The sequence below is a fragment of the Mercenaria mercenaria genome, chromosome 18 (genome assembly GCF_021730395.1).
Source record: "Mercenaria mercenaria strain notata chromosome 18, MADL_Memer_1, whole genome shotgun sequence".
Lineage (NCBI taxonomy): Eukaryota > Metazoa > Mollusca > Bivalvia > Venerida > Veneridae > Mercenaria > Mercenaria mercenaria.
Genome location: NC_069378.1, coordinates 46684551 through 46756639, shown reverse-complemented (window position 1 = coordinate 46756639; position 72089 = coordinate 46684551). Strand labels below are relative to the sequence as shown.

Sequence of the window (72089 nt, the reverse complement as noted above, 5' to 3'; positions counted from 1 at the left end):
TTAAATTTTGATTTCTCTTGTGGTGATAAACTACTAAAATCTTTAAATTAGAATATATCATTTAAGTTTAGAGTAACAAAACAACTAAATATCTTCCATTCAATATGTGCCTTCGGATAATCAATGTTATTTAAGACTTAAAACATCTTTAAAAAGTTTATCTTCTCAGCGCGCACCTGTCCCGTGTCCCGATTACTACAGAATCTAGGTCAAAATCCATGTTATTCAGCTAACTCCGAAAAAAACCAATTAAGTCTTCAATCTTTATTTAATGTTTGACAACATATTATGTAAATTCCATCGTTATAAGTTTCAAGTAGGTATGGCAACGGTTAACCTGTTAACCGAGTATTCGCTCGGTGTTTCAAGTTCGAAATATAGTAATCGAGTACTCAAAAAAGAAGAACACTAAAAACTCGCGACCGTTTAAACGCAACCAAAATGTCTACCTTTCGTCTTTACCCAGATTATACAAATTGATACACCCTGGTAAATATTGACCTCTGACACAGGTTTGCAAAATCCTGATCGCTGTAAATTGGAATTGTGCCGATTATCATAAAGCTTATATCATAAACATTAGAAAAGCATACTACACCTGTGTGCAAACGTTAAAATTAGCGGTACATCATAAAGAACATATCTTTTATAATTTTAAAGCAAAACAGACCAGTTTTATGTCGTCTTCGCAGTTTGCTCAGGAATTTTGGCTTAGCGTTTTATATAGAATAATTACGATATTGAGCTATTAATTTTTACCCATTTTGGTATGTCTTAACAACCTAAAAAATCACTATAGTACGTTCTCATTCTTACTGTTACTGTTCTACTAGTACATTAAGTTTTCCACTGTCCATGGTGAAACAAGTAATGATTTAATTATCTCCCTTTTATAGCGAACAAGTGCTAAATATAGCCGATTCTCACCTATTCCGGTTAAAACTAAACCACTTGTAATGAGTAACCGAGTACTAGATCAAAAAATATCGGCGAATACTAATGTACCAAAATCGGTACTTGTTGCCATCCATAGAAAGTTTCTAGAAACTTTCAAGCTTTCTTCTTTCTCTTCAAGGTAAATCAACCACACTTTATATCACTGTTTCTTCAACATGTTTGTCTTTCCCTGCACGAATATGATTAACTATATCTTTGTATTATTAGTTACACTGCTTGTTTGTTGCAGGATACAGAATATACACTGTCGAGGAAATCCATATGACACAGACCGGCAAGGAGAACTATCTTGGCCGCCGTATTTACAGGCATAAACACACTGAATAACTGGCTTTCTTTATTCTGCAAAAATGTTGAAAAACAGACAATAGCTGCAGCATACAACAGTGACCAATTTTAGGTATCTGTAAGTTGCGTTTTATTAACAATATTGTAAATGCTGTATGAAAATCAAAATCATATTGGGAGCCTTGCATGTTGCAAGAAGACTATTTTCGGTCAAACTCAAACAATAAAATCTGCCAAATGTGATACACCGAAAGTTTTCCAGGATAACAAAATTTAAAGCGCAATTATTTCATGATTAAAATACTGTCATATTTCAAGTGTAGACAGACATGCCTTGTGATTTCAGTAAAACAAAAATAAGTTATAAGAAGATTCTTTGCAAATCGCGGTAATCAAGTTTGAATATTGAAATATATGCATAACATACTATTATAGCGTCAAGATTTCTTTTTCATTTTCTTTTATACGAACGCGTAGAAAATAAGACACTTACCATGTTATCCGGATTCGTATCATTATAAGTTACATCTCAAAGATTTAAGTAAAATGAACTTAAAAACAACATGTAGCATCCCTGTCATATCGTTAAAAAACTCTAAAGACTCGATCAATTCAAATCAATTGCGTACCTGTCAATAACATATGTATTGTACAGAAAAAAGATGTTATTATTGTCACAATTATAATAAAAAAAAAAAGTTCAGTACCATACGAGGGATGATCAATAATTACGTAGACTGGTCCCTTAACTTTTTCCATAGTACTTGCAACATGTTGAAAAAGATACTATTTAAAAGTGTATTTTTTTTTCCATTGGCTGACTTGATTAGAATAGCATGACATAGCACAGTACGAAGTAGCAGGCTAAAATGCAACAATAGTAACGCGCTACTGGCCTAGGTGACATTTTGTCATATGCATGCTGACTAAAAGCTTAATAAAATAAATATCAGCCGCAGAAATTCTAAAGGAAAATCCGCGTTTCTGTTTGACGAAGTTTGCGACACATTATCTGAAAATATGACGTCATTCGGCCGTTGCATTATGAAATAAACAATTTCTCCTATATGACAATCACGCACTCTATGAATTTAAAGTCGTCACAAGAAAGTTTGGAAATTCGCGCAAACATTAAATTTTGTAACGCAGTAGGCAAGATACCATCGGAAACATAAGGCTACTGAAGCGGACACGGGGAGAAAATTGTTTGCCGTGCACTGGTATTCAAGTGTTTTCGATGCTTTTCTGATGGCCAACAGTCCCTTAAAGACGATGTAAGTCAGGGACGGATGTCAACAATCGGACCGTCAGCCGTGAGGTCAATAGAAGACAAGCTGAAAGCAGACTACAGACGGCTGCAAACGCATTGATACGCCAGGACCCGGCAGAGTACTATCAGGATATCATCTTCAATCAATGGCCAAAGAGACACGAGCGCTGTTAACGATATTCCGATGCCTACTTTGACAAGAAGTGAGTTCACACCAGATGTATCACGAGCACATTCAGGATAAGTGAAGTCGTTGACGCCGTCGAACTGATCACGGCGCGGGCCGGCAGCGCGAAAGTGCGCGTTTTCAAATCGCCGTCATTTGATGTTGGAGAGACAGAAATTTTTGATATTTACAGAAGTAGTAGCTGATTGAACGATGTTTCTATTGACATATATTTTTATTAATGCATGTCTTATATTATTAAAGAAATAGTGGCAGTATACATAATTATTAATCATCCATCATAGGAAACATATGAATGTTTAATTTGTATGAATTTGTAAATGTGTGTTTGATGATAAATGATACTTTTTGAATATGGGAACGTATTATCTAGATAAAGACTTATGTTATGAATACGTCATGAATATATCTATATGCCTTCACATAACATGGTTTTAAGATTCAATTATTGCAGTGAAATACATTTAAGATATAAATATATATAGCTTCTCTGGTCCCAATCAGTTATAAAGACTAAAAAGTCACTACTGATTTGTGAGACATGAAAACAGAGATTTGAATATATATATGCAAATGTTGAACCAGTACGAATGTGTAGTACAATTCGGGCTCGTATATAAAGCAGTATCGAAACTAATCTTATTGGGTTAGTGGACTTGCTGTGGCATGTGCGTGTTCGTTTGTACTGCTAGGCGCTTTGCCGTAATTGGTCTGGTATATTGTGGTGGTGATTTAGTTCGTATTAATTAATTCTCTCTACTATATAATAATTTATAATGCGAACTTGTATCCTAGCGGATCTCACGTATGGGAAAGTCAACTGTTCTGAATATAATTATATCCCTTAACACAAATTATCTATATATATTCAATGTATCCTCGAGATCCAGTTAACTTTCAGAGAGAGAAAATATAGCTTCTCTGGTCCCAATCAGTTATAAAGACTAAAAAGTCACTACTGATTTGTGAGACATGAAAACAGAGATTTGAATATATATATTCTCTCTACTATATATATATATATATATATATATATATATGTACTGTATGGATTTCAAAACATATTGAAAAAGTAGATTAAGTTCATATATTGTTCTCTGGCTTCCCCGAGGTTTTGTAACGTATCAATCTGGTGTTCGAGGGACAAACATTTAATAACACCCATCTGAAGCACATTAGGAATACGTTATATGCCCAGATGTGTCAATTACATTATATTTCAGTTTGATTCTACTCACTTTACGATAGTTTGGCATATATAAACGGTTCAACATACTTTATTACAGTTGTATTAGTACAAACACACGTGGGACAAACTTTTCACTAATTTGCATGTTTAGCGGAGAATCAGTTTATAAATATTGAATGAATGTAATGATCCCAAAGGGCGAGATAATATAACACTGAGTCCATGATAAGGGAAAAATTTTAAAGCCGCAACACAGCACTCAGAGACTGCTATTGTGACAGTCAATAGGAAAATTATTTAAAAAAATTAAAGGCAGTGGTAGATTTCTCGGACGCACACAACACCAAAAACAGATAGGTAAAGAAATAGAACCGCACCAGTCAAAAGCAGACTCGGTTTGATTAAGTCGGTTCATGAGAGATAATGAAATGCGCAACACCACATCACGACCCAGCACCTGCTTAAGCGGAACTCTGTTGTTCAGAATAGTCAAGGAAAAAGGTTATAAAAGCTAGTCTGAGGACAACTAAGACTTGTCTATTTTAGGTATGACAAAACAAGTATGCCACAACTTTTGATTGGATAGTAACAATGCTGTCAACATTTGGAGAAGCACTGTGGACCTCGTGCCCTTGAAAATATCCTTCTCATGCTGACTATACCAAGTAATGTCATATCTAAATATTATTTACTTTAGCATGAACAAGTAAAATGATATCATATATAGAATGTTGCTGATTCTTTTATTATTTCGTTGTTTTTTTTTTCAATTTCAACACCACTTTCAACACATACGGAATACACTTGTAGATGAAAGTTGACAATACTAATATATCTAAAATGTGCATAAAGTATCTCATAAGTACTTAAGTATAAATGACGTCACTTCAGTCATGGCTTTAATCAATTTTATGTCTTTTTTTATCAAAATGCACTAGATCTGACAAGACTGGAATCATACTAAGTAGTCCTGTTCCGCAGTCATAAACAGTCCTACAGTATTAAATATTTTGTGGTAAACGTGAGCTAACTTAACTGTTTAGATATCAATACACTATTTTCAATATTAATATTATATTTAACTCCTCATTGTGTCTTGAATACGACACTGTATTCCTGTAGACATGCCACTGTGACATTCCTCAGACATTTACGTGGAGTATACAACAATTATTTAGAGCGTACGTGTCAAAAATATTCTAAAGAATATTTAAGAAATCCATTCACCTGATCAGAAATAGTCAGGAGAGTCTGAAACTGATTTGATCCAAAAAAGTCCGAGTAGGTTAACCACCGTCTAGTAAGTGACAATATTTATATATTTCTCTTACTGCTTTTTCGATGTCTTCTTGTGGGGGGCATCTGAACTGCGAAGTTCTGGAAGGCTGTGATAGTCAGCTTATGTCAGATATTGATTACTATTAGATTAAAACTAGACTCGAGTTTTTACAATGTATATGGTCGTTTATAAAACAGTAGTCTGTGTTCAAACACTGACTTTTGTTCACAGGAGATAACTCCTGATGCTATTCAAATGTTGTATAATTATGTTTTTTTTCCTCTCAAAACATTAATAAGCAAACAAGATCGGTCAGAATATATAAGAGACATGATTAAAGAGAGATTATCTTGGCGGCAGCCAGACTAATAAAGCAAAGTCTACATGTGTACTGTACGAGGCAGAACATTATTGTTTCAATGAAACAAAACACATATTGCGTCGATTAGCCTACTTTGAATTATAACAAGTGCTAGTTCATGACATATGATAGACTAATGTCTAACCAATCATTAAATCGAATAGAGGAAAAGACATGGTATATATATACATTCTTGCATAAAATTTATTTTTGACTGGATATTCCTGTGTGTTAACGGGAGAAAAATAGTGTGCAAACAAGGCAATTCATTAGCTGCAAGTACATGATTTTTATTTTTGAAATGCTTTGCCAGGGGCGTATGTATCTATATCTGATATTTGGCATGTGCGTCCTGTTTCATTCCTTAAGGAAGTACGAGCGAATTTTTTCTAACGTTAAGAATGTTTTCATACCCTGTGAGCTTGAAGAACATTAGTTTCTATAACAAACAAGAGCAGAAAAAACATAGGTCACCGAACTCGTTTTAGTTTCATAGGATATTTCTTCACCCACTGTTTACGCATTTCTGAAATTTTGTAAAATTGAAAAAATGTTGGTACGTATAAAACATATAATATCCTACTTATTCTTATAGGGATTTCAGGTCTTACCGGTTAATATGAATATATCGTAATGTCAGTTTTATATAAGCATTAATGTCAATAACAAATCTCTTTAATATTTACATGTTGACATAATTACCCCACCCACTTTATTTTCAATGGAAAGAAAACGTATTTAGATATGCAAAAAAAGTTCTTACGTTAGGATTTTCAAAATATTTTGCAGCATTAATGACACACACAAATGTTTCAAAAAGGAAAGAAAAAAGTTGGGGTCACCGTGCATCTAAAAGATTTACTAAGAAAAAAAATGTTAAAAAGTGGTGAATTTTGATATTTTGTTGTTTTTGTTTTAATTTATATTTAGTAGATGATATAAAGTGCTATCTTGAAAACTTTTATTTTGTTTATAGCTTAACATTATATGTATCAGTCAGAAAAAAATTCAAAACAAAACCTGATCTACTTTAATAGATAATTGAAAGTACATACCCCTACCCCATTGTAAATCTTACGTCAATTTTAGGCAAATGCCAGCCAAAAATAAGGGTGAACATTTTTTTTTCGCAAAAAACATAATATATGTGTTTAAATGGTACATTATTAGCCATATTTTAATTATTTAGCATTAATTTTTTGGCAAAACTTTTGTTAGAAGAAACAATTTTCAAAATGGCGGATATCCTGAAAAAACGCTCATACATCCTTAATAAATGGCCGCCAATTTAACTTTGCCACGCCAATATGTGGCAAAAACAGCAAGTACTTCTGTACATGCTACCTTAAAAATTTTATTCGCAAAAGTAAAGTACTTCAAATTCTCATGCACGCTATACTTTTCAATTTGATTTTATGCCACCAACAAAGCAGCAGTCAATATTAAAAAAACTTAATTGTTCCATGGGAATGCTATTTTTCCATAGGAATGCGGTCTTTTCCCATGGGAAATACACTTTCCCATCAGAAAATAACTTTCCCATGGGAACATTTATCACATGTTCTTCCCATGGGAAAGTGGTTTTCCCATGGGAAATATATTTGTTTCTTAAAATGATAAATCATTATCTTTTAAACTTATTCTATACTAGGCACATCATAACATGACTTTGGAAAAAGTTATTTGTCATTTTATTATTTTACAGATTTTCCCATGGGAAACCTTTCCCATATTTTGGCCATGGGAGAACGTTCCTATGGGAATCATTTCCTATGGGAAATATCTACCATGGAAGACTTTTAAATTATTCCCATGGGAAATATTTCCTACGGGATATTTTTACAATGGGAAATATATCCGACGGGAATGAATTCCGGTGGGAATATTTGATATAAAATAAGTCATTTGTATAATTTTCCACAGAAAACACTTTATAAGAAACTGAATATTCTAAACTGAATAATACCTTTTTAGATATGGAAGTCGTCGATATTATCGTTTAAATTGGCATCAAATAGGAATTCTAACACGATCCGATTCATTTTCTTATTAAACAAAAAACGCATAAAACAGTGAATTATTATACAACAAATCACTGTTCTAACGTCACAATTATTCCGTTATGGCGTCAAACGGCATAGCGGCGCGCTAGAAAAAAAACGGTTGAAAACGTGCATATATTTAATGAATGTCGTCAAGGATGTACTTAAAAATCCTTGGTAACGTGTTAGAATCGAAATAATATATCCATTCAGTGATTTGCTCTTGAATAAATCATTGTTTGTCGTTCAGATGCGTATAATTATATTACTCGGGCTGCGCCCTCATGATATAATTCCTTCGCACCTGAATTCCAAACAGTGATTTATTCAACGACAAATCACTGAATGAGGTATATTATTTCTTAAATAGAGTATGTCAAATGGGAAATAGAGTATGGTCATGTGTCTTCTACAGGCGATATTTCTTTTCACATTTATTTTAAATACTGCAAAATTACATCTAAACCACGCTGCTGTGATCTGTAGTTACTACTTATACTAACCCTAATAATGCTGGACTACCTTTGCGCAAGTGTAAATCATGATCAACTTGCACATCCGTGCAGTCTGATCATGATCTGCATTGTTCGCCATTCAATCGGTATCCTTTTGTAAGCACCCCTTTTAACAGTTCATTGTACTGTCCAAACTGAAAGATGGACAAGTTCATTATAGAAATTCAGCAGGGTAAGGGCTAAAATAGAGTTTAATATTCTGTCTCTCTTCCTTACACGTTCTAATGTCAAAAAATCTCCAAAGTGAATAAAACAAACACTAGCTTTAATTTACATCCCAAAGTGAAAAAAGTGTTCATTAATCGTTCTGTCTCATGACTCTACTTGATCAAATAGCTCCTGCAATAGCTCCTGCGCTGGTACTAGAGTGGTTTTCTAATCATATTCATTATGCATATTTTCTATAACCCCTTTTTGTGTTTAGCATACAATAAAAACACTGTGAAACTACAAATAACAAAACAACTGACATAGGCTCTATTGAGTATCATCCTTCATCAAACTCCTGACAGGTTCAAATTATTTTGATCGTAGTAGTAGCCGAGTCTACACTGCGACAGGGTCGTGCAACAGCACAGTCACGATTAAAACAAATCCAGATTAATGCTGGTTTGCTGTCATTATCACATATGAAAATATAATATTTATATTTATAGGCAGATGGTGTACTGAATTAAATCTAAAAAGAAATTGCTAAATTTAAAATCTTCTGTTAAATATGTGTTGCTATTATAATCTGAAACATACTTATTTCGTTCACAAAAGTACTACGTTTGTAGTGTGCGGTCAGTTTTTTTTTATCTCTAAATAACACGGGATACTTTTTTCGGAGATTACATATCATTATTTGTATCGAAAAAATCTAATTCTAAATATTTACGCCCAATAAAGAATCAATGTATTCATAATATCGAGGCTTCACAAATCAGGCTTGAGTTCTTACATATTTATAAGAAATGAAGCTCAGCAAATTCGGCCGAGTTTTGGTAGCGACAAAATGCGTTACAAGGGTACATATGATTAGTTAAGGATCATGGGTTGAAACGTATTTTTTTTTATTTATTTATTTATTTATTTATTTTAATTTTTACGTCAGGGGCTATGCTCATATTTACATAATGCACAAAGGAGATAGATAAAAGGAATGAATGTCTTCTATAAAAATGGTGGGGGAGGGGGTTTGGAGTTCCCCTGCAGAGATATAGTTTTCGTATAAAAACAACCAAAATGTAGATTCCAGGGCGTTTGAAAAGGGCCTCATACGACGATTCCTGTGCAATAACATTGTATAATTTTGTTGTTTTAGTGTGCTATTGTGGTCGGAGGGATAACCCATCGAGAAATTTAAAGCACGAAAATGTTAAATTCTGTAAAACGAAGTATAACTGTGAGAATGGCACGTGGGTCCTCCACCTAGGTTTGTTATTTTTTAAACATCCCGCATAAACATAAATGGTGAATTCTGTGCGTGTTGTAGGGGTCTTAGATATATCTTTTTGCACACCGGACTGGCGTTTCCGGTGATTTTACCCATGCCGTAAAACCATCTGGCAACCCCCATGCCAGATGACTCTCGTGCTGTTAATGACAACCAGTGGTTCATGAACTGATAATATATTGTTAATGTTAAAATACGAAAATAGCAGGTACTTGGAAGTTTTTCTCCGTTCCTTATAGTATATATTTCGATTCAAAATACGTTAGTTTACCATAAGAACATAACTTGTTGAACCTTGTTATTGTGCGTAACGCAAAACATGACGTCACTTCTGCTTACGGACGTTAATTTCCCGCGCTCATATCTAAGAAAGATTGCTACAAAGAAAATATTTCTACCTGTTATTTGTAAAATACGGTATGCAAGGAAAATAATCCACCAGAATAAAATGCTAACATGTCGACGATATGCAAGAAAAAATTTCAGTCACATGCGCATGGGTGGTAATTCAGCAAGCCTCATTGCCGCCCAATGCGCAGGTGCCCGAGGGGCGGATATTTCTATCCGATTCGTAAAACACATGAGAGATATTATTATTCTTACACACCGGACTGGCGTTTTCGGTGATTTCCCCCATGCCGGCAAAACCTATCTGGCACCCCCACCCCCCTCCCCATGCCAGATGACTCTCGTGCAGTTAATGACAACCAGTGGTTCATGCATTGATAATATATTGCTTATGTAAAATACGAAAAGAGCAGGTACCTTGATAGTTTTTCTCAATTCCTTAAAGTACATTTCTCGATTCAAAATACGTTGGTTTACCGTAAGAACATGAAGTTACGCAACAAACGATAAAACTAAAGTGGAACTTTGTTATTGTACGTTACGCAAAACATCTTGACGTCACTTCTGCTTACAGACGTTAATTTCCCGCGCTTTGTGTTCATTCTCTACTATAAGAAAGAGTGCTACGTAGACCTAAGTAGTTCTACATGTTATAAAATACGGTGTGCAAGAAAAATAATCTGCCAGAATAAAATGCTAGAAATGCTGTCAAAGTCAACCAATGAAAATATTTTACTCTAAAGATTTATAAAACCCGGAAGCGATAGAAACAATCAAAATATTTATTATTTAAGCATGCATTTTTAATATACTCGTCACCAAATATCGGAATTAGAAAAGTATTTCTAGGTATTGCCTGTTTTATCTTCTCATTCTATTATACTGCAGAATCTTTCTATTTTATTCAGTATTTTTAATTTTATTAAATAAAGTATAATTTTGTTCTTTCATAATGTCATTTGCTTTAAAGTTTAGCAATAGATGATATTTGAATAAATATAAAATAATCAAATAATGGCTGTTTTACTATGTCCAGTCTTTCTTGAATATTGCAGTTTTCCATAATATTCAATTGGCCTGTAAAACAATTTTGCAAATCAAAATAATGGTAAATTTTAAATTATTGAATAGATCATACATTGTAGTATCAGTTGTGAAAATTTAAGTTCTGTTCATCTTTTATAAACAGATGTTTGTCCCTAATATTGATCAAAGGATGCCTAGATCTTATCGATTATTGATTATCAGTGAAAATCCACAGGCATACAAAGCAGATAAATTGATAAGTGGCTCAGGAATGTATCGATAAATTGATACCAGTAATTAAGCAGCGATATGGCTGCAGGTATTAATGAGTTAAAAGTGATGGGTTTCGAGAGTTCACCACAAATATCTTTGAAACACAACGTATAAGAATGGTAGAATGTGGCCGGAGGATTACTTGAATAACTTTCCAAAAACTGAATTCTCCGACGTTAGATTTAGATTTTTATTTTGGTGTATACATGCGAGTGTTCTGGGGTCCTCCCCGGAAAACGCATGGAAATGGTTGGTTCTATGTGTTAAGATGGGTTAGAAATACATCATTTTCTTCATTTGTATACGACGTATTATGAGAACACCTGTGGTGGGCGGGCTGCTCGAAAGGTTGTTCGCTATCTAACATGAGCAGTTCTTATCCAGTTTTCACCCACCAAACTTGGTCAGAATGTTCACACCTCGGGGGCAAGTTCGATAATCAGCCAGATTGTCTCAGTAGTTCTGGAGGTACGCCCCTTTAATTGCTTAAAATTGCAAGTATTGACAACGTCCGCTCTTTAACTTGAGCAGTTCTTATCCAATATCCACCAAACTTGGTCAGGATGCTGATTTTGGCCAAGATCGATAACCAGTCAGATTATCTCAGTAGCTCTGGAGTTATGCCCCTCGAATAACTCAAAATTGCGAATGTTGACAGTTGACAGCAGTATAAACAAATCAGTATATTTTGCGTATTATACTCTAAATTGGTGCGGACAGGCAAAGAATTGTGAAATTTTGCCACGCTTCAAATGATAATAGCTATTTGCAATAAATTAAGGGACATAACTCCGCTTTCATTGAGTGGTCTTGGACGTAATACCCCATGTGCGCAACTTCACATGCTGGTTAATATTTCTGTAATGTTTCATGACGGAAGATGGAATAGTTTTTGCTGAGCATAAATAAAGCTTTTACAATAAATCAAGGGACTGAACTCCGCTTTCATTGAGTGGCCTGGGACGTAAAACCCAAGTTGCATAACATGTTGAAAAAAAATTGTTTTTGTAATGTTTCATACCTAAGTTGGAATAAACAAGGGCCATAACTCTGCTTTCCCTGGGCAGAGCCGGACGAAAAAAATCCGGGTGCACAAATTTACATGCTGATGTATATTCCTGTAATGTTGCATGACTATAGGTGGAATCGCATATCAAAAACTTTCTGGACATACTGACGTCCGTGTGGACGTACGGGCGGACGGACGGACCAAATAGAGCAAATCTAAGTGTCCCAAAAAGACCTAAGACTTTCTTAGGAGAGAAACTAGTACTAATCTAAGGCACCGATTCAGCGTAATGTTAATTGTTTTCTAGCTTCAAGCCTTATATAACCACTATCGCTAACATGTTATTCTTTAGTCATGATCTTGGAGGTATGTGTACCGTAAGGGTTGGCACAGCATGTATGGCTAATAAATCTCATGGGTTTGAACCCATATTCGCCATTCCTTTTAAATAAAGGTAGGACAGAAAACTCACTAAGACCCAGTATTAATGAAAACATCGCTATGACACTATGATCATACACTGACACAACTGTATCTATATCTTTTACTGATCGAACTGACAATTATCTTCGCGGTGGATCGGAGTCGCGTCCCCTTGAATTAAAGTCCAGTGTGTTAAAAACTAGACCACAGATCCAATGTTTATAAGTCCGATGTAACAGTTATTTCTTTAGTCATCTTGTATGCAGCAAACGTTCAAACGTTGCGTTGGCAGTGTTGCTGGGTAATCGCGTGCCTAGTCCCTCGTTCCTGCTCCCTGATTCCTTTCAATGAGATCATTCATACCGTATTACCTAGGCATAATTTCACATAGCGCATCATCATCCATAAGTAAGCTCTATACGTGACGATCATGCCTTTTAAACGCATAGAGCTTATCGCGCATGTAAGCTCTATGCGTCACGGCTTGACGCATAGAGCTCACATGTAAGCTCTATGCGCTGTAAGCTCACTGCGGTTCCCTTGCTGACTTACACATAAGACACGAAGATAAAGACTGCCACTGTCCATGAACTACGTCTATACTCAACTTATCTATTTTTTTTTATAAACTTTAAAACCATTGTAATATATCAAAATTTACAAAACATACATTTATAAGAACAACTTATTTACGACCGATTACTAGTATTGTCAGTACACAAGTTATTTTTCTTTCAGGTACAATATAATCCGTAGTATGTTTAGCTATATCGGTTTCCAAATATAAACGTAATGACCCCAACACCCGCTTCTCTTAGAATTTACTCCCTTTACAAAGCGTTTGTTCAGTTGTTGTAATTAACCGTTAATGAATAAGTAGTGAGTGTAACTTGTGCGATTGTTAGTTTGAAGGAATCATATTAACTATTTTGGTTAGTATCAGTCGATATGTTTTACCTGATTTTACGAAGAGTTAACATAATAAACCATGAAAGCTAGTCACTACCTTCGTACTCATCCGTGCTCTAAATGTATTCATACCCAAAATAATTCGAATGTTAAGTTATTATTCTTAAAATTATATTCCTGTTTATCATATTTTAGGTAATATGCAAAATTATTGGTAATGTTATGTTTTGATAACGATAAATAAAAATAAAATGCTCAAAAACCTTCAAACAATGCTTTTGTTAGTGTTGATGATGTGTGGTCCCCAATTATGGAAATTTAATAAAATCTGTTAAAAGATCCTTTGGAAGCAAAGAATGCAACCAAGAAGAGTAATACAAATGTAGCAGACTTGGTTTGATTGAGTCTATTAATGAAAGGTAATGAAATGTGCAACACCTCTCATGCCCCTAGCACCGGCTTAAGCGAAATTATATTACACATATGTTGAATGGACTCAATGATCCCGAAGGACCAGAAATACAACAACACTGAATCTAAGTACGGGTAGACTTTTTAAAGTCGCCACATGGCACTTAAAGATTACTGTTGTGATAGTTAATGAAATCTGTAAAAAGAACCTTTGGAAGCAAAGAATGCAACCAAGAAGAGTAATAGCAGACTCGGTTTAATTGAGTCTATAATAAAATGTGCAACACCTCTCACGCCCCCACCCCCCACACACCTAGCACCGGCTTAAACGGAACTCTATTACACATATGTTGAATGGACTCCATGACCCCAAAGGACTAGAATTATAACAACACTGAATCCAGGTACTAAAACACGTTTACCGTTTCCAAGAACAACAGAATGGTAATAAAATATCTACCGAAATTGTTAGGTCATCACGTATGAAAACAAAAGATTTGGTCATTGTGTCGTGTTTTTTATTATTATTCAAAATAGCGACAATAAGGGGGTTGTCCCAGAAAACCTTTTTTATTATTTTGAAAAAAAGCGACGCATAAAATAACGATTTTAACTGATGTTATTTCATTGTATACTCTACAAGACTATAGAGTTTAAAATTGAATATCTATCATATTATCTGAGTATTTTTAAATAATGGACAGCATCAGTGCTAATCGGCGCACACTCAATTTTCCCACTATAAAAAGAAGTGGTTTCCTTCTAATTTCGTGTAACTTACCCGATATACATCCTACATGATTAAATTTTACATCGTCGTTAATGGCAATGTGTGGCGCGTAATTATTTTGCATTTCAAGTCTTTGATGTCATTAACATTAAAACAATTACGTAATTTTGAAAGTATTGATTGCACACCATTACAAATATTGCGACGTCAAATAATTTCGCGGCGCAGAAAATATAAATAAACTTTTGCGTAGATCGCGGAATTACCCCTTTCCTAGCAAATTGAGGAATTGAAAATTCGGGAAGTTTGGCATTTGTTAGCAGGACACTTGTCTTTACGTGACAAAAGGAAGATTAGGCGAGTAATTCAAAGAGAGGGCAACATAAAGCTTTAATACTTTCTGCGCTGCAAACTTATCTGACGTCGCAATTTCTGAAATGGCATGCGTCCATTACTTATTTTACGTCACTATTTTACATAATAAAGTGATGTCAAGGTCTTGAAACGCAACATGATAACACATCACACGTTGCTTTAAACGATGATATAAATTTTAATCTTGTGAGATGTATATCGCGTAAGTTACATTAAATTAAGATGAAGCTGTTTAATGTTGAAGTGGGAAGATTCAGCGTGCGCCGACTAGCACTGACTGCCGTCTATTATTTAAAAAGTACTCAAATAATATGACAGATATTTAATTTTTAACTCTATATTCCTGTAGAGTATATAATGAAGTAACATCAGTTGAAATAATTATTTTATGCGTCGCTTATTTCGAAATAATAAAAAAAGTCTACGATTTTTTTGGACAACCCTCGTGTACACGTTTGTGTTGTGTATTAACGTCAGCATAAGCACTTGTAATATGTTTGTGACCGCGACCGACAATTCCGCGGGCTTCTGCAGACGTAAATACACATAAAAATGTGTATTATTCCTATATGAAAATGCAGGCGATTTCAATAATGAATACGAAATATATAACACTATTTTTGTTACATGAGAAGTATCATCACAATTATAACATATTGCTCAGTTATAAATAGAAAGAGTACGCTTTACGTAGTTGATTATGTAAACCGAAGTCATTGACTTTAAATGGCAAGATAATTTACCCTGTTTCTTTTGTTGCTTGATTATCAATTAAAACTGTCATTAAGCACACGTGACTTACGAAGGTAAATGTTTCTCGTACAAATAATCCATTAGTTTATTTCAGATATACGTACTGATATATGCACAATTATCAACATGTATATAAGCATTAGCAACGTGTAATGTACGTTACCAGTTTCTACAATCAGACAAAATATCAAAACTAAAGACTAATGTTACTTGGCATGCTATCAATCGTTTCTAAAGCCATTATATATTCATTATATTTGTCAATACATCACTTGCAATACATATAATTTATTATATACTGAAATGAACTTAATCTAGCTCTGACCCTGAAATGACCCTAGTATGATCAGAATGGTTTCGATTTTATTTTCAACAAAAAGTTGTTTCTATTCTTTTTGGACAGGGCGCAAAATCATTATAAAAACAAATGGTAATGAAACGTATGTACATGGAATAATTACTGTTTTTCTGGTGTTATTCATGTGTAGGATCCTGTTTTTAACGCAAACATGTGGTATAAAGTCTCATTAACATGATTAAGTATTTTTTCTTCATCCTGTAGTATACATTCAGGTAGTATGCATGGAAACACGAAAATAGTTTTATCCCATGGACCGCTACAAATGTTTGTTATTTCGATATAACAAGTTTTTCTTAAAAGGATATAATTATGATGTCGCATAAATCAATGAATTTTAACCACTGGATATGTTAACGATAACGGACTTTTCATTATAAACAATAAGAATGGAATGCTCGCTTAAGCTCTAGACAAAGTCCTGAATGTAAACAAGGGTTTACGCCTTTTGGATTAATGTCAATGGCGAAGGTGAAGAATAACCTTATAGCGTCGCTGCAAAGACAGCAGCGACTTTCTCGTTTTTACTATTTTTTCATATTTATTGAACGAACCTTGTGTATACATTATACGTAATCAAATAGATAAAAAGCATTGAAATATGTATGTAAGCTGATATAATCTAAAGGACATATATATATAAATTAAAAAAGATGTTCCCTTGATACTTATTCATTCTGTGGAACGTAATGCTCTATGCTAAATATGAATTGGCTTAACCTTAAGTTTTATCGTCAATCTATCTATACGAATTTTACCTAGCGCAGGAACAAGTATCGTAGTTTTCATTTGAATGAACATATTTTTCTTTTACGATGAAACAGCTTTCAGTTTGTAAGTGTAAGAGCCACTGGTAAGTATACATTGCTCATGTTTCAGATTAAGATAGCTCTCTTGCAGCAAGCACAGTGATTGTGAAAATAAAGACAGCGATATAAACACAGTCTGATATTACAACAATTGTTGCAGCTGTTCCTCGTCCTCGAGTTGATGGGCAAATACTGGAAATTTCGTTGAAGTTCTCAAATACCAGCTTGGCACCTGAAATGAATAAATGCGAAAGAAATGTTTCGAAACTAGAACTGTTGATACCTACATGAGAGATTTCTGAAGATGGAAGATGAATATAAAAGAAACCTTTCTGCTGCAACTATGTCATAAAAGAGGAATATCAGTTTACGAAAGTGCAATAACATTTATTTGTTAATATGAAATATTGCATTGCGTTTGACTGTGCCAATTCTGCTAATAAAGAATGTGGTTATTTTACATGTACATTGAACAGAAGTATGTCCAAATCAGAAACAGACATTTAAATGTCCTAAAATTATTTGTTAACTTGAAAATGGTGTTTCTTTGATAGCATCATGTAATATTTTAAAACATGAAGACATTTCATATGAGATGCTGGCAAGAATAAGATTTAGGTCGTTTTTATGCCGAGAACTAAACATGGGTGTTTACTAAATCAAGGTTATTAAAGTTTCGATATCAACATTGAAAGAACTATTCAAGTTTCGGGTATGCGACCAACCTGCCAGTCATCACATGAAATTTTAGGTTGACTCATAGAAATTAATACATAATATAAATCTTTATTCATATGTACGTCATGTTAGTACTTCTTACGTGGACACTATTTGATCTTTTAATCATACTTAACTTATTCAAGTAATTGCACCATTTCTTCCCTCTGAAACAAGGCTTAGAGTCTTATTTACAAATATATTAATGTTAAATTACAATAGGATTGATTAGCCCACAAAACGAACGAACGTCGGTTCCAGAATATGTGTTGATTAATACATGATCTGCTAGTTTATAAAGCATACTTTCAAGGGTTATTTGACTGAAATAAAAATGTGCAAATAAACACACATGTGATAGTTCGGTTTGTGGGATTCATTTATTTTTTGAGACCTTTATTTGTATGATCAAACAGAAATTGATTTTTACAAGAGCTTATTTATTGATGTAAAGGCTTCTATTTATTAGATACTTTCTGAATGAAACCTGCAATAACATGAAAAGTTCATTTCGTGCTGCTTAAAAGGTTCGAATCTTTGAGAAAATATACTGAAAAATTATTTTGCGTCAATTTGTTCGAACATTAAATATTATGTTTAGATTTTTTCAAAGTGTCAATATATGTATGAAAGTTACCAGTACAATGTCAATGTATTTACTTTAATTAACGAATAACAGTTAACGTAGTATCACACCTGGACGTTTGAAAATATTAACATTTTAATGACATCATATATACATATCAAACATCCATCATGGTATCAAACCAAGCGTTCATGTTATCATCTGTATTTTTGTAAGATTATACGCCTGTTTATAGAAAACATTTAAGTCTATAGATGCGAACTGTGTCGTCTGCCGGTCTGTCTCGATCTTGTGCATTCGGTGCCTTTTCTTTGACATAACGATGTGTCGGGGTCGGTTGTTTTGAAAGATAGTTTTCTAGACTATTTATACTAGTGTACTCTATTTTTGTTCAATAATTTTGATGCATATACATTCTTTCAAAACAGGAGGCAACATTTGATCTAATAAACACAAACCTCTGGACAAAAGGTAGAATTCAAAAGGTTTATGACATATTCAAATGACTCGGCACAAATAGTAATTATAACATAATCATGTGTACTTTAAAAGCGCAGCACCCTTTGTCTACTTAATGATTCTCATACTTTTCAGTCAAGTTGTAACGCAAGATTTGTTTGTTTTCGATAAATTCTGAAAAGTGCAATAACATGGTAATTCCTACATGAAAAAAGTAAAATTCTTGCTCAGAATGTCGATATAACATTCATGTCTCAAAGATGTTTTGTTAGGTCAACTTTAATATACGAAATATAATTCATACATTTACTGTGACAGTAGAACGTTTCACGTGCAAAACCAAATCTGGACACAATTGGTGGCTATCTGATGTCAAACTATAAAGCCTTTGCTCTTGTTTGCGTCATCTAATGGTTATTTATGTAACAAGGCACGTTAATTTACAGTAGTAAGTTAATGTTTTCGGAGCAAGGTTGCTCAGGCGATGATTACATTCACCATTTAAATTGATATGCCACTTTCACGGCCTATGTCCCTCAGCTAAAAACTAAAAGCAAGTGCTTGAAAGAAGTTTCCAGGTATGATACTGTTAAATATGCTAAATAGAATGAATGAGTTTTTACTCAATGTTTTTATAGACAGTTTCACATATCACCGATATAAGAATGACAGAAGTATCGATCAATCTTCTAAAATAAAACCAGAGGTCTTTTTATCTCAACACAAGTGTTTTACTTCTTATACTCAAATGGCAAAAAATACATATGCCTTTATATGCAGGTTTTATGATACAATCTTTTAATTAGATATGGCCTATACTAAGGTTTGACCGTGGCCACGGTGCATATCCATATTTTTTGCTATAAACAATGTCCAGGTCGGTAGAAAATGCAAAATAAATCGACCTGCCATCCATAATCATAGGTACGCTGCTAAAAGGTAAGTGGAGCACGGAACATTAGAATGTCCTTACTATGTATTATAGTGTTTACTTTTTACTTACATACTACGAAGACGACAAGGTTTGCCAACACGCTGATACAAACATACAACTGGAACGGAAATTCATGCAGTGGTTCATCTCCGTCAGGATATTTCCGTGATAAGATCATATTGATGGTCCAAAATAGTATGCTTTCGACGCTCCTTGCTAGAAAGTAAACACCAGCTGTGTACTGAATAGAACAGTCAGACGTCACGCAAAATATTCCTACAATAAAGCACACTAATTAACTGTTTGAATATTTGAATATACCTTTAAATATGTAAAGAAAAAAAAAGATAAAGTAAAGAAGATACATTCTTTAGAAACGATAGAGACTAGATTTTCTATTTTGAATTGTTCAATGACAAAATGGATAAATGCATTATTTTGAAGAAAAACGTTATGACGAATACAATGATTATATAACAAATGTCTAAATAAACATCTGCTTATTTTCATCTCTACCAGATATTGACAAATTTGTATAAAAATTCAATACTAAGACGACTCGCAATAATTGCTGTATGAGGATGTAAATATAATTGGCCCCTATGATTGTAACACAAGATATTCTACTTCAGTTCCAATAATTATGCCAGGGTCAAACAGTTATAAAACAAAATTTTAAAAACATAGATCTACTTACGATAAAAAGCCGTACAGACTTACGTGCAGGGCCGTAAACATGTTTTGATCTCAAACAGCGAATTAGCATAGTCATGATTTAGCAGTGACGTCATAAAGATATGACATAAAATGTGACGTCATAAAGCTCAAAACACTGGACTGGACCAAATATGGTTGATAAATTATTTGCGAGCATTTTAATTACTTCTCAAAATTCTGACAAATATAAAAAAACAAATAATTATCAATAATATTTACGTTCTGTTGGATATGCAACACTTTATAACCTTGGGGATAAAATGTAACAGTATATATCCGAAAGATATATTAGATCTACGCTGAAAATGTAGTAGATTTACTGGAAAATGCGAATTATTTAGGTTGTTAGAATCAAAATGATAAATGTGTTCCCATACTTTAATCAGTAAATGAAAATTGGCAGAAGTTAGGATGCGTAATAAATCTCGAGTATGTAGTACGAGTGATTTAAGTATTCGCATCCAAACGTCTGATAAAATATAGGGAACATATCTATTATTCAAATCTAGACCTAAATAAAAATATTACAACCGTAACATATATTCATCTAGCTTTGAATTTAGCGGTTGCTATAAAGTAATAATAACTCAAAAGTCGCATAACAGAAAAAAAAAAACATTGCAATGCCGAATCTCACAGATAAATTTTACTTGTGTTATTTCATTTGTCAAATCTTGCTTTCTATCCATTAAATCTGGAAAGTAGAGTCCTCGGAAAAACCGAGAACAAGGCAAATAGTAAAAAATTGCAGAGTGTCTGACTTGGTTTGATTGAGTCTGTTCATGAGCAGTAATGGAAAATGCAACACTGCCCACGACCCCTAGCACCGGCTTATGCAGTGTTCAATCTTTAAATCTAAATGAGTTAACACTAATGATCCCGAAGGACCGGAAAATATAACAACACTGAGATGAAGCCGGGTCGACTTTGTACGGCCTTATGTGATAGCTTAAATTATACTCAATCAACTAAATCAACAATACAATTTTTATCCATGCATATATTTCACACTTCGTTTATATTCTGAGCATTACATAGTTTTTTCATTGAATATTTCATCTGTGTTTGAGAAACGTATGTGATATTACGTGCACAAATCAATTCAAATTATATTTCTCTCGAAAATAATTAAGAAATATTGCCACATACACCAAATTATTTCTTGGTCTTAGACTCATATCTCCACCAATGAATGCGACTGTATCTGAAAATGTCATTATCAATTTGGCGACCGATTATGAAATTGTTTTTGTTAAATATATTGTCTGAAGAATCAAAGGAAGTAGTAATAGTTTGAGATAATAAGGCATTAAACAAACAACTGTAGTATTTTAGATGGATATATTTGCATTACTAACAACCAATGACCAGGTTAATTCATACCCAATCAACCGAATCAGCATTACACATTTTACGCCTCTACTATCTCTTGATGTTCATTATATTTGACTGGCTTTGGGTGATACTTTTATGATAGGAAGACATGCAAGTGCGTAACGTAAGGTTGATGGTTCTACCTAGGTGCCCGCTCATGCCTGAATCAATGCCTGCGATCATTCTCTACAACCAAAAGCTGAAATGTCTTCAAAGTGGTAAAATTACAAGATGTCTTTTGTCCTACTTCTCTGCAGTAAACCAAGACCTGAGTTGAGCAGTAGTCATAAAACTGTCTGTAATCGAAGTATTTTTTGCATTTATTTTGCACAAATCACAACATTTTTCATTAGACATTTATAAGGAGTGAATAGTCACAAGTTCAAACAAAGCTCTAATGCTGAATGAGGTTGTATTACCAACGAAATCAAGAAAACAGTGTTTGTTATCTGATTTATAAATCCAAGAAATATACGGGAGATTGTCTTGCTTATCAGTCTCCTACCGTTTGAAAACCAGATTATAGAATCGCTGTTCCATTTGTCGGTCCGTTTGTCCGGGCCAACATTTGCTTACTTGGGTGGCTAAAGGAACAGTGGGTATTTGTACTTTTTCTTTGATGTTATTCATCCTGTAAGATTTTATTTGACTCCTTTTCTTTCAAGTGGCTTAGAAACAATAGGGAGAGCAACAGAGTAGCCTCATACATACCATTTTGTTGGAACGTCCAAGTTTCGAGTCTGGTTCATAACTGTAAGACAATTTGTCATGCGCTAATTTCTGACTCCTTAACATAAAGGTCGAGGTCACACCTGGCGGTCAAATGTTATCCAGGCATGAACTGTGTTTCGTGACTGGTTCTGAACTTTGTCATCCTTCAAGGGATTACTATATTGCTTGGGATAAATGTTCCTCAAAATCAGACAACGTATCCTACACAACACCCATGTCCCTTGCTCGAAGGTTAAGGTCACACCTAGAGATCCTTTTCGGTCCATAACTTTGTCATTCATTAAGAGATTTTAATATAAATTGGTACAGTAAACCTCGCTTATAAGGAACTGCTTAGGACCTCTAAACATTGTTCCTTTTAACTGAGTATCTTTTATCCGTAAAGCGAACAAGTTCCTTGTAACCGAGGTTTATATAAAGAACACAATTTGTATAGCAAACATTATTTGAATGACGTTTGAAAAGGGCTGTGTTCACACTCCGCACCGATAATGAGTCTATATGAGGAAGTTGCAATTCTAGTAACAGGATGGTAAGGTAAACTTCCTGCATGTATGTGACCGAAATAGAGTTGAAACGTTATGAATATAATTATATCAATGGACACAATGGACACGGTGTTAGCCTTAAGCTAAGCCAAAGTGTACGTTGGTAAGATTGACCGTAATTGTGTTTATTCTGTCATTTCTATCTTCCTTTTAAAGAGCGCTACATTATAACTAAAAGATATGTTGCAGTTAATCTTCACAACCTTGCTCTGCATACGTATCAGTACTGATATAAAATAAATGTTATTTTTTATGTTGTTATTTTGCACTTATTTTCATGTACATTTACTAGAGAAATTTCGTACAAATCAAATCTACAAAAGGAGAAACATTTATGAGGCAAAGTAAAAACAAAAAAAAAGTCATACGGATTTAAGTGAAATTTATACCTGTAGTTTTGCTATTGTCTATTTTAGCCCCTGCTTGGAAATTGGTAAACTGGACCGTTTGCCATTGTTCATTAAGCACAATTAGCACATTTATTTAGGAATGTATGACACAATACTCACAAAAATCAAATTCCCATGTTTTGATGACCGTGACTGTGATTGATTTTCGTTCACTATTGTGTCTTCTATCGTCTTGTAGTTGGAAAATGTCAATAATGATATAGTAATATTTTTGGTCATATCCTTGAATTAACAAACTAAAGATCATAGAAATGAACTAATTAGTGTTAATTCATGTACATGAAAGCGCGTGAAGGTGCCGACGTTACTCTGACGTCATCAGCATTTTTTTTATATCTGCTTGCTTTAGCCGTGGGATTTTCCATCTATTTTCATACTTTGGAATCGAGTGTTCCTTATAACCGAGGTCTCTATAACTGAGGAATTTTACGTTGATGAAAGAAGGAATTAGATCGGACAATTGAAAACTGTTTCTTAAAACAAAGTGTTCGAGTTCCTTTCAAGTTAGGTTTACTGTACAAAAATTCTCCTGAATGAGAAAATGTCTCATGCACAAAAAGCGCACACTTAGAACAACTGTCAAGGCCCCTATCGGAGGACAAAGACCAAAAGGTTGTTTTTTTTTCAGTACAGTCTGTAATTAAACAGTCGTTTAAGTGATTTTAATATTACTTGCCACAAATGTAACCCATAATAAAACAATATGTCACGCGCACCACGTAGACCAAAAGATTAAAAGTCAAGGTCACACATACAGGTCAAAGGTCAATATAGTTTTTTTCCTGTACGGTCAATAACTCTGTCATCTGTTTTTATTATTTTCACAGTCAAATATTTCCCTTAATGAGACAACGTATCTTACGCAACACCATTAACCCTAACACAAAGGTCAAAATCATAGTCAGAGGTCAGATGTCAACAGTTCTTTTTTACTTTCTTGTCCATAAATTTGTCATCCGTAATGGCATTTTAATATTGATTAACACAAATTTCCCTATAATGAGACAATATGCATTATGCCATGTAAAGGCCCCTATCTCAGTCAAACCTGAAGGACAAAAGTCAATAGTAACCTTTTATGAAATTCAACAAAAATATGTTGCTTATTAGGAATTATGTCCCATTAATATGATGTTTTTACATGATTTTCTTTTTCATTTTCCCCTGGCAATTTCAAAATAAAATGTTATCAAAAATAAAATTAAATGGTTTTTATATATATAGATAAATATAAGCAATCAACAACTGCAGATGTTTGTATATGATAATTGTAAACCGAATCTAATGTTATGACGTGTTATATATATATATATATATATATATATATATATATATATATATATATATATAGTACAACAATGTTTAAACATCATTGACAAATATCAGGATATCATGTTATACTACAGTAGATAAATTAATAGCCTTCCAGCAGGGGACTCTATATTGTACGGCAAAACTTCATTCAGTTGTTACAATTGCAAACAAGAAGAAAAACAGTAAAATAGGAACAAATTTGAGCACCACTCAGGGACAACAGGAACAAAATATAAGTGCTTCAGCTGGTTAATGTTGGTTACTTAACATCACTCATAGTAAACACGAGAATGGGGCATTAAAGACGTAAAATAAGAATAGTATCACAACCAAAATACACGACAATATACACGAATATCATGTTATACGAAACAGACAAGAAGCAGGTTAAAAATATGTGTACTTAAGGGGAGTCTTTATACGTTTTGTAAAGGAAATCGGGAATTTAACCGCGTGTGGGGCATGCTAATAATGCCGATATGATGACTTAGTTACAAAAGAAACGCTACAAAACATAGTTGCGTTAAAATGAAGCCACTGACATCATGGTATTATATGTCATTAACTGTGTAAAATTGATAGTGTTTTGGGGAGTTTTTTTCATGCTGAAAGAGTGTGATTTTTGTTTAAACTTATTTTAGCCTGCAGTTACAGAAATACATATCACGAAACTTAAGACCAATATTATGTAGCTTTTATTTGTACTGAAATAGCATGCGAACGGGATGTTTTCAATTTGAAATTTTGCAGTCGATCCGTGTATAAAAATTGTCCATATTTCAAAAAAAAAAAACGTGATATCGTTAACCTTAGTAATTTTATCAGGCCTAAATTAAAATTAAGTTTGTTTGACCTTTACCGACCCAGTATTTTTACAGTGGGTAGGTAGGTAGGTAAATAATTTTATTATATTTTAGTGTTTTAAATATTTGTTGTCTCAGTAATAAAGTCTATTTATTAATACTACTGCTTGTAGATAATCTCTGAAGATGCTCTGTTAAATGTATGCTTGCAATATATAAACACCTAGCCCTATTCATGCACATACAATATGGGCACAGACTTAATTTGCACATAAGGATAAGTTCACCAAGTCTTTGAGTATCTTTCATGTCTACACTTTTTCTTTATATATATATCAAAAGTGTTTTCATGATTGTTTTCACTACATCTGCGCTTAAATGTACAAGCCCCATGTGGTTCTGGGACGATCTGTGTATGAAAAGAATTGGAACCACTGCCTTACCCTTGCATGATCTAATAGGGTCTTAACACTTGGTTTTGCAGTAACTCTGTGATTCCAGCAGGTATGCAAATTTTGATTCCATACCTCATGTTTTTATTTCGATGTAAATGAGATGTGGAACCAAAATTTGTAGTCCTGTTTGGTGCCATATAACCTATACTGTGTTGGTGCGCCGTAAAACCCAAATAAATAAATAAATTAAAAGTACAAAACAATATAGTCGCGAAAATACGCGATATTTGGCATCTAAACACACTATTGAATTACAGCTTATTTTCAACAAGTGTTTGATGCTTAATTCAATAGATAATAACTTTTTATGAGTTTTAGAAGGTTTTTACAATGGTTATGGCAGTATGCAAGCAAAAGTGATAATTTTTTAGCTTCAAGCTACTTGCACGTATTGGTCATGTTACTAAGAACAGAAACAAGATTGGGTTTTCCGACATCAGACATTTATTATGCCATTGTCCTGGCAAAAGAAGTATAAGATTTTTATAGCTCTTTGTTCTGGCATAACAAAATCAAAATATTTAAACTATCTAGCCTGTAATATTTCAACACATTTACGCTCTTGTCAATTTCTTGAAATTCGAAAACTGAGATTTTCTCACTTCGAACAAATGCATTTCAAAACGATATCTGATTAAAGACATTTTGAAATCAACAATTAAGTCAGTTTATAATATATTTTCACAGATAATTAAATTTCCCACCACTCGCCTGTCAATTGCCGCAATACTGTCACTGTTATGAAAGCAGTATTATGTACAAGCAAATTTCAAATATAATTTAACACATAGTAGACAAATAATATTCTCATGTACACTATGTTTCCTTTGTAATCAATCATATTTGTTCTTCTTAAATTTCCTTTTCACAGCAGACTTTTTTTTCACTGTATTTTTGTAATCTCCACCATCTAGTTGCTCTCCATAATGATTGCATCGATAGTATTAATAATCAAAGTCTAACCCCTACCGTATTTTCCAAAAGTGTTAGGACTAGTTATTTTCACTTTCTCAAGACTTATTTCCCGAAAAATGATTATTTTGTAAAGTGTCCCAAAAATATGGACACAATAATCATAATCCACCCAATGTTGAAAGCGAAATAAAAAGCGTAAACGATTATCGGTAATTATTCTGTTGATAAACTTAGTCATTGTCCTTGTTTTCATCATCAATTAACATTCCCTTCGAAGAGCTAAAAGACGTATGTCGGTATCATGGCATCTGAAGTGGAGATCAAAGCGGTATAGTTGCCCGAGATTGTCATGGAATTACGTCATGTTTTCGCGCCATATGACACATCACTGTTTGATCGTACCGCCTCGGTTCTTTAAATTAATCAATAAAAAAGTTTCTTCTTTAATTTGTTAAAGCGAATTCAATATCCTGTATAAATTCTTCTCCTGGACCGCCGAGACGTTCACGTCGTGGAGAGGGAACATATGTCGTTGTTGTTTGTAGTTTTATTTATACTCGCTGCCGGGAGTCCCATATGAGCGAGAATATTCGCGCCTTCACTGTCCATCATAGAGCGTCAGCGGGCGTCTTGTCATGCTGTCCCTCGCAGTCCTTGCGGAGTACCAATCTCAGCGTTCGTGGAAGATGACAATACAAAGCTGAGGTGGTAAACGATCCTTCTTAGGGCCACAGCCCTCGCCCTTAGTTGTGATTCTATCGGCTGTCCTCAATATATTTATGACCACTTCCGGTAGAGCCGCATGCCTGCTCCGCGACGTGCACGCGGCGAGAGGTCAGGAGCAGAACATATGTCGCTAATTAGGTCAACATGTATATTGTCACGTATATTGTCATACGGCCTAGTTAGCGACACATGACTGACATCGGCGGTAGTGGCCCTAAAAAGAGTACAGCAACCGAAGTTAGATCATCTCGTTGAGCTACCACTGTCGACTACGCATCCTGTTGCCGGGGCTCTTGGGTTCGTTACCATCGTTCTCCATCTTCGACGTCTACCGGCTTTTACCTTTGCTTTTACCCGAGCTGGATGTCCATGACTATATATGGTACACGGGCATGTTCATCTGGCAGGATGAGTCGTAGGGGTGTACGACTTTTCATCCGACGTTTTTATCAACTACCGATGGATGTGGAAGAATTAACAGCTGGTATATAGAGCAGCATGATCGGCTGGTTCGATTATGCTTTGATTGACCTACGGATTGACCTACGGGAGAGCAGTAGACTGGCGTTCCGGCTGTAACGACGATGAGCAGGCTGCAGGGACAACGGAGATAGCTTCAACGAGATGGCATTTCATCGGCCATCGCGTTTTAACACCATGAGGGCGGCGGCGAGGCGAAATTTAGCACTAGAAGGCGTAGTACACCATCATTTAAGTTAGAAGACTGAACTGAAGTCAACATAATGACGTCATCAAAAGTCGGACCATCAAGGTTGCCGTGAGATGACATGAGAATATAACAATATTAGATGACTATAACCTTAGAAGATAACAACGTTAGACGTAACTTTAGAAGAACATAATGATGTTAGACGAATGCTCGCCCATATGGGAATACCCGGCGGCGAGGATAAACAAAAGTAAACAAACACACTGTATAAATTGACAGGTAAATGTGTCAAACGATAAGTGTGGATATCCTACCTCTGTGAGCTATTTTGCCGCACTAACATAAATCTGTTTGCCAAAAATCGTTTTACGCCATGTTTTTAAATTGCTGACGCTTTTTCATTATTTAAGATTTTTTAATTCTGTTTTTTGTACTTTCTGGTCAAAAGTCTGAACTTTATGCCCATAGAATTTATCATTTATTTACCCTTAGAAAGAAATAAATAATTAAGATCGCACTGTTTGAAATTTTACAAAGAACTAAATTTAAATTTGACCGTTTTTATAGAATTTTGCCTACATTCCTGTCGATATCTTATTAAAATCGTTATAGAATTCAAACTATATTACTTCTTAAGCGGTGCTAAAAATATTGATGCGATAATAACAAAAAATGAATGCACTACGCGCGTTTTTTGTGTATGTGTAAACAAAAGTAACGTCGAGCGCTGGAAATTGGATATTACGATAGGGCGCACGTGCTCGTGGAATGGAAAATTACTGGCATGACGTTTTGGTATACTTTACGTTTCGCGGGTAAATTAGATACTAGATTTGTAAAATTATGTCCTTTTGTCAGATTGCCTTCCGGCTATAAGCGGTTTGATTGTCGTCTGCATCCTATGGCCTTAGGCAACGTTATCGGCAAAGTTGACACGTTTTCGGAATACACGAGATAATAAACAGTCCGCTTTATCGATTTTCTACTTACTTTCTCACTTGCCATAATTATCTATGCATTTGTTAAATAAAATAATCGCCAGTTTCAAGCACCAAAATCAGTTTTTCCCTCTGATAAGAAAATAAAAATAATTTTTTTCTCTGGAATGCAATAAAATTATTTGAGTCGGGGCCATTTTATCGGGTCGGTAGGTAAAGGTCAAACAAACTTAATTTTATTTTAAGCCCCATGTAAAACGAGGCAAGCCACACAGAGATTAAACGGTTTTGACTTTGTACGCCGGAATATTAACGCAAAGTGCTAACAATGTGAAATGTAACTGAACCACAGAACAATTTGTACGTCCGAGAAATTAATACTTCTTTTTCCCTCACATGACCCTCACAACAAATATACATTACTGTTTCATCGACAACATGTAGGTCCGGAAGATCCATTAGGGAACATTTCTCTATTCCTACACATGGGACTGTTCCTGATCACGGATATTTAAACAGGTTGCGAGTCAACTCTGCTCTCGCCTGTTTAGCTCGTCCCACACGTGCTCAAAAACACTGAGATCCGGTGACAGAAGCTGGAAAGGCAGCCGCCGCACGTTCTTTTTGTTGCAACAATATATGTGTTGTACCAGCGGTATGGTCCGGTATTCCGTGTTGCAGCAAGTTCATACCATGTCAACCGTCCCGTACGTGCGATATTGCGACAAATGGCTAAGATGTCCTGCTGGTACGTAGCTCAAGTCTGTCTTGGTGGGTAACGGCACTACGACAATGGTCTTGTCGAATCACACACGTGACGTTCATCTTTCAACTCCACGTCAACTCTGTACTCGCATCCTTCCCTCGTTGTGGTATAAGTTACACTGACTGTCGTCTGTGAACAGGGCATTTAGTTTAGTTTAAACATATTTTTATTCCGAAAAGTATGGAATATTTACAATACAGCATTCCAGGAATTGGTCAGAAAGCTGTATTAGCTTACAGTTGTCCTATTTGACCACTCATTCTGTGTCATAGGCTGATGCCGACGTGACTATCACTCCCGCTGTCGCCGGTGACACGATGTCTGAATAAGTCCCCTAAATGGACGCCTTATTTTACTCCATGTTCGTTGAGCTAACTGTTCGTCGACTTATGGGTTTAGCGTGAGTTCCATCGGCCTGTGCATCGGCCTGTGCGCTGAAAATTCTGCTGAAGGCCAGCCATGACTGACACATGTCTGCTTAAGACTCGACAACTTCTAAGGAAAATAACTCAATATCTAAATTTCATTTATTTATTTATGTACATTTGTACGAGGTCAAAAAATCGTTATAAAAATAAGATTTACTAACATGTCTTAATTAATGTCCAGCTTGCAATATGCCGAATATTCATTTTTTTTTTTTTTTTTTTTTTTTTTGTTATTGTTGTTGTTGTGTTGTTGTTTTTTTTTTATACTTTTGCTGACCAATATTCTTCGTACAAAGTGTTGATATCGTGCACGTACCAGGCGCAGAACTGGGGGAAGGTCCCGGTTGAAGGATTTTATAATTCCAGTACAGTTTAAGTAACGACTTTATGTATAGTTTCAAACTAATATATACGGTGTTTAAAAAGTGTCGGGTTAGAAATGACCCTAAATGTATATATATTGCTTACTTTAAACACAAAATATTTAAATCTACAAGAAATGGAGAAGATAACTTTAAAGTTTATAGGAAATAAGAAAAATGCAAGATGTATTATATTTAAAACATCCCTGTTGCCATGGCTACTAATAAGTCTGAGGAACAATAAGATACAATGTTAGGTGTTTCAAAACTTTCGCATATATTAACATTAATATTGCGTTTAGATCAAAAACAAAATGACAATGAAGAGTCAACAACTTTCAAGTTGTAGACTTGGTTTAAAATAAGAAAAATACATACTTTTTATGCCCGTATTTGAAAACTAGTGCTCTATGACAACGGAAGTAGCAGGTAGTAAAACTGATTATGAATTTAATCATATTGGCTGTACATTTAAACAGAAGGTTTCTTTTTTCAGTCAGATGAATGGCTTATATGGGTACATTGTTATTGTTTTAAGTATAATAATTAAATGTTTTCGTGGTAAGTGACCTGCAATCATTAAGCTTTTATGAATTTTCTGTCAGTCGTTTCTTTGATTCGCCATATTTATAACGGTATTACCTTTTCCAGAGAGATAAATTGAACAAGAGCTCTATATACATGTAAGACCCTTAGTTCTAGACTAGATAAGGAAGAAATAATATTTAGGTTGTTGGGGTGGGGGGCAATCTGACTTAAGTACTTGATTTTCTACACGAAGATCTGAGAACGACCCATTCACATACGCCTTCTGTATATTTTGGATTTCCAGTATTGCTATTTTTATTTTAACCAATCTCAGACGACTTGTCCAATGTCAAACAGTAAGAAAAATGTGCTGTCATTCCAGGGCTCGAACCAGGGACCCCTCGCTTACAAAGCAAGTGGCCTACCGACTGAGCTAACCGGCTATCTGACACATTTCGACATAAGAATTGTAAATATCAAACGTCAAGGATACAGGTAGATTTGCAAAATGTTGTAAGTTGAGCTCTGATTGGCTAGCGAAAGGGTCGTTAGAACAAGGCTATGAATAGATCGTTCTCAGATCCTATGCGTAGCGTAATAGGAGATGTACTTTAGTCAGACTGGGGTGGGTGGGGGACGTGTAGAGATGTAATATGGCTATGAGTGGTTGATTAGAGGTTATGTACGGCAGCGGTAATGAAATACAAAGAAAGAAGAAAGTAAAAGTAATTGTTCATAGGCATGGGGATGGGGTTTAATTTGCGTGTTAGTGAGCACGGGAGGGGATGATAAATGTGGATTGTTGCACGTCATTGTTGCGAAGTCACCATATCACCACTAAGATTTGTTCCAAGTTTAAAGTCAACATCTCTAATAAATTATAGTTGTGTTGTAGGCAATACCAAAGTACAAAAGTGCTGAAGTTTTGGTAGGGTTGGGGTGAGAGTTAGGGATCAGTAGTGGAAGTAAAGTGGATTGCTGAATTCCTCAAATCACATTTTCACCGCCCGTATGTATTCTAAGTCTAAAGTCAATACCTTAAATAGTTTTGTACTTGAATAGAAAATACATATTACATATCTGTACTCAATTTCCGACCAGCCTTGATATACAGACAATGATCATGCGCTGTGCACATCTTCTGATTGCCACCTACATATATGCCAAGTTTGAAGTCAATGTCTTAATTGGATATCAAGTTATTCTCTGGATACATTTACGATATATATATATTTATACTTGCCATGACCTTGACTTTTGAACTACAGGCCTGGTTCAAGCGCTCTGAACCTCGCCTCTTTGCTACCTACATATATGCCAAGACTTTTAATGGTTATTAAGTTTTGCCCCGAATACGAAATTTGAAATGCATATTTTTAGCTTTTAGCATTTGACATTTCATATTCCGACCTGACTCATATACATGTAGTATACATATCGATAGTGCGATGGTACGATGGTGAAATATCGATGTAATATCGCGTTTTCGTCATCGTACCATCGCGTTTTCACCATTGTATCATCGTACGATCGCGTTTTCATCATCCTACCATCGCGTTTTCACCATCGTGTCATCGCGTTTTTCATCATCGTACCATCGCGTTATTACCATCGTACCATCGCGTTATCACCATCGTACCATCGCCTTCCGGTGATCATGCGCAGTGGTACAGTATATGTGCCAGTAAAATACAGGCTTGATACAATCTCATATTCACATTGCACTATGTACCTTCTACATCCTAACAATAATAAGTTCGAATAATACCATGTGACTATTGCACCAAGCTTTTTATTTACTTTTATGCATACATAAAATACAGAAGACGTGGCCTTGAAGTTTTTACAGTTTTAATGAACTGAGCACTGAACATTTTGTAAAACATTTTGCCAAACAGCAAAATTTGGTCTCATAAAATACATTGAGATACATTCATCTATTGTTGACAAAAATACAAGTGTACGGGTTTACGCATTTCTAACCTGAAGGCGATGGTACGATGATGAAAACACGATTGTGCGATGGTGAAAACGCGATGGTACGATGGTAAAACCACGATGGTACGATGATGATAACACGATGGTACGATGGTAAAAACAACAATGGTACGATGGTGAAAACGCGATGGCACGATGGTACGGTGATGAAAACGCGATGACACGATGGTGCGATGGTGAAAACGCGATGGTACGATGATGAAAACGCGATATTACATCGACATTTCACCATCGCACCATCTCGTTTTCACCATCGTACCATCGTTGTTTTATCATCGTGTCGTCGCGCCATCGCGTTTTCGTTATCGTACCATCGTGCATTGCGGTTGAGCATTAAATAAAAAGTCACGATTGTCCAAACGGAACACCGTAGTTTAAAGTCAAAACTGTGAATGGTTATTTAGTTTCGCGGACAGTCCGACGTTCAATCATTTCAGGTTTATAGAGTATTTCTTTTGTTATTTTCCTTTCGTTATCTTATGGACTTCAATCCCAAAAACATTTTAGTCACAGAACGAACTTGTTGTTTTGTTTGTTCTCAGTACCGTTAGATAGCTCCTACCTAAATACGGAATTATCACGCAGCCATGTTGTAGAGATTTCCTTACTTTAAAAACTAAATTACAGATTTATTCATTAAAATTGATGCATTTTTGTTCTTTTAAAAGCAGGCTTTTTCCAAAATCTCAAACGCTATAGTGTGGCAATAAATACGTACCATCCAGTTGTTTCATGAACCTGTCAAGTAATTTTACTATGTAACAACTTAAGCGGATATGGGATATCCTTTTCCGACGACAACCTAACTATATATATCCGAAAAAAAATCCAAATGTAAGTTTTATTAGCAGAAGTCATTTTTCTTTTAGCGTCGAAATGTTTCCACCTTAATCATAAAATATGCGTTGGATAAAAGTTTTCAAATGCATACATATTCTGGGCATTTTAAAGTCCACGAGTGTAATTCAATACCTCATGTTATTATTTCGATGTAAATGAGATATGGAACCAATATTTGTAGTCCAGTTTGGCGCCATATAACCTATACTGTGTTGGTGCGCCGTAAAACCCAAATAAATAAATTATAGATAAATAAATAAGTCAACATTAAACCTCGATTAACTTCTTTTAACATCTACTGTATTTTTACCGAAGTAATGGAGTTGTCTACGAACCTGTTATAAAACGGAACATAGTCACTGCTACCGTCAAAACAAGTAATCCAGAGTGTACTGAAAAAGATTTATTTTTTTTAGAATGTTAATAGGGTACATTATATAATAACATTCAACAGCGTGTATTTTAACGCATCTGTATCATATAACTTCATCCCGGTTTAGAATTCGACTTACTTGTTTTGGGCAGTGGTTTATAGTTTGATCTTCTTTAGTGCTCTCTTTTATTTTATCATAACTGTAATTCATACTGTTACTATAATTATCAATTAATCCTTCCATCTATTGAATGCTTAAATATTGTCTATTTCAACCAATTAATACTAATTATTACTTCTGCCAGTACTGACACAATTTATCCTATACTCATTAATTTGCTGGAGTTGTTGATACAATCCGACTGTATAGCTTAATAACGAGCGCGTAGATTTACGGATCAGAGAGTTGCAAATACTGTCCTCTGTCGAGACGTATGTTCTCCGAGCAAGTCTGATAAATACCGTTGTATCTGAAAAGATTCGTCCGCTATAGCTGACCCTTGTAAATAAGTTGGCAGTTACTTGCGGATTACTGGTAAGTAGCAATGCGTAATCCAGGAGCAATGATTACGTATGTAACTGTCCACGGTGGACCGTAACGTAACTGAAATATGTTAGAAAAACCTTAAATCCAAAGAAAACTTAATAAAAAATGTTAACTGTAGTATTTACAAATGCGAAACTTACGTTTGTGAAAATGTCATGCAACTCTGGCCAAACTTAGACTAAAGTTTTGAAATCAAGCTATACATTACTACCAGACAATTTGACAACTACTAGGTCACATATGAAATAATCATTCAATTGTGTTTTGCTTAAAGAAGCATTGCAGTTCCTTAATGGCATTTAATAAGAACAAAATTAAGAAACCATTGCTGTAAGGCATAATTTTCTCAATAGCTGTTTCTAATATTTTCTAAATATCTTATTATTATTCATTAAAACGGGTTATTCTATAATATCGATATGCCCAGCTAAGCTTTATAAGGAGAGCGCAAATCTACAGATTGCGGTGACGTGAGTTCGATACCCTGGCGAGGCGTAAGTTCTCAATGACGATTTGTTTCTTCATCCACCTCTAATTCATGTGGGGTAGTTGGCAGTTACTTTCGAAAAACATGTTTGTACTACTAAAGAATCAACGAACACGGGTTTGTTTAGCTACCCGCCGTAACATACTAATATCAGAAATACCGAAAGCAAACAAAAAAGTATAATTCTGCCGGCATTATTATTATAATTTATGATTTTTTCCAAGAAGACCATTGTATTTCATTTACAAATTAAATCGATACTTCATCGAGTGGGGTTTGAAACGTTCCAAAATAAAAAAGCCGGAAAAGTCATCATATGACCTTAAATTTTGTCAGTGTGACTCTAGAAACAAACGAGAAAAATATGCATCTGTTTAAGATAGTGCAAGTCAAAGCAGCGCTGACTTATCTTACCTTTTTTGTCTGTTCTTCTTAATACTACAGTTTTCAAAATATTCACTGTGCAAACGTCTGCCTTGTCTTAAATAGAATACAGCATTTTATTAACATTATTAGCATTTAATGTCAGTGAAATTGTTTATTAAATTTCAATATCTCTATCAACTAACTACAAATGCCGTAACATCCATACTCCTGATTCCTTGATAAATTGTAAAATACATGTATACGGTTTAAACACAAGACAATCAGGATAAGAATGATATTGACTGAGTTGTTTCAAATATAAAACATGAAACTCTTAGACTTGTCGCTACAATTCCACAACATATTGCGATTGAAACAGATAGACGAAGAGCCCACGGGCGCCTGTCCATGAATTGATGCAGCCACGGTCGGGTAACTAGGTAGAACCTCATAACTTTCGAAAGTCGAACAAGCTGCGATGAGGTGCATGTGGTTCGTAAACAGTGACCGACAATTGAGGCAATAGAGACGACACAGATTTGTATATATATATATATATATATATATATATATATATATATATATATATATATATATATATTCTTTAATATTTGGAATGGATAAAATATATAATTCAACACGCATCTTGGGTGATAAATTCCGTACATTCATGCCTTTTATAAATTGCCTGGAAGTGTGGAGAAACGCACGCTATTGAAAAAAAATGCAATCTATTTTTCCCCGACTGCCTTGTCGGATAGTATTCTATGTTAAGTAAACAAGATACATTTATTAATATTGCATTTATTCATTAACCGAGCCAGACACTGACACATTATTTATAGATATGTACGAACTATAAGTGAGTACCATGTAAATAGTTATGCACAATAGCTCTATAAACGTTTGACACGCTCCGTTAAGTCTAAAGAAATAACCTTCAATTCCTTTATCATTATGATACAATTGTATTTAATGATAAACTAGTTAAGTTTAAATAATATTCACAAGGAAATCGCTAAACATTTTGCACATACAATCAACGACTGCAGATGAGTTTGACACTATTAATCTAATGTAAATTAATACTAGTAGTATATTTACAAAAACACTAGTATATGAAAATTATATTTTCCTGACTAGAGAAAATTATTTCAAAAGTTGTTGTCATAATTAAAAATACATCGATACGTCATTGACTTCAGATTTTCTGTTCTGTTCAAAAATGTAGATTAAACCTTTAAATGTAACAGTTTTTAATTTACACTGTTTTTAACGTTTGAAAGTAATTTCTGTTCGAAAATAACAGATTAACTTGCGATTACATAAGCTTTGTACAGACGGCACCTCTTTACGTTTCAGTTTTTGACATGGTCTCACAAGCCTCAGGTGTCACATATCCATATTATAAGTATGTGCAACATAATTTTATGAGATTGCTGACTGCTGTAAGGACATTCTCCTTTAATTCACACATTTCTGTAAGATAATATCGAAAGTGAGATACTTTCAGTAAACATTGAAATAAAAACTAAATAATAACTAAAATAGAACTTACCTTTCCATGTTTTATCTGAAAAAGGGAAAGAAACACTTACTTACCGAAGAATATCGACAAGTCGTAAAACAAAATGGCGAATGAAATACGTTCAGCTTATATTTCAATGTAGATGAAATGGTGCAACATTTTACGAATACACAATATGAAATAAACCATACGACTTGGTCATGAATTGTCTAGACGTCTTATAGTTTATAAAATATTTTAACTGTAGAACAAGAAATCTTGGTACATTCAAAATTGCATATGACAATGACGAAAGTGTACATGTACACAAAATGTCAGCCCTAAATACATGGAAACACCATCGACTCTACGGGAAATTGTGTAATTATTATAAAAAGGGTATACCATAAGTGTCATTTCATATTTAACTTAAACCAGTTGGACAAAATAATAAAATGCAAGGCTCTGCCGATCATTTTATCCATTTCATTCAAGTTTATCACAAGTTAGCTTTTCCTGCTGAAACATCAAACATTCTACTTTCTTTAACTATTGTTATCAAGTTAATTCGACTACGTCTCATATTCGTGAAACAACGTCGACGTAAAAACTTTATTACACTTATGTAGTATCATTTCTATGACTGACCTTCTCTCCAGTAACGTGATATCATGCTATTCGGACAGCACTTTTCACACGAATGGGAAGTGGAAGCGAGGTTCACATAATTCATGGCCATTCATAAGAAAAAATGTTTGACCTATTTCAATTCTGATGTTTCCTTTATTAAGCACATTTCTGTCACTGTATATAATTTATTTTTACTTTGTTTATCTTTATCATAGCAGCAATCCTCGTAAAATTTAGGTAGAAAACATGATGTTTTTGTTTCATAAACATGATTCTATAATTTAGATTGACTTAAAACTTTGTTTGCTTACTTTTTTTTCCACTTCCTTGGCCATTGTCCGGAGATTGAACTGAAAAATAGTTTTCAATCTGAATTATACCTAACTTGGTATCCATTATACAAAAGGACATAAACATTCATCAATCTGTTTTGAAAACAATTTTATTCCAAACTTGATGTTCACTTATGTATAAATAGATTAGATTTCTTGAAGTTACTGGATATTCTAACCACTTGTCATTAAGATTGGACCAAAAATGTGGTCTCTTAAGTGTAAACAAGTATTTTCTTTGATTTGACCTAGTAACTTAGTTTTTGACCCATATTCAAACCTGACCTAGATTTTTCCAAGACAGCCATTCCGACTAAATTTAAGGAACATCCGGTTTAAAAGGAGGCCCCTATTACATATCAAAGTTTTCTTTTATTTGACTGGGTAACCTAGTTTTTGACCCCAGATAACCCATGTTCATACATGAGTTATTTTTTATTAAGGCAACCGGCTTAATTTCATGAAGATCCGGTGTAAAATGCAGTCCCTATTGTATACACAAGGTTTTCTTTGATTTGACCCAGTGACACAGTTTTTGACCACAAATTACCCATATTATAACTTGACCTAGATTTCATCAAAGTAATCGTTCTAACTAAATTTTATGAATACCCAGTGTAAATTGCAGCCCCTATTGTGTACACAAGGTATTTCTTTAATTTGACCGTGTTATCTACTTAGTTTTTGACCCATCATGACCCATATTCAAACTCGACATAGATTTCATCCAGACAAACATTCTGATCAAATTTCATGAAGAGCCCATGTTGCATACACAAGGTTTTTCTTTGATTTGACCTAGTGAGCTGGTTTTTTTTACTCCAAATGACCCATTTTCCAACTTGGCCCAGATTTTATCAAGGTCATCATTCTGACAATCTTTTTTGATGATCATTTGAAAAATACAGCCTCTGTCGCATACACAAGCTAAATGTTGACAGAGAGACAGACGACACCCGAAAGATAGACGACGGACGCCGGACATCGAGCGGTCACAAACTCGCCTGAGCTAAAAAGAAGGTCATAACTAATCGTTGCAACTTTGACTTTAAAATACTTCAGAACCAATTTATTTGTACGACCTAAACCTTTAAAATACTCGCGGTCCGTGACTAACCATTTTCGCACGCGATTTACATGCTCGATTTTCATTGTGAGCCGGAATTTATGTCAATCTGACAATTGCTGAAAAAGTAAGGTCACTACAATATACGTTTGCAGTTAAAATATCAGATTGACATTCGGTACGGCTCATATTTTATATCCACTTTTTCGCAATTTCTAGCCTCATTTTTCTTTGAAGTAAACAGGATAACGTGCTCATCTTTGAGCAACCAAGCAAGAAACATATACGCAGGAGTTTTGTTCTAATCATAAAACCGATATCCAAAAATTGTTCTTATCAGAAATTTAAATGTTTAGAGCTGAGTTTAATGCAAAAGGGAAACAGAAAGTAGACCTAAACATTTTGATGATCAGTTAGATGTACACGTTTCAGAATACAAACTAAAAAATCGTTTCAAAAAGTCGAAACTCTCCGTCTTGTGGCGACATACAACGTAAGGAGTCATTAATATTTATAGGTTATTAGCTTTGTATCGGGAAATATGTACGAGTTCTTCAGCGAAAATATTCTTCCGCTGAGGAACGAGTGCATATTTCCGGATGTAAAGATAATAACCTTTTTATTACACACGCATCTACACGTATAAATATTATGTAAATATCATATATCTGTTCAATAGCTGAATAGGATTGACAATACTGAACTAAATAGAAAAAAATATAGTGCAACAACACGCACTGAATTACGTCACGCACCCGATATGAAATTCAGGCGTAAGTGTATGAAAAAAATATTAACATTTCCGGTACCAGTATAACTTAACGGGGAATAGAAACGAGTATGTAATAAAAAAGTAAAATATATTGCAAAGTGGTTTCATATGTCCCCATTCTAAATGACCAAACATCTTTTCAGCGTAAATGTTAGATAGATGTAATAATCAATCATTTTCGATTCATTACCGATGTCTGATCATTATATCCTGGTGGATTTTTAAAACTATAGTTAATTACAAATGAAATGGTGTTGTTTTACATGCATATTTAGTGTAGGTGTTAGACGGCATATTTGTTTCTTATCATATCCCTTGCTTTATTAAGTGAGTCGGAGAAAATATAAAAATCGAGGCTCTGGTCGAGACTCTTATTTAATAAATTTGAATTTAAAAGGCAATATCCTAATGTTCAATTTTTCATACCTTCTGATCTGAAATCATTGTTCATTGAAATTCAAAATTTACAAACAACTAGATCTGAGTCTGCCTTGCATCGAAGTTTACGAATTAATACGCCCTCCAAATTACTCAAATAGATCATTAAAATCCCAAATATAAAAAAATAAAAGTAGAAAAGAGAGGCTAACCTTCTTTTGTTTTGTACCCGACCTCTTTTTTCTGCTGAACTTGAATGAATGATTTTATTTTGCCGCCAAGTGAAGTTTTATCTGAAGTTCAGTTCCAAGTCGGATACCCATTCTCACCAAGAAAACGTTAGTAATAAATTATACTAACGCCATAACGCCGCATGACAGAAACAATAGGCAAACTAAATCCTCGATGGTTTTATTCAACATTCTATGATTTAAGTGTAGAAAGGTCAAAACCTGAACATACGCTTTACGTGAGTCATTTTCCGTTCCTCCGAGCGTTTCCGTTATAAATGCTTTTTGTGATATTTTGCAAATATTGTATGCATACGCTATATAATAGTGACAAGTAAGCACGTATATAGAGGATATTTGTTTGTTTCGGTGAAATATCAATTTTATTTCACAAGTAAGCATGCAAAACTGATATATGCCACGAGTGAAAATGACTTTTTTGGTGCTCATGAGTGAAACAAAATTGATATTTCACTGACAAAAACAAGTTTTCTTTTTATTTCATATGTAAAACTCTACTTTTGTTGCGTAATTTATAAAATGTCGAAAATCGCAGGAAAGATCAACAGAAAGCATAACACAAATGACGTCATTTTAACGACGTCATCGTCATTATGGTCCCCGGTATTCATAACGCTCGGTATACAATTTGACTTCAATCGCGACGGAGTACCGGAACTAGTTCGGCAAAAACAGTGAAAAATAACAATGATAATCTACTCTTTCAATACTGTGGATTATAATTTTTATTTCACTGAGAATACTGTATAATTCACTGGAAAACATAAAATAAATAAAAATAATTGCGTAAATATGTCTTTAAGCAGTTGTTCTCAAAAACAAGATGGCGTCGTTTAGAAAAAATAAAAAGTAGACCGGCAAGCTCTATCACATCATTGACCTGATAAAGCAAAATTTATCATACCCCATAATTGTTGCATTTATTTTAATGCTTTTTCATATATAAAAAGAATATACACAAAAAAATCACATTCACTTTGTTTTCCAAAAGTTATAATTTTCACCTTTTATTGACAAGCACGGTGGAAATATATAGTTCAATATGGTATTGATGAGTTTTTGTCTGAACTAAGTATTGCATGGTAGTTCATCACCTATTTATTGGTTGCTTTCATAATTCATTGCGGTATTGACTTCATCAATATGGTTTTATTACGTAAATTAATAACGATAACTGCGTAACACAAATAAATGAAGCAAAACATTAATTAATGATTGCCGAACTTCAATTTCTATTGCTATTTTAATGTTATTTAATGTCATGCATTTATCGCGTTGATGGATAGATCTAGTTAAATTCAAAATAATGAAAGTAATACTCACAAGCCATGTTAATCTGCCACCGCTTATGTTTACTGATATACTGTTAGTTCTTAAATGAGCGTTATCTATTGTAAAACATTTCGCCGAGGCTCAAAACAGTTATGTTCAAAGTATAAAACCTTTATCAATAAGACGCCTTGAAGCAAATTTAAAAAAATAAACATAAAATAGACCACTCTGATTTCGCCTGTTCACGAGAGGTTGTGAAGTTACTAAGATATAGAGGATATTTGTTTGTTTTAGCGTAAGATCGAAATATATTTCACCGAGTGAACACTATAATGCAATATTTTCACGAGTGGCACAGCCACGAGTGAAAATGTAAATAAAGGTGTTCACGAGTAAAATATGCTTCGATCTTACACTGAAAACAAACAAATTTGCTATTTATTTTAAATGTATTTTTAATGGTTTTAACCAAATTATATCCAGTTTGTCCGCGCAACGTCACGTGCATCGCATCATGACGTCATAATATCGTGACGTCAGAATATATTTGTAGAAAAAATGTAAATAGTTCTATTATGTGTCCTGATTTCTTTTACATTTACTTATAATAGAAAATAGAATGTAAATATTTATGATCGGATATCCTGTTATTATTTTTATACATTTAGTACACCTTTATTGAGGAATATTTTGCAAGGAATTTTCTATCATTTATTCATATTATTTCGAATTTAAGTGTAGTTCCGTACCAGTGAAAAATAAAAATGATATTTTCACTGTTTGAAACAGTGAATATATCAATTTTATTTCACTGCTAAATTTCATAGGAACAGACTGGGTTTGTATAAAAACCGCTAGAATGAGGCGCATGCAAGGAAGGACAGGCAAAAGTGCGAACTGTATTAACAAGAGCCCGAGTTAATACCATGTCAGTTAATTCTATCAACTGTTAATGACTTTCTTTTGAGTAATGATACGATGACGACAGAAGCCAACAGAAGTATGTTTTGAATGTCAAGGAGCAGTCTCATATTTTTCGTGCAAGTCGTGTATAATTGCCATCATGGAAATACAGTTATTTTGTCGCGCGTCTTTAAACGCATATTTATTTGAATTAATTTTAAAATCACGCCATCTCAAAGAACTTCCGACCTATTACAGAAAAGCGATAAACACGAAAGTAGAACGAAATGACCACCCATGTCAGTCTTAGAAATACAAAAATAATCATTCGTTTCTCTGTATATGTGTTGATTTCAAGGGAATATTGCAGGGCTATCTTAACGTTTAGTAGTATATTTCAAAATGTGTAGTCTTTTGTAAGGTTTATATCTATTCATTTATCTTTATTTTGCACCTTTAAAGCTCGGTTGCTAGTACAAGGATTCGCATTTGATAATATGTAGATCGACACTTTATGTATTTGATTGTGTTTCGCCACCAGCCTCATATGCTATGTAATGAATGCTTAAGCTGGAACTTTAGCACTTTATGCTTTAAGAAATGTTTTATATAGATGTAAGCGTAAACATGTCGATAACGAAGTCGGCACTATTATAAAGTTATGATGGTCTCTTTTATCTAAAAGGAAAAGGCAAAACTAACTGACTGCTGAATGGGTGGAGTTTTATAGCACCTTTTTATACTTGTGTGATAAATGACATAAAAATATAAATGTATTATCTTTCGATTTTCCGGAATTAGTCTTTCCTTTTTTTAAAAACCGTTACGTTACTTTTCTATAAGTTATGAACGATATTTGTTTGTCAAAAGAAATAAAAGCTACTTTAGATGAAGAGTTTCGAATAAACATTTTGAACTGAACTGTAATATAGCATAATCCGTCTGAGAACGTTACACTTAATCGATACTACAAAATTACATATTGCTTGATAGCAAATCTATGAGATATAAGAAACTGAACGTTTAAGAAAGAACTTTTGCAAATCACATAAACAATGGAAATGAACAGATTTCGAATAATCTTATTGTTAAGTTTAGGTGCAAATGTTTCAGGGCTGAATGGTATTCCTCCAGCAATAATCAAAGTTGGACAGCAGATAATGGACATATTGGATTTGGGAAGAAATATTTTGGAGTTCTTTGGTGCAGGTGAGGAAGACAAAGACGATGTAGACATTGAACTGTTAATTGCCGAAATCCAAGACAGAATAGAATCCGCCACCACTGATTTACTGACAAATGTTCTAGTTCAATCGAAACTTGATAAGATTGACGATGCAGTCATAACGATACATAGTTTACTTATTGACTTGGACAACATTATGCATGCACAGACATCCGAAGATCAGAAACGTCTTGAGGCAACATTTGTGTCTCGATTCGAGCAACAGAATGCTGTGATGCATATTCGATTCCTTCCGGAGCTTCTTCAGTATCGGATTCCAGGATCGTCTGGTATCCTTAAAGATCTTTACACAGAGATGGTTCGATGTAATATGTCCGCGCTCTTAGAGTTCAAACAGTTTTATCTTGAACTTGTATCAGATGGAATTGCATTGCAGTTTCTACACATACACTTAACATCATCACCCTCGTTGAATTCAACCATAGATCAATGGCAAAATGGTCACGAAAAAATGAATACAACATTTAACGATATGGAGTTGGGGTGTGTAAATAATTTTGCAAAGTATGCAAACGAAGATATACATGAAGCCGATGATGCACGTACATTGTGGAAGAACAATAACGAGCGATATACTTGGAAACGTAATGATGTTATTTTTTTGAAACCGTATGGGACTTTTCAGTTTTTATACATAAAACATTTTGGAGATAATTTATTTAGATACAAAGCAAATAGAAACAAACTAGTTATCTTTACGGACAAAAACGATAACAATACTTCTCAACCAGATCTGAGTTCGGCGAAGAAAGCTATAAAATCTGCAATAGGCAGTCCATGGGATCAAAATGCAGCAAAAAACGTTGGTTTGGCAGTTGAAAACCTACTTGTTGACGATGGTTACTTTATCAGAGTGCTTGTTGTTTTCTTCGATGGTGGAGAATTTGCGTCTGAGACACTTCTATTTGATGAAGGTATTTTATTTAGCGATACTTTTTCAAGTCTTATGTCAAATATCTGAATTCATACCACCACAATAACAAGAAATTAGATCCGCTATGTCTTTAGATATATATAATTGAATTATTCACTGTGGCTCATATTTGTTGAAGTACCATTGACCTTCCATAATCTATGCTTCTCTGATCTAAAATATTCTATTTCAAACTAATGATAGTGAGGTATAAGTAATAGCTAGTAGTCTAAAATATGTAACCTAATTCCCTTGGCACGTTGGTTCTTGAAGTATTTGTTATCAAAAAAAGTGATTTTGACTATTTAATTTATTAAACGTGTCATCACATGCTGGATTTTAAATTTATGTCACTTATTTGAGACTGAAATTATGATAACGTACAAGGACATTACAAATATTTGATTCTATGTATAAACTTATATAGGTTGATTTTCTGTATAGTTTATTCTACTAAAGGAACATGTAACTTAAACGTACTTAAAAGCATGTGCTTGAAGAAAGAGTTAATATTAATACCCAGGAAAGACATGCAAAACTTTCATATTAACTATTTATCCTTTCAGATTCACCTGTCATGTATTTAGAGATAAGTGATGTCGAATTGTCATTTTGTGCAGATAGCAGTCTCAAATGCGCCGTAGACTTCGTCAACTGGTTTGGAGGAAGGAAAGATGTGCACGGTTCGATGAAAATGTGTGCATACGTAATGAAAAGAGACAATTCAACCTTTCCGTTCGATGATATTAAGCATGTAACAGATTCAGGTTTCGTACATGTGTCCGGCTCTATGACATTTTTAGGGGTCACTTTTACATTTGTTAATACTGTTATTAATTCTATATACTGATCTATTTTGTTGTTTGATATATACAGTCAAATGACCAACTCTGAACAGAGAACACTTGACCCAAACAGCCGTTATGTTTGTTTTATATTTTTACATTGACAGTGTATGTTCGCTTGTGAATAGGACCATTTGCTAATAATCGCAATATGTTTTCTCTTCTTAATAGTGGACTTTATATACAGAGTTAAATGCATATTGGAATTGTTCTTCAATTATAGCTACAATTTGAAGATGAATTTTGATTTCTGAATATTTATTTTATTAATTGCATTTACAAGGTTTTATTGTCATGTATGTGTGCAAAAACATTGACGTAAAGATGGAATATTAAAAAAAACTTATTTTAAGTATGGTATAGATCTACAGTGTATACATATTGTCATGATCAATTTTCTACCATTTTAGTGTAACACGCCAAGACAATTTATTTAAACTTCAAAACATACGCTATGAAACAAATATTTACAGAATGTCTTAAGGTGATGTGTTTTTCCTTTAAACACTTTACATTTTAACTGATGGCGTATGTCTATGATACACTCTAAACGATCGCTAAATTATGCATAATTTGATAAAACAAAACTGAAATTCGTCTGTGACATTTCTATAATTCAATGCACTACTGTTTTAGATAAATATACTCATGAAAACAACTTTTTTCACCCCATACCTGTTTTCCCTTTTTCCTTGCTTTAATGCCACAAAATTTTGACAGATTTGAATGAAATCTGGATATAAATTTTTTTATCACTTTTATGTGATAAAACTGAACAGTTATGTCAAAAATATTCTGCTCAAAGACAAAGATTCTTTTCAACTTTGCCTTGTCCTGTAACGTACCAAAAGTTGATATACGGGTCGGAAAATCTTTCTACTGATCAAAATGCTCTTGTCTTTTCAACAGTACAGAAATACATCCTCGCTACTGGGCGATTCACATCGTAGTCTGATCCACGAACTCAATAACTTACTTGTATGTTGTCTTCTGAAGACGAGTAGCACTCAGCATTCAATATCTTTGAAGTATTAATGTGATCCTACAATTCTTTTGTCCCCTCTTCTTTGATAGGTCTATTATTTTATTTTATATATATATATATTTTTTTTTCTTCTCTACTCTCCAAAATATGTTTGCTTAAGTAGTCGTACACTAAACACCGCAAGACAAACTTTCAAGGAGCTGTATTAATATAAGCCTCTACAGGCTTGTTTACATATCCTTAGACTAGAAAACTATGTTCATGTTATTATTTATTGTTATATAAAACTGTTTGACTTTGTGTATAATTTATAATGAAAAATAAATATTGTTTAAACTAAACTGAACAGTGATGATAATCAGAAGTAATGTCATTTAGCTCTTAAACTAAGAAAACCGTCAGATTCACAGTCACATAATTAGCAAGTTCTGCATGAAAGCAGTATAGCCTACTTTAATTTAAACTCATAAGTAAAAATTCAAATTATGATAAATAATACTGATATTTCAACTCCGTTTAGTTTAAATGGAACAGCCGTCAATATTTTTCATATCTAAGTGTAAATGTCTTATCAGGTTTGTGACGTCACTTCTGACAAAATATTAATGGATGACGGCGTCAAAAAGTAAATTTAGGTTGATCACATTTAAGTTCACACAACAAAATTCCTAATCGATCAGTTTAAATTGTATTACTATTTTGTTAATATTGTATGTATTTACAAGAAACTTCACATACCGACATTTGAACAGGTACTGCAGCTAATTATTATTTTTGGCCGACGCACGGCCAAAGTAACTGCATTAGGCGTTTTGACAAATATCAGTATTAATCATCATAATTTGAATTTAACATTATGAGTTTAAAGTAAAGTGGGCTATATTGCTTTCATGTGGAACTTGCTAATTAATTCAAATGTCGGTATTGTAAATACATGCAATATTAACAAAATAGTAACACAATATAAACTGACCGATTAGGAATTTTGTTGAGTGTATACTCAGCCAATTTAGAAAATTATGTATCATTTTCTAAATAAAATGAATATGCAACAAAATGATGATAATGGTCGCATCGAGAAATATGCACTTTCACGGCTCAATAATGTTACGTACAATTGTTATTGTTGTTATATTTCATCAAACAAAACAAATCATTAAGTTCTGTCAAGAGATACATATATTAACAGATGTGGTGTTAGAAAAATTGTTGGGCACATATTGTTGCTATGATTTCATAGGATTCGTATTTTATCTAAGAAATATTAATGAAATTATATTCGTGCAGTAGAGGTGTGTAGTGAAAATACGGATTCCCGTTCACATAACTGAAATCACTAGAGCGCCTCCGTGGTCGTATGGTTAATGGCACCTGACTTCACCGATGTTGGTTCAAGACTCACTTGGGGAGTTGAATTCTAAATGTGAGAAAGACATGAAGCTGGCTTCCGGAGGGTCGGTGGTTCTACACAGATATCCCTCCTCGGCAGGCACCTGTATTCTTCCTACATCACTTTGATGATGGAGAGTCGTCATATGACCTGTAATTGTGTCAGTATGACGTTAAACCCAACAGGAAAAAAAATAACAGTAAAAACAAACTCGCTTGTTTTAGTAACATTAAATGTCTATAATATATTTTAATGACCCGTACCCACCTCTCTACTTATCTTGGCTTGTGCTGAATTTACAAGCTAAATTAAATGCATAATATCTTGTTTGAAAAATACAGTATACATATTACATAACTGTATTATTTATTATTATTAATGAACAACTGAGATGCTTTTATTGCCCGTCTTTTTTACCCTAGATCTTCCTACGTTTCTCCTACTTATTCCGCTGTTCACGGGGTTGAAAGACATGTACTGTCAAATTTGTCATAATTTTGATAGAGAAAGGGCTGATCCCTACGTCAAAGTTGGATCAATAGCAAACTGATGCAATGAATTATCGCCTTATCGGAGTCAAAAATTCGTTGTGAAATATATATTTTCAAACGCCAAAAAAAAAAAAATAGTAAATAAATAAATAAAAAACAGCTGGAGCTCCTAAGGATAGATACTCAATTCCACATATTTTGTTTAAATGACATTGCAGAAAAGCTCTTGTTAATAATAAACATATCTCGCCTTTTGTGGACAATATTCTTTCACAGTCTCCTATGACTACATAAACTTGATAGAATTATAACACTTTAAAAAGAGATCTGAGAATACTATAGGAATTATCACATCAATGGTAAACTAACTTTAATACTACCAAAACATGCTTGTCCTTGCGTAAAGAGCAGCTCCCGTCCCTCTATGTGAATACACACAATCGAATTCTGTCGAACATGTTAAGCATCTTAGAGTTACACTCGTTACATGAACTAAATTACAAATGACATGAATATTTATGTAACATTCATGTCATCTGCTTCTGAAGTTCCTGGTTCAACAAGAGCTTTGAAATGAAACTAAAAATGTCAAGTCTTAAACATATCTATATCTCTTACATGCGATCAATGGTAGAATATGGTTCAATAGTCTTTGACGGCTGCACAGAATCCGACAAGGTCTTGAAGACTCATGATATGAAGCTGCTTGTGTAACAACTGGTCTTGCCAGGTCCGTTTCAATTGAAAGACTTCTTACTCAAATATGGTGGGTATCTTTGTCAGAGAGAAGAAAAATAAAGAAATTAATACTTTGAATTTAATGAAATATACATGCATGGTAAAGATAAAACATTATAAAAAGAGCAATAAAAATGTTAAAACCATTTCCTGTTGAACAATCATTCTAAGATTAAAAGGCCAACATTCAGTCTTATTAACGTAAACCACAGAGCTCCTAGAAGCTGTTTCGTTTTCAGTTTTCAGTTTTCAAAACACGAGCACATAAGAGCGAATACTTTGAAATATTTTACCAGAATAAGATGTTGTTTTGTGTTTAACTTTACAAAATGAATTAAGATCAACCCTTTAGGATGTGTTACTTCAAAAATTTTATCAGTGCCCTAAAAGAAATCAATGTTTTCTTTGACGAAATGAGATCTCATATATCGAACCAATTATAAAATCGGAAAACGAGATTTTGACTCTAAAACATTTTCTCCATTTTCATGGAAAAATGATACTAGAATTAAAAATTAAAAATTATACGCAACAGTTTCATGTTAATTTTGTTTCAAAAGTGTTACTACAAAAATTCACAATATTCATTTTGGATTTTTAATCAGTTGTGTGTATTGTGACCGTCAATCTGAATAGAGAACCAATTATGAACGAAAAATAAGTGAAGGCACCTAGTATTTGAATTTTCTTTTGGTGACACAAGAACATACTATATGAATTGATGCCCATGAGAAACAAAAACAAAGATAAAAACTGATTTCAAATAAAGTGTTGAACTTTTGTTTATAACAGAAAATAGTACAGTAATATCAAATTTCATATATCATAGAAGTACAGTGATATGAACAAATGAGTTGTCAAATTGAGTATTACTAAGCTATGTTCTGATAATAACTTTAACGCTACAAACATGACGAGTTTTTGTGTACGTACTTAGAAAATGACGATGCAGTTGTGCTCAAGTGTTATGTTTGTCAAAAACACTTCATTTTTTTTGTTGAAAGTCTATAAACAATCCAAAAGAGTTTACAAAAGCCTTCTACGACAGAACTGTAAATATCTTAAATACGACTGTAAATAACATAATATTTCGAATGTTTAACTTTCGTGTTCTAAGTACCATAAAACCTGTATTTACTTTATTTCTCTCGGAATATAGAGTAATACCATTGATATCGTATTTCACTCGAAAGATCTAGAAACAGATTAAATGTTCAAAATATTTCGATTACTAGTATTCTCGATTGTAAATTTTAGCTATTTTTTAGTTGCATTTAGGTTTTGAAGTTTCAATTGTGAATGAATGTTACAATTTTTTTTAGGATATCTTAGTTAGCATGAAAGAAACATTTCCGTTCCTTTCTTTTCACAAAAATTCTAAAAAAAGTAATCTTTTTGAAACAATCTTCCAATTATTTGCAATGGAGAAATTATATTTTATTTATAAAATAAGTATTACTTCAGGTATTTAAAAAAAAAATTAACCCTGCCGATGTGAATCTACAAAATAAATAAGAACATGCGTTGTTTTTTTCTCAATACTACAGCGTTACCTTGGCATACAGAAGTAAGCTACGTTAGTCCGACAAGCTCAATCAGACTTTCAATCAGGAGGCCATATCTTTTTTCAACTGAACTTTTGAAAGTAAAATTGCACTTATTGTGAGGTATATTTTATAATAGAGGAATCGTAAATGTTCACTTACATTTTATAAAAAATGTGTTGATAGGAGCGAAAACAGATTTTATGAAGGTTCAATAAAACATTTGAAAGTGCTTTAAGGAACATAAAGTACACACAGTAAGGTAAAACGATGTGTGGTTTTATAGATATGCACTTAAATATCTTCGTCGTTCTTGGTACCGAAATGCAAAGCACTCAAATAGAAGAAGACATAAGTAGCCATATTTCACTAGTCGAGAACACTTTAAGATTGTTTATTGCTTTTATTTAGGACATAAACCAAACTTAAATAGATATTTATATCTGTGAATATACCTTCCTTCGAAGAAAAATTAGTCATGTTAAAAACACGAAACCACAGACGCGCACATCTCTATTTTATTACACCCGCCCGCTGAGCTCAGTAGGTAGAGCGTCGGTCTACGGATCGGATCTACAGTTCGATCCTCGGGCGGGGCGTGTGTTCTCCGTGACTATTTGATAAACGGCATTGTGTCTGAAATCATTAGTCCTCCACCTCTGATCCATGTGGGGAAGTTGGCAGTTACTTGCGGAGAACAGGTTTGTACTGGTACAGAATCCAGGAACACTGGTTAGGTTAACTGCCCGCCGTTACATAACTGAAATACTGTTGAAAAACGGCGTTAAACCCCAAACAAACAAACAAACAAACTATTTTATTACTGCGTTCTTTTTACCTAGAATACATTCATTATATAATATCAGACAGTTTTACTAAATGGCGGTAGTTGTCCAGTTTCTAATGATTTTTGTAACGTAAGTATCCTGATAAAAAGAAGGAATTAGCTATTCAAGGAATGTGTATGATTACTGATAATGTTTAATTCAATAGAGTGTGCAATACAATGATTGACATAAAAGAATGTACACTGCTTTTATTGGGCATGTTTAACAAATAAAATCCTGTAAAAGACTGACAGTGCTCCATGTCTTTATAGATCGCCAGTTTCTAAACATGTGCAACTGCAAATGCAAATAAGCGTTTAATACGATAACAAACATTTAGGTGCTGTGTAAGTCCGCATTCTAAAATAGGTTTAAGCAAAATATTTATACAAATTATTTTTAATAAAAATGAAATTCACATTAGTTTGTATATCGATAGAAGAGCATCAGTATAAAACTGCACTGTACATTAGGCTGTGAACGCACTTATGATACTCAAGAAGTCCGGCCAAATCAGCTGGTATAATTCAAAATGTTTTTATTTTTATACTTGATATAATCTAATTGGTAAGTCCTACATATGTCTGTAAATATGTGCATGTAAATATCGCGGTATATATATTGCATAACAATTCATTATTAACAGGAATGGTCAATGCAAATTAGTTTAACTTGAATGATATAATTATAATTTTTCCAGGTGATTGATTATCATTTGCAAAAAAAAAAACTATATATTTTTCTGCGCAGGCAATATTATATATAATTTAAGTTCACATGCACAAAAGCGCTGTTTTGATACTATGCATATGCCATATTATTTTTCATATCTTCCATTGGGTGATATTAAACTTTCGGTTTGAGTAAACTACGATCAATGCTGACGAGGCGCAGATACATAATATGTGATTAAACTATTTTCTCTAGTGTTCATCCATGTGTAAAGCCTGCTAATGTCTCATCTCCGAGTCTAATGATTTTGCTCCCTTTGCTAAAAATTTGGAAAACAAATTTGTGTTAAATTTAAAACGGAACTGTGATAATCAGACAGTAAATGTCGTGTGAGTGTTCACACCTAAATATTATTTCAGAAATTAGAAAGTTATCGTCGTTTTTTCGAATGTTACTAATGCTGCTTCCGGCACAGGCACTGGCGCAACGCTGTATTATGAGCTTTTATATAAAATGATAGCATGTGGTTAATCGATATGTGAACGAATAAAGTTGCTGGAATAAATAGATATTAGATTTTATTACGATTTAAATCGTTTCTCAAATAACAGACAAGATTATCACTAAAATAATAAACAGCAGGGAGAGAGTTTCTAAAGAGGCTTATAGCTACCTACTCAATCCTCTATGTTTGTATATCTGTAAACTGTACTAAGTATCAATAAATACTGTTTAAACCAAACAAACAGCAAATCTGTCACACTGTATAGCCTTTATTTGACAAATACGTCTCCTACTGTGATAAGATTTTATTCTACATTTTATTGTTTCAATAAATAATGTAATTTAAATTGTGATCTGGGGCCGTATTCATAAGGCATCTTAAGTATAACTATAAGAAATTGATTATTTACTTAAGTATTACTTAGGTAAGAAATTTATTTTACTTAAGCATATTAATTTTGTTATTCATTAAACAACTTAATAAGTAATTCTTGGCTTTTATTGTGGACGAAAGCATTAAAAAATCAGCATTAATTTCAGAAAGATACAACATGCACAATTATGTTTAAAGTTTTATCTGACAAGCAACACTTTAATCGTACTCACGACGACATTTTGTTTTCTGACTTAAGTCATTTCTTACGTACCTTAATTTTAAGCTGTTTTATGAATAGGACTTACATTTAACTTAGATTTAAGTTGAAATCACCACAAACTTAAGTAAAATCTTCAACTTAAGTCGAAACTTATACTTAAGATGCTTTATGAATACGACCCCTGAAGTATATAAATATCTTGACTTTTTAATCTTGTTTAAGGTCAATATTCATCTTTCTCGATGTGAAATTTTTTCGTGCCACGCCCTCCAAAATGCGATATATAATCCGTAGGATACACGAGAAAAGCAAAGGAGTATGAAAATAATGTTGTTTTAACTAACTTTGAAAGGGGCACACTTGGGGAAACACTAACAAACAATACTTGTATTGTAGATATCTGGAAAGCGGAACAAATATTTTTTAGATCCTTCTTGAATAGGACTTAGGTATGCGTTTTCTTTTCTATAGAGGAAAAGAGTAGAAAACACAGATATGTGAAAACTATGTAACAAAAATAAGTAACATTGTGTGCAATAAATAAATTGTTAGGTGAATAAATAGGAATGGTCTTTTGCTGAATAGGGAACTTAAGGGGGTAGGTTATCTAAATATTTGTATGTGCGCATACCCAACCGAAAGATAACATGACAATTTACGACGAAGTTTACGACAAACTAAATGTGTTTGAATATATATTCTTAAGAAAAAATAATCACGAACCTATCTCCGATCCGATGCTTAATCGTTTATTATGGCAGAAATAATGAATAAATCACCACAGAAACGCTGCAAAACATTGTTGCCTTACTATGACGTCGTTAAGTGTCAGATACCACGCAAAGTTAATAGTAGTACGGGGGCCAATGAGATCTGCCATGCACACCACCCGCCCCCCCCCCCCCCCCACCCACACACCCCTAGACTTTTTTCATAGGTACCAACTCTTTCGAAATAAAAAATGTTCTCATGAAAAATCTCTTTTAAACTATATAAGATTTCACTGTTTCCATGGCAACCATTTATTTTTGAAAATGACGATCATATAGATGATAATCAGTAATATCTTGGTCAGTTTTAGTGATAAAACAATAAAAATGGTGTCAAAATAGAGCTAGGACATTGAACTTTAAAAAACAGCATTTTATTTTATTAACTAATTTGCATATTCATGAATATTAATGAGAATGTTAAAGAATAGCAAAATTTTGTTGAAAAATAACATTTTTAAAGTTTCAAATCAATTTAAATGTACTAATCAGCTTTGTTCTGGTCTTAGAGTCTCTCAGTGTTTTGTAATATATTATTTTATTACTTTTATGGCACTTTTGTTTACATTAAAAAACTGGATGTGCTCAGCTAATTTGCATAAAATAAACCAGTGTCACAAACAACGAAAAAATTCTGAAACCCCTAAAACTGAATAAAATGATTTAATCAATTGTTATCAATGAAAAACTAATTTTTATGTGGTCTATAATGTTTGCAGACATAGAATTAATACTTTTTTAAAGGAAAAATAAAACCGTAACATACATTACACATGTTACGTTACCATTTCAACAACCTTGTTGTATTGCATCAATTATTCAGAAAATATTCCATAAACATGATTAATATTACTTATTTTGTACTATAATAATACAATATACTTCTTTACTTGTCAGAGAGTGTGATATTTTCTCCGTAACACACTTTAAAATACGTTCCCACTACCATTGCTTTTCAAAAAGATATTTAAAAAGAAGTTGAAACCCAAATTGTCGCATACTGATTTATTTAAACTGTTTGCTGTTAGTTTTACATGTAAGAAGGTTTCCTTCTGTGATTTCAGAAATAGCCTAAAAATATATTGCACCATCCACGTATCTCTAATTTCAGATGGAAGTTCAGTAAAACATGCAATAATATCAATCTGTGCATCCATAATATTATGATCATACAGCTGATATTTGCAGTCTTCCTGTTAGTAAAAGTCCAGTTTTATAAAAAGTACTTTTTTAATATTAGAAAAAGTAGCATTAAAAGAACATATACAAAACCAACCCTAGCTTTATGGATTGAATCATAGGGTCCTGAGTCAGATATCTGGATGAGGCATTTGCTCTCCGTGACGATTCAATAAAACATCGTGTCTAAAGTCAGCTTAGTAGATGTAGACTTATACCCACCTGTACAATGCTGAGAACTTGTACAGAATCCATGGACACTTGTTAACTGCTCAAGATTACATGACTGAATTTCTTTTGCAAAGTGGTGATAAACAAAAAGTAACTAGAGCTATCACTAAAGATGATGATTGTACCCCCCGCATGCACTGACACAGTACATTGCAATTTGACGCACATAAGATTGCATAATTATGTGGACTGTATGTATATAGACTGTATGTATACAGTATAGTAACAAAAAACAAAGTCCCATAACTATGCTGAATATTTATCTAAAAGAACGTAACACGCACCATGCACAACTAGGGTTGGTACTGATCACTTGTGTGAAGTTTTATCAAATTGTGTGTAAGGGTTCGGAAGATTAGGCGCGCACAAGATTGCATATGCAGACTGTATGTACATAGTATGTTAACAAGAAACAAAGTCCCATAACTCTGCAATTTTTGTCGTTGAAAGAACCTAACATGCCCAATGCACAACAACTGTTGTTACTGATCACTTGTGTGAAGTTTCATTAAATTGTGTCAAGAGGATGAGGAGAGATGGTGCGCACAAGATTGTGTCTATGTATATAGTATAGTAACAAAAACATAGTCCCGTAACTCTGCAATTTGTTTTTCTGAAAGAACCTAACATGCCCCAGGCACAACTACTGTTGTTACTGATCACTTGTGTGAAGTTTCATTAAATTGTGTCAAGGGGATGAGGAGAGATGGTGCGCACAAGACTGTGTCTCCGGACGGACAGACAGACAGATAGACGGACAGACAGTCAGACAACCTGAAACCAGTATACCCCCCCCCCCCCCCCCCCTTACAACTTTGTTGTCGGGGGTACAATAAACAAAAAAAGAATGCTGGTATTTAAAGCTAAAACTTTAGATTTAAAACTAAAACCAGCTGGACAAATTTGTTTAAGTGATACCAAATCAAGATACTAGTATAAGAAATATATAAAACTTTATACATATGAAATAATGTAGACTACTGTAGTCATTTTGAAACATTTACAAGAACGACAGAATGTACAAAATATTTTTTTTTTTGGTATTCTAAATTGTACAGACAAGGACTAAACTATATTATGTGGTGGAATATTCCTTGATATACCGTAACATTAAGAGAATCACTACAGTAACTAAGAGTAACTATGCATCAAGCATAGCAAAAAAAGTTTGATTATCAATTAAGTTACATACTAAAGGTTATGACAAAGGCATTACCTCTCTTTGTAAAAAGTTCAGACTGTAGCAAGAAACTCGAGAATACGATACAAATTGCTTCAGAATCAAAGTGTGATAAAATTTCATTCATAAAAATAAAGTGACTTTGAGAGTCTATGATCTTCTTTTGTCATTTGCTTTCTAATTTATGAATGATATGCTATAAAGCAACATATTATTCATAACAGATAACCAACAAGAGAGCAAATAATTATATGCTATTTTAGGTAACATTAAAGTGAAAATATCGTAAGTGACATCTTAATGAAGACGTACAGAATTTGATTCTTGTAACACTACTGCCTCATAATTTGTGCATTCCATATTTTTTGGACATTCCATCAGATTTTAAGTTCAAAATTTAAGTAATCCATAAAATTTCACTATTACAGACAACTGCTTAAGCTTATGCTAGGGGTATGAGGGCATTTTCACATTTCACTACATCTAACGAATAGACATAAACAAATCAACTCAGCTATTATTTTGTTCGATTGTGTTGTTATGCTTCAAAAGGATGAGCTTAAAAAAATTGCTATCCCTTAAATACTCTTTAAGTGCCATATGATGGTTGTAAAAAGTCTCATTGTACTCACTTTCAGTGTTGTTTGATTTTCCGGTCTTTTCAGACCATACTTACTAAAATATAATTCCTTTTAAGCCAGTGCTAGCGGGCGTCAAGTGCTTTATACACTTCATTACCTCTCGTGAACAGCCATGATTTTGCTGTGTTTGCTATTTATTTGCTTGGTTGCGATGTTTGCTTTAAAAGAATTTTCTTAAAATCTATTGCAATTCTGGGATGTCGTTCATACAGCACTCAGTATCTTTCTATTAGTTTTAAATAGCATTATGTGATTGTTTTCCTAACAATTTGGTTTTCATAGAATTAATATCATTCACATTCTTGACTGTTTTTTTTTCCAATTTTATCAGTTTAAATTTAAAGATTACTTAAAGTATGTGAAATTTCTATTTTGTTTTTTTTTTAGTTTTTGTTCAGTGCAGCTTTTCAACAGTGGATATTTCATCAATAATCCCATGAATATCTCAATATAATTCATGTGTTTCTGAAACTAAAAAACAAAATGCTTTATTGCTCATGTAAATAACTGCATTGATGCACTTCACAATAACACAAAACGAGATAAATATTCCATTAAAACAATTTCCATGAAAGGAAATCCCAAATTGTAACCCTATTATCAGTGTATGAATGTTAGTAGGGATGGATACATTATTAATATATACAGAATATATACATAAAAATATATAATCAATGTAACATGTAAATATTGACAACAATATTGAAACCATCAAATAAAAGAACAACATATTTAAGAAACAGATATTAGTACAATTAAACCGATGGATGCATTAATTCAAAATGAAAAAAGGAACATTGAATGTGTAATGAATGTTTCAGATGATTTCTTTGTTGAGCAAAAGTGAAGAAAGAATGCTAGAATTAATACTTAATATACAAATCCATGATACCATAATGTTGAAATCAATGGTTCAGATTTCTTCATATGTATTTCTAAATACAGCAAAGTACAGTGGTAACGTACTTTAAAGCGCCGTTATGGAAAAAATCTCACTGCTTGGAAAGTATGGAGCTGTACTACTTTGTAGAAGTATTTAACAACTTGATAACCAAATATTCCTCTACTATTTTCTGAGAATATAACAATACAATAAAACAAGATTACTGGAATGGTTACGTAACATATGTTAAGTATATTCCTCCTTCAAATAATTATTTACATTATATTTTCATTTTGGAGTAAAAAAGTTACAATCAGTGTTACAAAATACTATTTAAGAAAACACTGAGAGACTGAGAGAACAGATCAAAACTGTTTAGTAAATTTAATTGATTTAAAACTTAAAAATATTATTTTCTAATAAAATTTTGTCATTTTGTAATATTCTCATTAATATTCATGAATATGCAAATAAGTTAATTAACATAAAATACTGCTTTTCAAAGGCCAATGTCTTTGCTCCATTTTGACACTATTTTTATTGTTTTATCACCAAAACTGACCAAGATATGACTGATTATCCTCTATATGGTTGTATTTTCCAAAAATGAACTGTTACCTTGGAAACAGTGATATCTTATATAGTTCAAAAGAGGTTTTTCATGGGAACATCTTTTATTTCGAAAGGGTTGGTCCTGCCGAACAATTTGGTACCTATGAAAAAAGTAGGGGGGGGGGGGGGGGGGGGGGGGTGCATGTTAGAACCTATTGGCTCCCTACCTATAGCTTGTATTGTGAAAGTACGTAATTATGTACATTTTTTTTTTCAATTGAACATTTTTTAAACAGCCATAATTTGACGAAATATTTTTATGCGTCTTTCACTCTGAATAATAATCAATATTTTGCTACTTTTATATAGTTATTTGGAATGTAAGAAAATGAATAATGGTAACCAATGTTACTTGAAATATAGTTGGGTGAAAGGTTACTTATTACAGTCAATTTCAAATAACAATTTGGCAGTATGATTTGTAATACATATTTTTCAGTTTCCCTTGTTAATTTGTTACTTATAAACTAAACGGTCTAAACCTAAGCTCAAATATTTTCAAATTTCCGTAGAAAATTGTGGTTTCTTGAATTAAATTGATGTTACAATGGAAACGAAGCCCGTGACTTATATATCTAAATCTTAAATTCAAAAGCGTTCACACTGGTCTATTTAAGGAGCAAAGCGCCGGCTTTTTATTTGCATTTCAACAATATCCGTAAGAATAATAGCAGCATGCAGATCGATTTCTTTTCCATAAAAAATGTTAGACGGATGGTACTGCTGTAAGTATTTTAAGTTGTGAAATTTATTTTAAATTAAATAAATGCAAATAACACGAAAATATTACATACGTTAGAAATAAGATATTATAAAGCTACTTTAACAAAAAAGATAATTTTACTTAACATTTTAATAAGAAATAAAAATAAAAAGCAAGATATAACCTATTTTAAACATCTCTGTTGCCATGGTTACTTTAAACTTCAAGTTAATATTATTACCCAAATATATCATGTTGGTTATAAACAGAATGGCAATAAAGCCGTCGGAAAACCCGTTTTCGTACTTAGTTGTTCAAAAATGAGAGAAAATGCGTTACCAAAGAACACGAGCCCCGCGACATACACATTTTAAGCTTATATAAGAAAGCTTACACGCATACTAGTAAAAGTATCAATTATACAGAATTCTACGGATATCAATGAAAGGTAATACACTGAAAAGTGTTAAATATACGTATTTTCCGTCTTCTTTCAATATGAAATACCTTTGGAGGGTCATGTCCTTCAAACTTGAATAAAACTTGTACTTGAAGGGACGAAGATAAACGGAATTAAGATTGTAGCAGTTAACATTAAAATACAAGAAATACAAAACAAAATTGCAGTGGTTCAACTATTTTGAAATTACCCTGGTAACAAGGTAACCTACCTCCTAACTAAAATGACCTTAACCTTTGGAATTTCTTAAGTAAGAATAGTCGTTTTCTTATCTGAAACCAGTCGCAACCAGGGAATTAACCTTAAAATGGGCTCTTGTTAAAACATACAGTTTAATGGATGTAATATTCTAGAAAATTTTGATCCTCACTTTAATTCAGAATTAAATGCTATTTATTGTTTGTTTAGGCGGGTAGACTAGTAACAGGACAAATCAATGAATCTCGCTATTGATTATTGAATGATTTGCAATAAGTCCAAATGCGGGTTAAACCTGTTTAATTACCTGGTCACAAGAACGAGCTCCGTACGAGCAGGTTTTTCAGTCGAATTTTAGCAAGCGTCCGTACGGACATCGTTGACTCGTACGAGCTTTGTACGGATTTTTTTAACTCGTAAAGGACTCGGTAACTCTGTGAAAATGTTTCATCGAGCTCCCAAGTTCTCTACGAACTCATGGAGATTTTCGAAGTCGGGAGCAGCACGGGCCCCGGAAGAGCTCATATGGGCATCGCACGATGTCCGTGTGGATTTAGAAAACTGCGAGGCTTGCCGATGCTCACACGACTATCGTAGGGCATTCGCACGGTCAACGTACGATGTCCGCACGATATTAGGGACACCGTGCGGAGAACGTGCGATGTCCGCAAGAGGCTCACAAGGCATTATAATCGCCGTGGGAGCTCCTCACCAATTTCTTGGTGATTCAAGGTGATATAAAGACAGAAATGTGTGGACACCATACGATAGCCGTGCGAGCGCCGTGCGAATCCACGAGCACCGTACGAGGTAAGACCGAGCTCCTTGCGAGCTTGTCGTCGATTTCCGTATGGATATCCTACGATTGCATCCTCTGCAGATCGTACGGGGCCGTAGGTATTGTGACCAGACGCTATGATTGTACAAAGACCGTAAGGATTCTAAAAATGGTGGACTCGTACGACATCTTAAAACTGGACATCGTACGGTTTTGTGATCGAGGCATAAACGCTTCAAACAAGCGTTCAGTTCTTCACATTTGAACAGTAGATTACTACAACAGCAAGGGTGTGTTCTCTTTATGAGTATCAAAAAATCAAATATCAAAATAGATATCAGAATAGCGCTATTTTCAAATATCAAAAACACCTGCTCACGTTATATTGTAACTTGCCTTTTGATTGATATACAGTTACTAATCTTTTTTAAGATATCTTAATATCAAGGAGAAATCACATAGAAGTGATGGTTTAATTTTGATTTTTTCCGTCTGGCAAAATTAGTTTTAACTATCTTTTAATATTCTTTTCAAAGTTTTGGTGCTCAAATATGTCCAAATGCATTTTTTTCTCGTATCATGATATTTGTAAATGACGTCAAATTACACGTGGAACTCGCGGACAGGACAAGACTTATTATTATAGCAACAATGTCGTTTGCACGAAAATAAACGTTTGATTTTCTTTTTATACAAAGTCAGGATAACAAATAAGTGGAAAGGTTGACAACATGTTTGCTGAGCTTTCCTTTGAATATGTTAACACATCTGGTCGCTTTCGCCATCGCTTGCGTAAGTATACTCTTGTGAAGACTACATAAATATAGTCTTTATTTAATTTATTTTACTGAGATATGTTGAGACAAATGTTGCAAACATAATATTTAAGTTGTCCTGGCAAGAAACTGTAATTGTTTGCCATTAAAAGTACAGTCAGTCACCGAAATATAGTCAGATGCGAGATCTCACTGTTCTTAATGTATACATTCCTACAGTACAGTGTCCGCCAACGACCCGCCAGGAGAGACTTACAAAATTCCAGGACACATATCAACTGGTGGAATACTTGATAAAGTGAAGAATTCACACTAGGTTTAGAGCTTATGAGATTAATGACTGACTAAATAGAAACTATTTCCAAGTCGGATATTATTTTAAAGGTGGAATTGCTATACCATATTTCTGGTTGGCGCCTTGTGAAGATTATACCTAAGTCTCTCAACTCTTGCATAGGCTTTGGTATACAAATATATGCCATTCTCAGCAGCTCTAAGCGACATTCTTTGAACCAAAGTGCATACATTGCAGTATTTAAAAGAGCATTAAACCCTGCAAGCACTTCAAAATGAATTAACACATTTTGAACTGAATCCAACGACACAACTGCAGTTATGTATAAAAACATATAAAACATATGAAATAGTTCACAACATTTGCTGAAATTGCTGTAGTCCTTTTGTACATTCTTGTATTCTTCCTAAAGTTTTTGTCTTTTGTTTGTTTGAATATGTTTGTGCTGATGATGAGAAAGCACAAACATACTATTACACGAGTAGCTCCTACCTTTGATCCTATAAAGAGAGGTTTGCTTTTTAAAACATGCCATTTTCAAGAACTAGGCATGGAGAATGAATTGAGTAACTATACCAACAGCAAACGAAACAAGTACCATGCATCAAACAAGAAGGGACTTTGCATAACAATGGCCCTATCTATAGCAAGCATTGCAATAATGGTGTAACATATCATTCGGATTGCCACGACTAACACAATTGTAAACCAGTTATTATTGTAATCATTTAGCCTTCTGCATATTCAAGTTACTGCAAGTGATTAATGAGAAGAAAGCAGGGCTATTGCAAAGAATCTTGCCATATCATGAATGGTTTTTGTTCTTTTCAGCACTAGTACAACTGCTATGACGAAGATGATGTATATAATAAAACAACTTGTTATCACCCGACGTAGTTGAAGGAATATAGTTTTGGCGTTGTCCGTCCGTCCGTCCGTCAGGCCGTCCGTCCGTCCGGAGCTATATCTAGGAAGTGGTTGAGAATATTTAAATAAAACTTCATATACATGTTTATATCTATGAGGTTATGCGGCCCGTTAAGTTTTAGTCAGATTGCCCAAGTAACACTAGAGTTATGGCCCTTAGAATTTTCTAGTGTTAACTATATAGGGTACTATAAATATTTCTGCTTCATAACTTGATATATATTAGACCTAGAACCATGAAACTTAAACTGAATTTAGATGACCATAATGTGGTTGTGCATACACAATTTCGTCCGGATTTCCTAGTAATTTCAGAGTTATTGCCCTTTAATTGTTTAAAAATCCACATACTTATTTGTACATAACAAACTTACAATTTGGTAGAATTTCATGAAACTTCTTTCATTCTTTTCCATGAATATTTATCATAAACATGTGAGGTTGTGTACCCACACTTGGTCACCCCCTTGCCTTAGTCACACCCCCCCCCCCCCAACCCCCCCCCCCCCCCCCATTCCTTATTTTAGATTTTTTTCAAACCGTCCATGATTATTTATCAACATGCAAAGTTGTACCGTTCACCCACCTCGCTCCTCCGCCCATGCATGCCCACCACCCCGATCATGCATCCCCCCTCCCACTCCCAACATTTTTAATTTTCCATCAATATTTATAATCTTATCAACATGTGAAGTTTTGTACCCTCACCCGTTCTACCCCGCCCCCGCCTCCCCCACTCCCCTTCCACCACGCCCAAAAAATTTAAAACAATTTTCCATTCCTTTATTTTAAAGAATATTCAAACCTTCAACATGTGAAGTTGTAATCAAACCTGCCCAGCCGCCAGCCATGGTAAAGATATCTTACTTGATTGTGCTCTCTTAACGACATCTGTTCTTTTAAGTTCAAATGTATATGTTAACAGCAACACGTGGTGAAAAACTACTCGAAGACAATATTTCGTTCTAGTTACACTTCAAGCCCACATTTCAAATAACTACATTTAATTCTAAACTCCATTTAATTCTAAAAGCTAAGCTTATTACAGTAAACATATTCCATTCAAAATAATTTCTTTAGTCAGGATCAACGTAACATACATTTATTATGTACACTTTAAACATTTGTTTTCTGTTAAATTTATTTTGACTAATGAAATTATTTGCTTCTTAGTTACATCCTTTTTTGCCGGATATATTTTTTGCCATTCCTCACCACAAACCCTTTCGGATACCAATTCATCGAATTTGCTTGTTACAAACACTAGTAATAAAAGGGAACCGTTTTCAATTTTAGTGTTGCTGGCTGTGTTTGCGTTGTACGACGGAACAGATGTGTTCATTTTCATATTAAACTGGAACTATATGACTCTCAGATATGTCATTTATAAGTCGTTTCAGATGAAAAAGTCTCATTTAAATTTATAAATGCTTATATAAGTACATATACCACTGTATAGACAGAGGGTGGTCTAAAGCTACGTTTTTCTTTGTGAACGTACACGTCACACTGGATGTTACTGCTTACTTTATTTATGATTTTCTTCTTGAATGTAAACGCTGACTGTACTTGTGACTTTGAAATCACACCTAACAAATTCTGTCACTTTTTCTTTTTTCACCTGACATATATTTATATATTTTGTTACGACACTGGAACAGAAATACTCATCTAGTGAGTAATTTATCTCAAAGGTTCCAGTCAGCTTCATAACATTCCTCGTTTTGGTGTTCCCTTTTGATATTGTTGTTCATCGTTGACTGTTAAAGACATGGAAATGATTATGCATCTCGTTAATGCACGTTGTTTTGCACTTTAATCACGATTAATAAATTAAACATGCAATTCATAAATAATGAATGGTATTCGTGTTAATGTGAAAGAATGTAGTTGAAAGTATGCACAAAAATATACAAGTGCGTAATGTGAGAAGCAAACAGTAAGACAACATATGGTCTTTTTATTCAAATTTGCAGTAGGAAAGAAAATTTTTAGATGCCCTTAAAAAGAAAGAAGTAGTGTTTCATTATTAAACAAACAAGACTACCTAAAATGTAACAATATTGACAAAGATCATTACTTGACTTGAAGTAACGTATGTAGTCATCATACTAGACGAAATGTTGGTGCAATAAATCATTTACAAAAGTTAAACACAAAGCTTATTGGATAAAATTAAAATGGTTAACTTACATGTCAGGAAAAGCTCAAACATTCTTTATTTCGATGCTTCATCTAACTAAATGAAATATCCAACATTAAATGATGCCTTTACTAGCTAGAGCTACTGCTTAAATGACCACCTGTTACTTTTCTTTCAGTAGCATTTTCTTGTAACGTCATTCATCTTAATTTGCTTTTAGATTTTAATTATTCCAAAGGAGAAAAAAAAACCATTAGTTTCAGGTAAAATGTTTCTTGCCAGTATCAAATGAGCAGGATTTATTTTGGTATCTGACTGTTTTGAATGAGAAGAATATTGAAATGTTTAATATATATATATACGTGTATATAATTTATATATTTTATTTTACACAATTATAGGTCATATGGCGACTTCCAAGCTTTGATGGTGGAGGAAGAACCCTCTGTGTATCATTTCGTCACGAGCGGGCACCTGGGTAGGTCCACCGACCTTCCGTAAGCCAGCTTGACGGACGTGTATATCAGGTTACAGGAAATGTAAAACAAATGCCAGACTGGAACTTCGAATTTCTTGATATTTCATACTGTGTTTGTGTTGTATTTTTATTAAAGGTTATTTCTATTTATTGTATACATCAGGTCTAAAATACTAACTTAAGGTAAGATAATATGACTTATGATAATGTCTGTAAGCATATGCGAATGTAACTGGTCCTTAATGAAGTTTCCGTGTAATGAATACGTGAATGTATTATCGTAGGACGTGATGTAACTTCATGGCAAACTGATCTATTTATAAAGTGAAGTTCAGTTTCCTTGTTTGTTTATAAAAAAAGATCATTTTGATAAAATGACAAGTTGAAAGTACATACACTTTCTGTCGGCATAGCTGCCTAAGCCAACTTTATATCTACTTGAAGAACCAATAACTGTTGTAAATTTATAAGTCTTCAACCAATACAAAACAGCGGGATTTGACTGAAATAAATACAGGCGTATTTTTAAATGGCTGAAATTAATAAACTTTCTCACTCAAAAATTAATGATGAGCTTGGCTTTCTCCGTAAACTCAGTAATGTACTTATGGATTCATTTAGCTAATAGACTAAAGTACACTGTAATAAATTCCGTCTTTTTGCTGGTATATCTACCGAAAAGTGTCAGAAATGCAGCTTTAATTTAAAATTGCACAGGGATATTCGAACTCTTTTGTAAAGCGTCACAATTTTGTCAAGAAGTGATGCACTCCATATGTAAACATCCAGCGGGAATATCACACTAAACAGAACTAGTGATTTTATTGAAACTTCACATGGTTATAGAGTAGAAATCATGTACAAAATGAAAGAATTTTTTTATCTATACAGCAACCCAACATTTCTATACAATAACACCGAATATCTTTTCTTTTTTCTATTTCCTCCTAGCTGACAGAAAAAGGCGAAGAAAAAAATGTGTACGTGTATCATACTTTTTTATTTTACAAATTGTGGAGCCGGTACCTTCTGTTTTCGGCATGTTAACGGAGAAAATAAAGATCCTATATAAATACTTATTCAAATATAAGTTAAACTATTTCTCTCCATTTTTAGGTGACACTATGCTCAATGGAAACAAGTTTCACATACGGATGGCATCAGGCAACTTTTATCTATTGAGATGTGATTACAGGCCTATATAGACAGCTTTCTTAAACAGCAATAGTTTTAAAGGAAATATCATGGTATAATTATAATAAAAAATAATGTGTTCACTAGGTATCAAAATAGATTAAATTAAATATTTATCAATAAATCATATCCCAAGGAAAATTTGAAAGTAACCACATAAGGTTTTTTTTATTCTAAACGCTGTAAAAGTTTTAAGGAAGAAAGCCAAATTGCAGGATGAACATTTCCTCGTCAATCGTTACACTGCACTTAGAAACAATTTATTCGAATGAGAAATATCAAATAGATTTAGTATATGTAACGTTATCCATTTATATATCTTGTTAACTGAAGCTAACATGAGGCTAACACTGAAATTTTCGACGGTTATATAATTGCATTCATTATTCAGATACTAGGCTGAAATATGTACATTTGCATTCAGGGTAAAAGTAAATACTAATAGTTCAGCTGGGAAACATGTTTGCTATTTCTTTCTGAATTTGGCCTGTTGATACATGACTTGTGTAATAACATTCCTGTGAAAACTGTTTCAATTCTTTATGTCATTAAACATAATTATATTAAAGTAAATGTTACAAAAATAGCCTATACATGATCTTGGCAAGTAACACTGAATGTGGCCAACATTAAGATGCCCAGTATTAAGAAGAAGCATACTATAAGAATTATTTTCCTCTTTCATTCTTTTCTAAATTATTGTGAGCTAACAATGTCTTGAAAAAAATGTATTAAATTTAAGTATACAAAGGGCGTTCAATAAATAATGATACTCTGTGTGTAGTTCCGTAACCTGTGGTTATTTTTTAATGCGGGTTTCAGCACATTATATTGAGAACAAAATGCCATAAGAATGATAAAAATCGGTGCATTCAAAATAAAATTAATCAACTGAGTGAGGTGTACTCAGATATACTGGACCATAGCAAAATTAATGACAACTTCCTGGTTTGTCTTGTGCATCTAGGGTCTCAGAATACTAGAAAGACTTGTAAAATCACAAAATTCTATCATTTTTCTACAAGGTACAGGAATTTGTGTTGAGGTTCGGTTTGTTGTTAACTACTTATTGCGTTTTTCCATTTAGAACACAACAAAAACATTTAAACCCGAGGTTGATTACATCTGGAATGAGTCTCTAGAGCGATTAATCTGAGTTGTAAGACCTTGTTTCGCAATCGAGAGTTAAGAAATTAGTATCAACTTTTCTATTATTTGTCCTAGCGGCCCTTAAAAGGTGTCAGGTACCCCCATTCTTGGAGTGACCTTACTAAGATGCCTCAAAAACAAATTAACAAGAGCTTCGCCAAGCGCAGATATACGCCCGAAGGGTTATATCAGAGGAGGTCCGAAGAATTTTTAAAAAGTTATTTTTTGGTAGGAGGTGTGGGGATGGGGGAGCACGAAAGGGCAAGACACTTGATTTTTTGACTGACAAATTTGACCTTGACCATGGCCTTAAACCAACAGACCAGGTTGATGTTCTCTGCACATTGATTTATCACTACTTACCTACATGCAAAGTTGGTAGTCAATACCCTGAATAGATTAAACCTTATGCTCCGGACACAAAATCGGGGTTTTGACCTTTTAGCCAAATTTCTAACATTGACCTTAGACCTACAGAGCCGGTTCATGCTTTGCACATCTTCTTATTGCTACCAACCTACGTGCTAAGTTTGAAGTCAATACCTTTTATGGGTATATAGTTATGCTCCGGACACAAATTATAACGGACGGATAGACGCAATCAAGTGTAAAGCCGTTTAAAGGTGTTTCAAGTTTTAGCTCAAGTGGGCTAAAACGGGGCTAAGTGCCAAAATTTGAATAAGACTATCAGCGGGCCTTACAATGATACTATAAGCCAAGTCGGATGAAGATATATCAAGTGGTTCATGAGAAGAGGCCGTTTAGAGGTGTTTTAACTTTTAGCTCAAGTGGCCTCTAAAACGATACCAAGCTTTGAGAGGACCATATAAGGATGCTACAGATCGAGCTGGATGAAAATTCATGGAACGGTTTATGAGAAGTTTTTCTATTGTTATCTCTAGTGTCTCATAAAAGGGAAATTTGAAAAAGAATGGGTGATGCTACATAACATGATTGATCAAGATTCATCATGTGGTTCGTGAGAAGTCATTTAAATGTATGTCTATTTCCAACTCTAGCAGTTTCTTAAAAGGGATCAAACGCCCCCGAAGAAAACTTGTTACAAAATAAAGAAAAGTGGAAACTTCACAGGTCGCTCAACACGACAAAAACGAAAATGTTGCAGGCTCGGTTTGATTGAGCCTGTTCATGGACGGTAGTGGAATGCATGCTACCGGCCACGCCCTCTAGCCCCGGGTTGAGCAGAACTCAACATTTACACATGCTAAAAGAACAAAAAGCAATTTAGAGACATCCGCAGATGTATTCAAACGGCGGTGATCAGCCATGCAAGGATTCTACTGAAGTTTGGTGCAAGTCTGAGCAGTAGTTTCAGAGTAGAAAGAAAAGTGCGGGCGGACGGATGGACGACGGACGGATGGTGAGCGATCACAATAGCTGTCATTCAGTTTGTATGATAACATGGGAGGCATATGTGAAGGGATAGTGAAGTTTCCGTTTAAAAGTGTTGTTACTGAAGTACTAATTTAGAGTTTGTTGACAAAAAATGAATACAAAGGGGCATATTTCATCAAAGAGATAACAAAGGTTCTTGAATTTATGTCATCCAGCTAGTATGATTATAGGGAAGGCATATGTGACCTTTCATCCAGTGGCGTTGAGTAATGACCAAGGTATTACCTTGTCGGGCATGGTAAAAATAGTGCTTAAAAACGCATTTGACACCATCAGGCGTACAGCAATAGGTCTTTGAATTTGCGTCATATTGAGCTAATGTCTTTAAGTACAGAAAAGGACATATTTTGATAAGTTGAGCAACAATAGAGTGAATTACTTTTATTTCGTTTAAATAAGTTGTGACCTGTAGATACTAGCTTATCATTAATCAATGATTCAGTTTTCAATAAAAACATTGAAGTGCTAAAATGGTAAGTATTTCATAAAAATGACGACCTGAATCATTCTGTTAATAGCATCCTGGGGAAGGTATGTGTGCAGTTTTATTCAGTTTTAGTTGTTACAGACACCACCGACACCGACAAATGTATAGCCATAGCTCCCCGGACTTACGTCAAAGCTAGGTCTTTTTCAAGGCAATCGAAGAAGATGTATTGAAAGTTAGATAAACTCCAATACCAGGTTAATCATTAAGAGCGTTACTTTTGGATACTCCAATATTTGTTCGTACAATTCTGAATATTATATGACTGACTTACAGATGTATCACATAACACACTCGGCTGCAATTAAAAAAATATATAGCTTTACAGAAAAGGCGAATCCGGGCTTCCCACTTTGTCAATAAATATCGATTTTTAAGACAGTTTAGATTTAATTTATTTAAACGTTAAAAATATGAAGTTTTACCGTCCGCTAATGTTACAATCATATACCCGGACGTTCTAGCAGCTGATGTATTATCCCTTTAAGATCATATTTAGGTAAGGTTTATATATTTATTCATAAATACATAATAAGAGGGAACTATTAGTTTGAAATAGACCTAAGTTTGAAATAGAAAGTCTTCTTATGTCTAACGCTTGTTTGATAATTTAAAATATATATTTTGGGACGGGTTACGTAAACGTGACCTGTGCCTACCTTAAGATGGCAAAAGTGAATATATTTCATATTCAAACCCAAATCTTTAAAATATGTGTCATTTTCAGAACCAACAGTCAGCAAGTATATAAAACCATAAATGTCATTAAACATATCTCAGAATGACCTATAATTTGGTAGAATGGCAAAATTTTTCATTTCGAAATAACTGATAACAAAACTATGACGTCAACGAACTCTGGAAAATATTTTCTTTTGTTATGTGACCAGAAACATTATCTTAAATATATACAATATTTTCACAGGCCGTCAGATGTTATAAATATTCCAAAGGCATATGTTATTACAGTCTAATTAACATGACACAAATACGAGACTAAATATCTATAATACATTTTAAAGTCAGATATTATACCGTATCACACATTTGTCCAGCAAAGTACGCATAAAATGTAATAAAATGTATCATATATAATAAATTTATATTAACTCGCGCTTGTTTAATTTGCATGTTTTAAATCATACTACACAGATTGATTAAATATGTCACATATGTTGTTAAAACTTTCAGGTATTATTATACGAGAATTCAAAGACGTACCCAAGGAAATAATAACAGAATCAAAGGATACATTCAGCCTATAGATAGATTGTCTACTTCATTTCATTCCTGATAGAACCTATCGCCGCGAAGGTAAAGAAGCCAGTGTCCATATTTAATTTAATGTTGACCGCCTAGCAAGGGGCTATTGGTATCATTTCTCACGTCCTTGGTATCCCGCGTCATGGGATCGAACCAACGACCTCCTTCGCTCTAGGTAGACGATCTATGCTATAGAGGCGGTTGTACAGAAACTTTTTGATTGATTTGATTAACAATAACATAATAATTCTGCTACTTATAATGCTTGTGGATTTCTTTTTTTATGACTTACTCTATATACAAAACAGATTTTGTTTTGTCATTTTTAACCATGCACATCATTTAAGTCATTACAAAATGTCTACAATCAAATTGAAAGATATATCCAGCATTAGCTGTCCAAAATAAACGTCAACACGCTTCAAAATTGAAAAACAACAATTACATTCTGATAATTCTCAAATTACAAAAATTGGCGAGGGACATAATTCCGTTGAAAGCTTTATTCTTAATGTCTTAGT

At 33.7% G+C, this 72089-nt stretch overlaps 2 protein-coding genes across 2 annotated transcripts; one reads left to right on the top strand and one right to left on the bottom strand.

Moving 5' to 3' along the window:
• Window positions 1-15989: 15989 nt before the first annotated feature.
• Window positions 15990-36054, bottom strand: LOC128550426 (uncharacterized). Its single transcript, XM_053529407.1, has 4 exons — window positions 35992-36054; window positions 34506-34562; window positions 19716-19922; window positions 15990-17182 (listed from the first exon to the last, which is right to left on the bottom strand). Exons 2-4 carry the CDS (start codon window positions 34522-34524, stop codon window positions 17022-17024), a joined length of 387 nt encoding a protein of 128 aa, XP_053385382.1. The 5' UTR covers window positions 34525-34562; window positions 35992-36054; the 3' UTR covers window positions 15990-17021.
• Window positions 36055-44031: 7977 nt separating this feature from the next.
• On the top strand, window positions 44032-46655 carry LOC128550425 (uncharacterized). Its single transcript, XM_053529406.1, has 2 exons — window positions 44032-45214; window positions 45780-46655. Exons 1-2 carry the CDS (start codon window positions 44110-44112, stop codon window positions 46061-46063), a joined length of 1389 nt encoding a protein of 462 aa, XP_053385381.1. The 5' UTR covers window positions 44032-44109; the 3' UTR covers window positions 46064-46655.
• Window positions 46656-72089: the final 25434 nt, after the last annotated feature.

What these genes read in the sequence shown, in the direction of transcription:
- LOC128550425 (XM_053529406.1), top strand. Translation starts at nt 44,110, where the DNA reads ATGGAAATGAACAGATTTCGAATAATCTTATTGTTAAGTTTAGGTGCA. An exon ending in GACACTTCTATTTGATGAAG is followed by an intron (nt 45,215 to 45,779) that starts GTATTTTATTTA and finishes TTATCCTTTCAG; the next exon opens with ATTCACCTGTCATGTATTTA.
- LOC128550426 (XM_053529407.1), bottom strand. An exon ending in CCTTGTCGTCTTCGTAGTAT is followed by an intron (nt 17,183 to 19,715) that starts GTAAGTAAAAAG and finishes TATTCATTTCAG; the next exon opens with GTGCCAAGCTGGTATTTGAG.